The 72,089-nt window shown below is 45.1% G+C and overlaps 2 long non-coding RNA genes across 2 annotated transcripts; both read left to right on the top strand.

Moving 5' to 3' along the window:
- Positions 1–17,993: 17,993 nt before the first annotated feature.
- LOC126989393 (uncharacterized) lies at positions 17,994–22,513 on the top strand. The gene is made up of 3 exons (XR_007743246.1): positions 17,994–18,238; positions 18,603–18,713; positions 21,986–22,513. It is a non-coding gene; the product is annotated as an uncharacterized LOC126989393 (long non-coding RNA).
- Positions 22,514–51,090: 28,577 nt separating this feature from the next.
- On the top strand, positions 51,091–52,722 carry LOC126989395 (uncharacterized). Its single transcript, XR_007743248.1, has 2 exons — positions 51,091–51,566; positions 51,687–52,722. It is a non-coding gene; the product is annotated as an uncharacterized LOC126989395 (long non-coding RNA).
- The last annotated feature ends 19,367 nt before the right edge of the window (positions 52,723–72,089 follow it).

The following is a 72,089-nucleotide window of genomic DNA, read 5'->3' as shown; positions in this document are numbered from 1 at the left end:
CATTCTACGTCCTCCTCCTCCTCCTTATCAGACTCCTCCACATTTTCTTCATTTCCTTCTCTTTCTTCTCCTGCACCTTCTTCTCCTTCTCCCTCTCTTCCTTCTCTCCTGCTTCTCTTCTCCCAAACCTTTTATTTAACCTTCCTTTCTTCTTCCTTCTCTTCTTTTCTTCTTCTGCTTCTTCTTTTTCTTCTTCTTCTTCTTCCTTTTCTTCTTCTTTTTCTTTTTTTAATTCTTCTTCTTTTTTTTTTTCTTCTTCTATATCGTTTTCAGTTCCCGATGCCAGTCCTTTCTCTTCCCTCACTCACTCAACACCCACTAACCCCGCCACCACCCATCTACCACCCTATCTACCACCCACTTACCGACCCAAACTACCCTCCCACTCTCCCTCTCTTCTTCGTGATGCCGTTTCTTCTCCTCCTCCCTTCGCTTGGCTCTTATTCCTCCCTCCCCTTCCTCTCCTTACCTACTCACCAACAACCCCACCCACAACCCCCACTACCTACCCTCGCCCGCCCACTCGTCTCCGTGATGCCATTTCTCCGCCTTCCTTTCTCTTAGCTCTGATTACTCCTTCCCTTTCCTCGCTCCCGCCCACCCACCCACCTCCTCACCCACCCGCCCACCAGACTCCGTGATGCTCTTTCCTCACCTTTTCCCTTCCCTTCTTTTCCCTACTGTAATTCCTCCTTCTCCTCCTCCTCCTTTATCCACTTGTCCTCTTCATCCTATCCCATTTTCTTTTCTTCATTTCCATCAGTTTTATATTTTACTTTCATCACATCTTGTTCTTCCACTTTCCTCTCCTTTTCTTAAACTCACATTCCCCTTTCCCTTTCAGTCATTTTCCTCCTCATTCAATTTCCTTTTCTACATTTTCTACCCGCCTGATAATTCTACTTTTATCATATTTTTTCTCTCATTTGTTATATTCCCTTCCCTTTCCTTCCCTAAGTTCTAATTCCTCCTCCTTCCTTCCTCACCCAACTCTCCTCTTTCCAGCATACCTTCCCTTTCTCAACAATATCCCGTACATTTCCTACCCTCTTTGGCATTCATTCTCCACCCTTCCCTAATCTGTAATTCCTCCTTCCCTTCACCCAAGTCCTCTTCCCTACATGTCCTATCTCTCCCTCATCCATCGCCTTTTCTGCATTTCCTAACCTCTCCGTAATGTCACTCTAAGCCAATTTACTTTAACAGGTCATTCATTCTTAACCTCCGTTCCTTATGTAACCTCTAACTCATTCCTTCCCCTTCCCATCCCCATAATCCTCATCCATTTTCTTTTCTATAATTCCTAATCTCTCCATAATATTACTCTCATCCCATTTTTTTAACAGGTCATTCATCCTTAACCTTCCTTCCTAATGTAAACTCTAACTCATTCTTCCCCTTCCCATCCCCGTCATCCTCATCCATTTCCTTTCTATATTTACTACACTTCTTGATAATTTTACTATCATCACATTTTTTCAACAGGAGGTCATTCATTCTTAACCTCCTTCCCTTACACTGTAAAAAATAATGTTTTTCTTTCAACATGTAAATACTTTTTTGTGTGTTTTTAGGCAAACACAGTTGTTTTTGTAAAAACAAGGAAATATACCAGATGTATTTTATGCAACACTTAATGTTTATTATGAAACGACTATGTTTTATGTAAAACACTTCACACGTTTTACGTAAAACACAATATATGTTTAATGTACAGCACTACATTTTCCCTGCATATTATAATGGAAATGATCAAATAATTCCATATATATATATATATATATATATATATATATATATATATATATATATATATATATATATATATATATATATATATATATATATATATATATATATATATATATATATATGGATATAGAAAGATGTAGATAGATAGATATGTGGATGCAATACAAATGAACGCACGGTTTGAATACGTCATAATGATGAAATAACATATGGTGAACATCAATAAATGTGACAAAGTATACAGATAATGTATTATCATTACGCGATTTAAGGGTGTCTTAAAACACACTTGTTATTATCTGAACATCACAAAAATAAACACGTGTGTTCACTTAACAACGCCTCACAACGTGTGCTAGCAATGAAACTCATTACAGAATGCTAATTCTTTTCTGACAGAAACAAAGGGTTTTAGTCACTGAATGTTTGCACTGAATATCTTTTCCATAGAACTTAGGCTAGATGACTTTCCAGTAGAATTACCAAAAGCTTGAGATTTAGTATCCTAACTCTCACTTATTTCAGCACCAATCGTTCGAACTCCATCCCAACATGAATGTTTTTTGTGAAATACTTATCCACGCTTCTTGTAAAATAATTGTCTAGTTCTTAATATCAAAATGACTTGCTAATTACAAAAGCAGTCACATGGTTACTGAAACGGTGAATGGTTATATATTTAGTTTAATGAAAGCAACTGTCGTTACGCATCGACACGAAAACGAACACGCTCATGAGATACGCGTCGGAGTCTTGTATACGCAGTTCAACGGTGGAGGCCGGAGGGACGCACGCGGTTGTTTCAATTACTTCCACACTTTTTGAAGAACACTGGCCAAGTGTCCCACCAGCGATGGCCTCGAAGAAAAACAACAACAGGTCAAGGTACGTGTGAGTGTTCTTGAGGTTGTGAATATTCCTGCACTGTGACTAGGTAGGGATTGATAGGTTAATATCCCCTTATAATAGCAAACCGCAGGCTCGCATGGGGATGAAACCACCCTGTTAGGTTAGGTTTTAATAGCTTCGATTAGTTATGTTAACTATGGTAAGAGTTTTAGCGGAAAAGAAAGAAAATCTTGATCCAGGAACGGCCATCTTAAAACGCTGAGACTGATGACAGTGGTGGAGTTTAAAATTTACAAAGTTTTCTACCTGGCCATCCCTGCCTGTCAACTGATAATGAATATCGCACTATTACAAGTAAGTTAGTTACATTAATAACAAGAGGTTATGAGAGAGAGAGAGAGAGAGAGAGAGAGAGAGAGAGAGAGAGAGAGAGAGAGAGAGAGAGAGAGAGAGACTTGGTTCGTCAATCCGTTGTTAGTTTTCTGTGTTGGAGTATTTTATCGGCTTATTGTAGCCTTTGCCGCTGAGCATGGTAAGTTTTTACAACTTCACCGGTCTCTGCGTCTCACAATGGCCGTCATGGGTCAGGGACGGGTCGCTTTTTTTTTTTTTTTTTTTTTTTTACATCCTAGCCCTTATGCACCGTAGGCGTGTCTGCCACTTGGATGTTGGTCAGAGGCAGGCCCGTTGGTGTGCGGGCGAGGGTTTATAGTGGCACCTGAAAGGCCCATGCTATACACCCCAAAGCTCATCTTTATTGCATACTAGCTGAGTTACCCGGCGTTGCCCGGGTTGTTTTCTCTCTCTCTCTCTCTCTCTCTCTCTCTCTCTCTCTCTCTCTCTCTCTCTCTCTCTCTCTCTCTGTGTCTGTGCCTCTCTCTCTCTCTCTCTCTCTCTCTCTCTCTCTCTCTCTCTGTGTGTGTGTGTGTGTGTGTGTGTGTGTGTGTGTGTCTTTTTCTGTTGAGGGAGAGAGAGAGCGAGAGAGAGAGAACCGTTACATCACTTTTGTGTTTTTTTTTGGCCGCGTTCATGGTACCATTTAAATACTTTGGATCACAGAGATTTAACAGTTCCCGAGATGCACTTTTTATAATAACCATTCTGTTTCGAGAAAATAGCTCTATAACTTCGCTATCAATAAAAAAAGTAACAAATTGCGTTTTTCCGCTTTTTATAAGTTAACGGTACCCTAAGCGGTAATTTAAAAATACCGAATAGCGCATTTTGTGTCACAGATACAGAATTTTCTATTGAGAGCAAAGTTGTACAGGCATTGTTTATAGAAAGAATGATTATAAGGAAAGGTGCATTAGTGGAACCATTAAGTCGCTATGAGGCAAAGTAATTCAACCGTAACATGAAAGTGCCCAAAAATAACATAAAAGTGCAAAAAAAAAACACCATTTGCGTCACAGATACAGAAATTTTCATAGAGAGCAAAGTTGTAGATCTCTTTCTTCCGCAAAGGAAGTATGCCCTCAAAAATGGGATCAGACCAACCATTAAGTCGCTATGAGGGAAAGTATGTTTTCATTAAAGTTTCTCTTCACATGGCACGTCCTGTAACGTGGTAACCGAAGGGGGTACTCAAATTTAGACCCCCCGAGGACAATCCAGAGGTGCCCAGGTATCTGCATGCCAAGTTTGGTTGAGCTGGCTCTGACGGTGTGTCAGTGATGAAAAAATCAACACACAAACAAACACACACAGACAGACATACAGTGAATTTTATAGATACAGATGCAACTAGAACTTGGGTGTCAGGGTGACATGTAGGTGATTTTAAGCCACTCGGCAAATGACACAAAGTTTTAAGGTAGCACTGGTGGGGATTCGAACCCATGCGTCGACATCAGTCCCACCCCACACTCACCACCCTATCCACTCGGCCACCGCCTCCCTAGATGCTTAAATCAAGCTTTTTTGCTTTCTATTCAGCTGTAACTATTTCGATATTGAACAGAACTGATCAAGCCTATTTTAACCAAGCCTAACAGGGTGGTTTTATCCCCATGTGAGCCCTCGGTTAGCTATTATAAGGGTAAATTAACTTAACCTATCAGTCCTTATATCTCTGTAACCATTAATTTGCAGTGGATATATATGGGGTTTAAATTACTCAGTATGAATACCTTTATCATTTAAAAAAGATAGGAAAGCCATCTAAAGACTGGTGAAGTTGTAAAATATTTACCCTGAGGATTGCTAATAATGATGATTACAAGAATAACAGTAAAAACCTCTAATAGGTAATTATGATATATTATGATAATATTATGATATTGTTATTATTATTATTATTATTATTATTATTATTATTATTATTATTATTATTATTATTATTATTATTATTATTATTATTATTATTATTATTAATTCTGCACCTATCATTACTATTTATTACTAGAACTATTACTATTTCTCCCACTACAACAACCACTATATCTCTGCTATTACTAGCAGTAATAATAATAATAATAATAATAATAATAATAATAATAATAATAATAATAATAATAATAATAACAACAACTTGAGAATAATAGAACTAATAATGTTATCAATAATAATAATAATAATGATACTCATATATTCTTCTTCTTCTTCTTCTTCTTCTTCTTCTTCTTCTTCATCATCATAACTACAACTACTACTACTACTACTACTACTTTTTCTTCTTTTTTGATTACTACTACGTACTACTACTACTACTACTACTACTTTTTCATTATTGTTGTTGTTTTGGCTAAATTTATCCAAAGTGATGTGAAATTAACGGAAATGACAGTCATTGCTCCCAGAAGTGCCTGGAAGGGGTATTTTTAGAACCACAAAATATTCCGCAAATGGTGGAAAAATCAGCAGTTATTCTTTAAAAGGCATAAAAGTCAACTCATATACCTCCACTCCATTATATGTATCTACTTGTTTTTACTAGTTTGATTACAAAATAGCGACATGCATGTCATAATTCTCAATAAACCATATTTCAGAGCCATAACGGCATCTAGTAAATACCAACACAAAAGCACAACAAACTTGATTCGAATTGTCAAAAACATCACTCAGAGACATTTTCTTCATCACATGTACTTGTATTACATACAAGAAAGCAACATGCATGTCACAATTCACATATGATGGTGTTTCACAAGCATTAAACAACATAGCAGAAAAACACTAGAGAGGTAAATATAAATAATGCAAATAGGACAACATCAATGTTAGCACATGCAATGCTTGCAATGTATGAGAACAGTATTTGAACATATTTTGATGGTGCAACTTATCAGGAAAACGGCAGAAGTTTTCTAGTGTACATCATACATCTCTGACGCTTTACGAGTTAATGTCTCCAAATCCTTACTTTGTTTCTTGCTGTTACAGGTGTGTGTATGGGAAAGCACTATTCGAAAGGCCACACCGATACCAGCTGCTGGATACCAGTCCAAGTGTAGCTGTGAGGAGGTGACCCAGGACGATCCAATTCTGTTTCCATGTAATTCAAACACTGGTAGCTGCAAGGTGTGTATAAAGAGTAATAGTATAAAGGTATGTACTGTAAAGCTATTACATTTTGGAGTTGTTGTAACATATATGTTGCACACACACACAAACATGCTTACTGACAGGTGTACTGGTTACCCTAACTTTTGTTGTTGCCCAGTTTCTCTTCCCCCTCTTATCTCCATTGGCTGGGGTAAATGATCAGATGAAGTCATAGTTAACTGGTGCATGAGATTGGCCATAGCCTTCCATACAGAAATTCAGTAACTCAGCCCATAAATGTCATCCGTGCTAAGTTGAAGTAATGAATGACCTCTAATTTTCATTCATGTGGTGTAGCTACTGGTATGGTACATAATTGATGCATACTGCTGAGGAAAAAAAATAACCTTTTAATCATGAGTGCTGTTATGCATAATTGCTCTATGTGCCCTTTCTCTACTTCAAAAGTCAGTAGATATATTCATCATATACTTAGAGTGCACAAAAATAGTCCTAATTTCTTAATATCATGTAACCTTGGCACATGTGCTTACACTACTAAAAGTTGGAAAGCTTTTAAGCAACACAATTGGCGATGCCACAAAGAAGTTGGTAGCATCAGTGATGAACATATGGCAGCTACTGGTGGTGAAGAATCTGTTATTGGAGATGTTCTTGATATACCCAGTGATGAAACAAATACTCTCTTTGAAAATTTTGCATTTTTAAAGAATGCTGAATATGCATTGAAATTAGAAACACAACACAGAATTCCAAAGAGTGCTGTTAATGATATCATTGCACACACATCACTATTAGTGTCTCATTATGTGACCCAAGCAGTTAATAAGGTAGTCACTACTTCTGGAATAAAACTGGGAAGTGAGGTTTTGGAGTCTATTAAACATGTTGATTTCAGCAATATAAGTACAGACCATAATAGACATAAATATTACCAAACTCACTGCAAGTTGATATCACCTGAAGAAGTTTTAGTTGGGAGTGAAAGTAAAACAGTCAATGGAGAAACAAGAGAAATAAAGAAGCTTGGATATTATGTACCATTCAAGGAGAGCATTCAGGCTCTCTTACAATTGCCAGAGGTATTAAGAGCAGTGCAAACATCCCATTACTCACAAAATGATATGATGCATGATATATGTGATGGAACATTTATTAGGGAGCATACAGTATTTCAGCAGAATGTAAATGCATTGCAAATAATATTAAATCATGATGACATGGAGATAGTGAATCCTCTTGGCACTCATGTAAAAAAGCACAAGCTCTCCATGTTTTACTACAGCTTAGCAAATATTCCACCTCAATTTCGATCAAAGCTGTCATCTATTCAGCTCGTAGCTATAGCCAAAAGCAGGGATATTAGAAAATTTGGAGTTAAGACTCTTCTTCAGGATTTTTTAAATACTTTGAATGACATGCAGCAAAAAGGAATAGAAATAGAAATAAATGGTTCTAAGCAAACTGTATATGGGGCTTTGGTAATGGTTCCATGTGATACTCTTGCTGCACAATGGCTGGGAGGTTTCAAAGAAGGAGTTGCTTTTGCTGTCAAGCCTTGCAGAACTTGTGAAGTCACTAAAGTTGACTTGAAGAGAAAATTTAGCCATGTAGAATGTGAGGAACGCCAGTTTGTAGAACATAGTGAGAGAACAGCTGCTTTGAAGACTTTGAGTAAGGCATCCATGGAGTATTGGAGTAAAATGTGGGGAATTAAAGAAGCTAGTGCTCTAAGTAATATAAAAGATTTTCCATTAAGTCAATGCCTTGTCCATGACCCAATGCATGTGTTAACAGAAGGCATTGTCCCTTATGAAATGGCATTAATGCTGTATAGTTTTGTGTATTGCAAGAATTATTTCAGCTTGGCCTATCTGAATGCTCAGATGGAAAACTTTGCATTTTCATACCTAGATTCAAGTCATAAACCTGAGAAAATAGACCAGAAGCAACTAGCTACTGATAAGAAAATAAAGCAAACTTCAGCATCAATCTTGACCCTGTGTTATGCTTTACCATTCTTAATTGGACATAAAGTAAAGAGAGATGATGAGATGTGGAAGAATTTTGTACGGCTTTCACAAATAACAATGCTAGCTACGTCACCACTTGCTGATCTAAACACTGTCGGACAGCTAGACCAGCTGATTAGCAGTCACCATTACAAATTTCAAGAAATTTTTCCATCTGAGACAATTACTCCTAAATTTCATTACTGCCTTCATATACCTGAGCAAATTAAGAGATTTGGCCCAGGTAGGAATCAGTGGTGCCTTCGGTTTGAAGGGAAGCATGGTTTTTTTAAACAAAAGAAGTGGCATTGTTTCAAAAATATATCAAAGTCCATGTCAGAGTACCACCAGAAATATATGTGTTACACAATGCTTTGCTCTAATCCTCTTTTGGAAGTTGGCAATGAGAATTTCCTCTATGCTGGGGATATAGTTAAAGAAGGTACTGAAGTAGACATTGCAGTAAAATTCCCAGATATCAAGGGACAATGTATAAGCTTATTCCTAGAACACAATTTGGATGTAGTTGAGCCTCTTTTGGCTTACATGTCACCAGCAGTGAGTATCAAGGGTCATACATATAAACCTGGAGTAGCATTACTACTGAGTTGGGAAAATCTGGTTCCAGTCTTTGGTCTTTTGTGCCATAACTTAGTGTATGATCAGATGAAATTCTTTGTAGTTGACAAGCTATCAAATTGTGGCTATGATGACCATTACAATTCATATGTAGTGACACCAACTGGAAGGCTAAGAGTTTTGAGCTATTGCAGTATAGTGAATAATTGGCCTCTACCTGTTCATTATGTAAATAATGAAATGTATGTAACAAACAGATACTGTCATTTTGTTGAACATGTATAATTTAAAGCAGTTGTATTGGAGTAGGTGATGGGGCTATTAGTGTTTCAGTATTCAGTGCAAGCTGGCCACTCCTAATATTGATCCCATTATGTATTTATGTTTCCAAGCTGACACAAGTTTAAAAGATAAAAGCTGATTTTGAATGCTGTGCCTTGCTGTGATGTGCATTATATATTCATATATATATATATATATATATATATATATATATATATATATATATATATATATATATACATATATATATATATATATATATATATATATATATATATATATATATATATATATATATATATATATATATATATATATATATATATATATATATATATATATATATATATATATATATATATATATATATATATATATATATATATATATATATATATATATATATATATATATATATATATATATATATATATATATATATATATATATATATATATATATATATATATATATATATATATATATATATATATATATATATATATATATATATATATATATATATATATATATATATATATATATATATATATATTTTTTTTTTTTTACAGCAAAGGAGACAGCTCAAGGGCACAAAAAGTAAACATTAATAAAAAAAGCCCGCTACTCGCTGCTCGTAAAAAGAATCCAAAGAGGTGGCCGAAAGATAAGTCAGTTTCGGGAGGAGAGGTGTCCTGATACCCTCCTCTTGAAAGAGTTCAAGTCTTAGGCAGGAGGAAATACAGATGAAGGAAGATTGTTCCAGAGTTTACCAGCGTGAGGGATGAAAGAGTGAAGATGCTGGTTAACTTGCATAAGGGTTTGGACAGTATAGGGATGAGCATGAGTAGAAAGTCGAGTGCAGCAGGGGCCGGGAGGGGAGGCATGCAGTTAGCAAGTTCAGATGAGCAGTCAGGGTGTAAATATCGAGAGAATATTTAAAGAGTGGCAACATTGCGGCGGAATTTATGAGGTAGAAGACTATCAGTATGAGGAGGAGAGCTGATGAGACGAAGAGCCTTTGCCTCCACTCTGTCCAGAAGAGCTGTGTGAGTGGAGCCCCCCCACACATGAGATGCATACTCCATACGAGGGCGGACAAGGCCCCTGTATATGGACAGCAACTGTGCAGGTGAGAAGAACTGGCGGAGACGGTTCAGAACGCCCAGCCTCGAGGAAGCTGATTTAGTAAGAGATGAGATATGAAGTTTCCAGTTGAGATTTTGAGTTAAGGATAGACCGAGGATGTTTAGTGTTGAGGAAGGTGATAGCTGGGTGTTGTCAAAGAATAGGGATAGTTGTTTGGAAGATTGTGTCGAGTGGATAGGTGGAGAAACTGTGTTTTGAGGCGTTGAAGGACACCAGGTTCTTCTTGCCCCAATCGGAAATAATAGTAAGGTCTGAGGCTAAGCGTTCTGCAGCCTCCAGCCTTGAGTCGTTAAGTTCCTGAAGGGTGGGTCTTCTATTAAAAGAAGTTGAATAATGCAGAGTGGAATCATCGGCGTAGGAATGGATAGGACAGTTCGTTTTGGAAAGAAGATCATCAATGAACAACAGAAAAGAGTGGGAGATAGGACAGAACCTGTGGGACACCACTGTTAATAGATTTAGGGAAGAACAGTGACCGTCTACCACGGCAGAAATAGAACTTTCAGAAAGGAAAATGGACATAAATGTACAGATAGAAGGAGAGAACCTGTATGAGGGTAGTTTGGAAAGCAAAGATTTGTGCCAGACCCTATCAAAAGCTTTTGATATGTCCAGCGCAATAGCAAAAGTTTCACCGAAACGGCTAAGAGAGGATGACCAAGAGTCAGTTAAGAAGGCTAGGAGATCACCAGTAGAACGCCCCTTGCGGAACCCATACTGGCGATCAGATAGAAGGTCAGAAGTGGAAAGGTGCTTTTGAATCTTACGGTTAAGGATTGATTCAAAAGCTTTAGATAGACAAGAAAGTAAAGCAATAGGACGGTAGTTTGAGGGATTGGAGCGGTCACCCTTCTTAGGTACAGGCTGTGTGAAGGCATACTTCCAGCCAGAAGGAAAGGTAGATGTTGACAGGCAGAGGCGAAAGAGTTTGACCAGGCAGGGTGACAGCACGGAGGCACAGTTTTTAAGGACAATAGGAGGCACTCCATCAGGTCCATAAGCCTTCTGAGGATTGAGGCCAGAGAGGGCATAGAAAACATCATTTTGAAGAATCTTTATAACAGGCATAAAGGAGTCAGAGGGGGAATGAGTAGGAGGAATATGCCCAGAATCGTCCAGAGTGGAGTTTTTAAAAAAAGTTTGAGAGAAGAGTTCAGCCTTAGAGATAGATGAGACGGCAGTGTTGCCGTCAGGACTGAGGAGTGGAGGGAAAGATGAAGAAGTGAAGTTGGAGGAGATGTTTTTGGCTAGATGCCAGAAGTCACGGGAAGAGTTAGAGAAAGCAAGGTTTTGACATTTTCTATTAATGAAAGAATTTTTGGTTAGTCGGAGAATAGATTTGGCACGATTTCGGGCAGAAATGTAAAGTTCATAATTAGCATTAGTTTGAAGGCTCTGGTATCTTTTGTGAGCTACCTCTCTATCATTGACAGCACGAGAACAAGCGTGATTAAACCAAGGCTTTTTAGCTTGAGGAGTAGAGAAAGAACGAGGAATGTATGCCTCCATTCCAGAGACAATCACCTCTGTGATGCGCTGAGCACACACAGAGGGGTCTCTATCCTGTAAGCAATAATCATTCCACGGGACCTCGGAAAAGTACATCCTCAGGTCGTCCCACCGAGCTGAAGCACAATGCCAGAAGCATCGCCTCTTCGGTGGGTCCAGAGGATGTACAGGAGCGATAGGACAGGATGCAGAAATAAGATTGTGATCGGAGGAGCCCAACGGAGAGAACAGTTTGACAGAATAAGCAGAAGGGTTTGAGGTAAGGAAGAGGTCTAGAATGTTGGGCCGATCTCCAAGACGGTCAGGAATACGTGTAGGGTGCTGGACCAACTGCTCTAGGTCGTTGAGGATAGCAAAGTTGTAGGCTTGTTCACCAGGATGGTCAGTGAAAGAGGATGAAAGCCAAAGCTGGTGGTGAACATTGAAATCTCCTAGGATGGAGATTTCAGCGAAGGGAGAGTGGGTCAAGATGTGCTCCACTTTAGAATTCAAATAGTCAAAGAATTTTACATAGTTGGTAGAGTTAGGTGAGAGATAAACAGCACAGATGTATTTAGTAATAGAATGACAGTGAAGTCTTAACCAGATGGTGGAAAATTCAGAAGAGTCAAGGTCGTGGGCACGAGAGCAAGTGATGTCGTTGCGCACGTAGGCGCAACATCCAGCTTTGGATTGAAATTTAGGATAGAGATAGTAGGAGGGAACAGAGTAGAGATTGCTGTCAGTAGCCTCAGAAACCTGCGTTTCGGTAAGGAAGAGAAGGTGAGGTTTAGAGGAGGAGAGATGATGTTCCACAGAATGAAAATTAGAGCGAAGACCGCGAATGTTGCAGAAATTGAGAAGAAAGAGGTTCGAGGAGTTATAAAGACACCTCTCGGGTCGGCAGCCAGAAGGGGAGTCCTCCCTGGGGGAATTTGTGGTCCCCCCCCCAGGCGGGGACTCCGAGGCATTGCTTAATTGAGCCATTTTGAATTTTGGAAAAAGGTGTATATGTTATGTGAATGTAGTGTGGTGTGGATAAAGAGAGGATCTGTCTTTAGAGAGCATGCTGAACTACTCTCCGGTGTTGGTGAGACAATAGGGAAACGGTTAGTGAGGACATGGGAAGGGTCTTTGGAGGGCTTCAGCTCCCTTCTCACCTCCCATATATACCTCACCGGGAGTGGCTTGCGCCCGTTCGGTAGGTGTCTTCCTACCTACTCCATATTAACAGTTAAACTGAACCAGAATGCATTTTACACTAAGAATTACAGTAAAACATAACACATTAATAGTTTCTAATAAAAATTAGTTCCATATCAGGTGCATCATAGCTGTATCTGATTAAAGTAAATGAAGTTCTATATCAAGTACATCAAAAGTACATCAAAGTGAATCAGGTTCCATATGTAGTAGGCCTACATACATGTTGCACACTGAAACGAAAATGAAGAAAAATAAATTTTTAAGCACAACTATGTGCAGTTCAGAATGACTTTTTTCTGCTTTTTTCCAAGGCAAATTTGTCAATGATACTGTTTGTGTCAAGGGATTGTAAGAGGTCAGATTCAATGCATAGTAGTGAAAGTGAGTTTAGTCTGGTCTGTCCCATAGTTGATCTTACGTGACTGCGGCAGTTTCAAAAGAGCAACCTGCATTGTGAGTCAGTAAATTTAATTTTTGTGGAATGAATATGACACACAAAAGTTGATGAATGTGGATTTTTGGTCAAGGTGCTGAAGGTTAACGAACATTATTCTCTCTCTCTCTCTCTCTCTCTCTCTCTCTCTCTCTCTCTCTCTCTCTCTCTCTCGACCATTGGGCCACCACAACTTAAGTCCCCAGGACCCCAGTGGGCCCTCAGTTACCAGTGGGCCCTAGGCCAATGGCCTATGTTGCCTATTGGCAAATCCGGCCCTGAATGTGTTGGTTAATCCTACAATATTTTGTCACAAAAAAGATATCTACCTATATGTTAGTAAGCACATTTTTTTAAAGAGTGTGTAGCATTATATGATTGCAGCCCTTCATTTTTGCTTTATATTCAGTACCTGTATTATTATCTCTTTGTTACATTTATAGCATGCCAGTGTTTCGAATATGGAGCAGTAATCGTAAAACAAGGAAGACGGTTGCATGTGAGACAGATATAGACAGTCTTTTGCAAAAAGGTAAGCAGTCAAAATTGCTGTATATGCAGTACGATACTGCACATTTGAGCCCTGTTACTGGTACCTCAGAATTCATGAATTTAGTCTTTTTGTCATGATCCTTTTTTCAGAATTATGAACCGATTCTTTGTACCTCCGTTAATTTAATGATTATGTCGAACAATACTAAGTTTCTATTTTTTTAAAATTTATTTATTCATTTTTTTTTTTTTTTAACCTGAAACATTTGCAGATTTTCTCACAGAATTTATTAGAAGCTGTGGTGTATGAGATTGTACAGTAGCCCTAATATTTATTTTCCAAATGTGAATGAAACATGAACTAATACAAGTAGGTCTAAATTGGAAAAAGCAGGTGCATCTTGTAGAGCATAATTTTTAATGTATAATAACCATGATTACCTCTTTATCAGTATTGTCTACATGTTTATTTTACTACAATTTACCTTTAAAATGACTTTATATCAAGATTCTACTTCTAGTCATAGGTGACCTTCCAAATTATTAGTACTGTAGCTATATGAAGAGTTAAATGAAGTTAATATGTTTCTAACTATTGCAGCAAAGGATAAACTTTGTGTTGTCTCAAGATCGGCCCGCCTTGTGTTGGAGGCTTGTGGAAGCCTCATAGAAGACAATGAAGTGTTAGAAGAAGTGAAAAATGAAGTTTTACTCCTGTTAACTGATGATGAAGAGTATTCACCATCCAGCAGCAAGTTACTCGTACATGGTGGTACTGCACACCAAGAACAATACACATCAACTGCTAGTACCAGTACTTCTGCTCCACAGCAAGGTGAACAGGACACACCAATTGCCACTAGTTCTGCTGCACACCAAGGAGACACACTGGCAGACATAAGCAACAATTCAGCTTCTTCGGTTGAAGCTCCTGCAGGTGACAGTCCAGATGCCACACCTCAACGGCCATCTACTTTAATAGCAGGTACATTTAACTCTTCATTTTCTGATTGTTGCCTGCATGGGCTATATAGGGTTATTTTGATAACCATAGTGTGCTAACTGTAGGCTTAAAGATTTCTTTATGCTCTATACATTATATATATCTGTGTGTGTGTGGGGGGGTTGCGTGCGCGTGCGTGCATGCGTGCGTGCATGCGGGTGAGCGTGCGTGCGTGCGTGCAAGCGTGCGTGCATGCGTGAGCGTGCGTGCGTGCGTGCGTGCGCGGGTGAGCGTGGGTGCGTGCGTGTGTGCGTATGTGTGTGTGTGGTTCCCAAACTGGGGCCATATATATATATATATATATATATATATATATATATATATATATATATATATATATATATATATATATATATATATATATATATATATATATATATATATATATATATATATATATATATATATATATATATATATATATATATATATATATATATATATATATATATATATATATATATATATATATATATATATATATATATATATATATATATATATATATATATATATATATATATATATATGTGTGGGTGTGGGTGTGTGGGGGGTACCAAACTGGGGGCCATGGCTCCCCTGGGGGGGGCATATAAAATAAAGTAGGGGGCCATAATCTGAGGCTATGCAGATAAAGCTACAAGAGTTTATTGGGTGAGCAGCAAGTAGAGAAACTTATAGGTTCATTGCAGGTGTTCAACATAAGTTTCTAGGTATTAGAAAATTGAAAACTGTATAAGAATGCACTTTTACTGGGGTACTGGTGTATCTGCTGCAGGCTCAACCAGTTGCACTTCAACGTCCCATCAGACAAAGAGACACTCGGATTTTTTTATAGCAGTGGACAAGTCTCCTGACTCTCAGCAGCCCAACACCTCACAGCCTTTGTCTCCAGCCTTCAGTCCATATTCGTCTTCCTTAGTCCACTCCCTGCCCTTCACACATTCCCTCCACAGTTCCTACCACTGGCCCATCAAACCCTCCTCACCCTTCATCCCCTACTGCTGGACCCTCACATGCTCCTCATCCTCGTCCCCACGACAGGAACAGCAACTCCTAGATTTCATTGCTTCCTTCCTCCCCACTCACCTGATTCTACTGTCATCTTAGCACCATCCCCTACAGTTCATTCAGTGATCAGACCCTATCCTTCCCCTTCACCTCCAACCTCCCCTACACAAAATTGTGCAGAGGAGTCAGATTGACCATTAAGTGATGGAATACCACAACGTAAGTTGCAGTTTTAGTTTATGACCCTAGTTGTGAATTATAGTAATTAGATTGGTGATGCACTGGTGCCTATAACAAAGGTAACTTTGGACAAACCAATTTTGGAAGGGTGGAAAGTATTTATATATTCTGTTCCTGCCCTCACTTACCATTACAGTTGCCAGATTTGTTTGCATTCATTCTTCACACCTCACCAACTCCCATGTTCCTTCCCATACTCCCTTCAAATCCTTTCAGAACAGCTTCTTATGCTCCATTTCTCACTCAAGTTGCTCCCAAGATCCTCATCCCACTATTCAGTTATCCATTTCCACAAATAATTTTCTTTTCTGCCTTTCCAAGTTCTCATTCCCTCTGCTTCCCAGCTGCTCCCTGTATGCTCTCTTCCTTCAACCACTTTTCTCACCCAGTCCACCCACCATGCTGTCCTCTTCAGACCTCTACCTCACCTCTTTACCCCAAACATATCTACACATGCTGGATTCTTCCTTAAACACCATACTCACCTACTGTATCCATTCATTCCAAATCATACTTGCCTAGTTTCTCTACACCACTCTCCAGAACTTACATCTTTACCTACTCCTGTAACTTCTCCACCTCTTAGTGGTCCAACAGACCACATCCAATACATCTATATACCTTTGCATCTTTCACAGACCTCCTCATTCATTCATCCGCACAGATATAATCTACAGTGCTTTTGCTCTTCCTCCCTCCATTTTCCACCCTACTCACTCCATACTCATATACCAGTACAATATTTCACAGATACACCTCTGCCTGAACTGTCAGGGGCGACGAAAGCGATTCTACTAGAGCCTACCTGTTCCGGAAAAGTGTGGCTACAGCTGATTGAAGAGACAAAAAATTATTATCTAAAGTTTTATCCCTTGATTGAATCAAATCCTATGGGGACATACAAAGCAATTGGAATGAAGATGGTGTCTGCTTATCCATCCATCAAGCGTGAAGGCTTGTTTCCATGGGTAAGCTCTGTTGTGTTTTCAGTCTTGCCTTAATGGTATATGTACATGTAGATATTTACTGGATCTCACCAGTATGCTTATTGAATATCATGGACCTCTTTAGCCAGAATGTGATAGTAGTATGCTACCATTTATTATCAATAGGCATTTGTATGCTTATGTAATGAACAGGGATCTTGCCCAGGTCAAATTTTTCTTAAGCAGAACTTGTCTCTAATACTATAATATAGAAATTGGCTTAAAACATCCCTGATATGCTCTAACTATAGCTGAAGCCTTATGCAAAGATTGTAAGTGGAGAAGTATCTATAGAGAAAGTACAAAAGTTGTATGCTCCTTTTATGGATGTGGAGAAAGCCTATGATAAAACTGACCAGGAAGGCATGAGTTACTTGAGAGGTGCACGTGAAATAACATGGAGGGACAGAAGGATGAATGTGGAAGTACGTAAGGAATATGGTGTGGGATTGAATGTACTGAGAGTGTGAAAACGAACACCTTGAGGTGGTTCGGGCATGTGAAATGTATGTAGAGCAAGAGAGAGTTACTAGGAGGGTATACAATGGTGAGGTGCTGGGGCAGCAAGGAGAGGTATACCGAGAGTGAGATGGAGAGATGTTGAGAGGTATATGAATAAGAGTGGGGTTGAGTGAAAGGAAAGGTGCCTGTTGACAGGGAATAGGAGTGCATGGAGGTGACTCATCTGTGGCCACCTCTACAGATTGAAGCATCTGGTAATCAATAGATAGATAATCTTGTAGGTTTGAGGTGCCAAATAAAGTGCTAAATCCATATTAATAATTTAAATTTTAGACTTAAATGTGAGGTCAATACTGTATAGGCCTATATCTTCTAAACGCAAGACTAGATACTGTATAGGCCTATATCCTTTAAATGTTTTTGTTTCGATTCCAGAGTCAGTTTACTAGGGCCCTCAGTCAGAGCATTCGAACTGAGCGTTATAAACAGAAGAGAAAGAGCATGCCTCATGTACAACATGCTCATCCAGCCCCAAAGATTTGCTTTGGGTAGGAAGCAGTTTACCACTATAGAGAATCAAGAACGTGAGCTGACCGAAGACGAATTCGTGAGGCACACCAAAGAACTTTGCCAGGAAATGAAAAAGAAAAATCTTAACACTGAGCATATAAATATGCTTTTAACTGCTACAATGGTGAACCGACAAAAGTGGATATCAACACTTCCTGGTGGACTCATCTCACCAATATTGATGAAGTTCCCTTGCTTCTGGAAGAGCAGTTTTGTAAGTATTTTTTTCTAATGATGTAGTTTTATGTTGCATATGTATTTGAAACCCACACTGCATTATGTGTCTTTAATGTATACATCACTGTATTTAGCTACATATACCCCGCTTTAGAAGGAGAATGTGCTATCAAAGGATGCAATATACAGTGGGAGGCCTAAAATATTTCAGATTTTTTATGCAGTATTATGTGATTAGATGAAAACTAATAGGATCTGCTTTTAACTGAGGTAGTTTTACTAGGTTCTAGACAAAACAATTTTTGAATTTGGGAACCTTCATGTTATGCATGTGTGAAGGGAGTAATTATACTGTATGCACATTCTGAAGTAGATCTTGACAATTTTATTTTGGCTTACAGATCAAAACTGAGATGGAAAGACTTCTCAAGGATACCACTGAAAGCTGGAAGACTAAATTGAACAAGATATGTGACACACTGATTAAGAAGGTTCCCAAGACTGACCATCATGTAAGTAATTTTACTTGCTTTCTATTTTTCTTCACATACCTATACCAAATGTTTTATCTATTCATTTGCTACATCCATTCCCCATTGATCTATTACTTAATGAAGCATCTTTACACTGAACATTCATATTCATATCTCATAATGAACTTACTTTTCCCTACTGTAATTAGAGCAGACATGGGGCGATTACTTATGTTTTGTAATCAATAATGATTACTTTATATTTTCACAATTACGATTACAATTACAGTATAATTGTTTTAATCGATTACAATTACATGATGTATTAACCATGATTACAATCGCAATTACAGGGGGGATTGGAAGGTAAACATATTTCTGCGAGTCGCGACTCGTCCAGTTTTCATAGAGTAACATTCAAATAATCGTTTGATTGCACCTTGTAGGAATGCATACCTTATATTGTTTGTGTAGCTACTCTTCATTCACTATAATTTATAGTTCATAAGGTGCATATAATAGACTCCTAACCTTTGGCAAGTTGGGAGGTCCACTGTATTACTACCCTGGAAACACAATGACGTCACCCTGGCGTCACGGTGACGTTGCCTTTTGGTCACGTTTTTGTCGTCGGACGACGTCACTTTGACGTCATCTTGTAGACTACCAGCGACATCAATACGACGTCGCACGGCGACGTCGCCAGATGACCTTTGAATGACCAAAAGATGACCTAGGAATGACCTGGATGCAACCCAAATATGACCCATGGGGTGACCTCTGGGTGCCCTAGGGGTGTCTATAGTGCAAGCATCACGCAGTATGGGATAAACTTCACCAAAATACTTTGGAAATACTTCTTCCATCATAAAACAAATCACTTTATTCTGCAGTCAAATGCAAATTATACTTTGAGAAATCTGGCAGCCTGAGTCCATAGACTTTGCAACCAACTGAACACATGACTGTGTTCGGTTAACTGCGAAGTATACAGGCTCAGGCAACCAGGTTCTTCTCAAAGCAAGATTTATTTTTTGCATTCAATCAGAGAATAAAGCAGATTCGTTTTACAATGAATGATATGCCATATTGTATGAAACCAGCAAAATTGGAGGATAAACGTATATCTGAGAGTATTCTTCAAATACTGACTAAGCTCGTCCTCACACTCAAGAACACCAAATATGCCGACCGACTAAAAACCCTGGACATTCCAAGCATGAAATACCACAGACTGGGGTGATATGATATAAGTATAGAAATACGTGAATGATGTGAATGATGTGCCATGTTTACTTGCGGAGGTTGGGACAACGAGATTGCGAGGGCATGATAAGAAGCTTGCATAACTGGGAGCGAACAGACCCATCACTTCCAATGACTGGAATTCACTGCCCCACAAAGTGATGTACTAATACATTAAATAGCTTTAAAGATTATCTTGACAAAATGTGGAAGCACAAAAAATATGACGTGGTCTATAAACTAAATTAGGTTCTAAATAGTTGACTTTTTAAAAATCTTTTTACGTAAGGAGCGGACAAAAAGCCCTTGACTTATTCAAGTCTGCTGCAATTATTATCATTATTATACCAGTCAGAATTCCCTTTTCCAAAACACAGTATCAGCCCCCACACTCAACACCTTCAAGCACAAAGTTCACGCTGTACCAGTCAGTAGCCTTTATGAATACATACAGGGCAACACGCATTGTCACACAAGTGTATTCCCCTGCTCCAAATGCATTAACAGGACAAACTGTTCAAAACACCTTTCATCACAAGCACAGAAATACAACCACCACAGCATCATTACAGCCTGACCAGCTGGTTGTGTGCCTGTATTCATGACTTGGAACCTGAGTGGTGTGGGCCAACCTGCTAAGTTACACACACACACACCCACCCACCCACCCACCCTCCCTCCCTCCCTCCCTCTCTCTCTCTCTCTCTCTCTCTCTCTCTCTCACATATGCTAAACATCCCCAGGGTCACCCACCCCAGTACCACGTCTTCTTCAGGATCAGTCAGCCAAATCACTCATTGCCTACGTAATTAACACAAGCCAGGTTAATACATGCCCAGTAATTCTCCCCAACACCCTCACGCCCCAAGAGTACCCAGGTTCAAGCCATTTCAATGAACTTGAAAAATATAGTTCTTTTGGTTTGCTAGAAAACACGAATCACAAACACTGGAATGTGGCTTTATATCTCCTCTCCCCGCAATGTTTCTGTGGTGCTGTGGGTACTTAAAACTAGTGTGATGGTTCTATGTGCTACTCCTGTGTGGAAGGAGTTAATGGAAGTGGGGTTAAGGCATGAACTTACTTCAATTCGAGGCAGATTGTAAGGGCACTCAGGGATAACACAGCTGTTGGCGGCTTGGCCTGCCACACGGGACAGGGCTCGTCCCGATTGGTCGAGTATAATTGCACTTATCTTCCACATGCTTAAAATTAACAAGGTACCTAAATTAAAGCTTAAAATGACTTTCATAGGTCTACTTTATTTATTTATTTATTTATGGCGTGTACATGTGGAATAATGGTGAGGGTATTTATGTTTTCACAGTATGTTGTGGCTGCCTATATTCTGGGAGGCATTTGTTTGCGTTAACGGAGCTACTCTCTTCCTCTTCCTCTTCCTGTGGGCTAAGCTTCATTTGAAAACAAAATTGGAAAATGTTGATTAAATAGAATTGCAAGAGGTAATGGTAAAGGCGGAAAGGTTTATAATTTCGTCTTTCTCCTCTGGCCTTCTCTTATCCCCTCCCCCTCCCTGGGCTCTTACAGATGAATAACCCGGTAACATGTTGCTTAATAGGCATACATATGTCATCTTGACGTTGGTTCATGGTTGTCATGCAACGTCACTCTGCGCCGTCATCTTGACGTTGGTTCATGGTTAAACCATGACAACATCACTCTGCAACGTCGTCTTGACATTGGTTCATGGTCATTCTTGGAATATGACCAGAAGGTGACCAGGAGGTGACGTCAGTTTAAGGTCATGTGTTTGCTGGGCAATGATGCTAATGTAATTGCAAAAGTAATCATGATTATGATCTTAATAAAATGTAAGAGTAATTAATTATAATTACTTAAGAAGCTGTAATCAGTTTCAATTACCTCATGTTTGAATTTGAGCTCTCCCTTTATCAATGTACTTTAGACTCTGATATTTAACTTTCGCACTTATCCTCTCGTTTGATCTAGAATGGTTTCGTCAGTTTTGTTAAATAGTGACAAATTCTTGCTTTCTTGAACCTCTTCATAGAATGACCTTCAACACATGTGTCTTGCTATTCCAGAGTTCACTGCATGAATATGATGTAATTCACTACATTGAAAATGAAATTTCCTTCAAACGAGGAAGAGGTGTGAAGTCTCAGCCAGTTATCCTGCTAAGAGAATTGTATGGTGATCAAGATAAAGACTTCAGTAGTGCTGAAAAGTCTCCTCCTCACATCATCTTGACTGTTGAAAATAAAAGCCTGAAGGATGTATATATCACTGGGGATGGATGTACAATTCCATGTGAAACAGGTGATGATGTGTGTGATGCAGTAATCTTATTGCTTGGGACATATTACATATTTGACTTAGGGTATCCAAGGATTTATTCACAGATTTTAGGATTCCTGCAACAGTATGTGTTAAATGAACCATACACTTTGGAGAAGTCTTCAGGTTATAATCATTTTGTAGCACAGTATGAAAGGTTGTTGAGAGCATAGGAGGATTCACATAATGTAAGTTGCCTCCATCCTCCTTCCTCCCCCTATCCTTCTAAGATAAGAAAGAGATAAGATAATTTATTGGTCACATTGTTCTACATAAATGCATACAAGTGAAATTCTTTATAGCAAAACAGGCTCCAAAAGTATTCTACATAGATAAGAGTATAGCACATAAAAACATAAAAGCATAATTTTTTTAAAAGGTATTAAAATTATTTTTGTGGATAAAAATGGTTAAAGAGCACTATACTGCTTGGGACAAAAGATTTTCTGTAGCGATCTGTTTTAATCAATGGCAGTGCCAGCCTTCGTCCTGATCTTAAAAAGTTATAACAGTTATTAAGAGGGTGAGTTTGATCCTGCATTATTTTTCCTACTTGTTTTATTGCTGCCTCTTGATATAGAATATCTGTGAATGTTACTGATGCCCCTAACTTTTTAGCTTTTTTAACTATTTTGTTCAGTTTATGTTTGTCTGTTAAAGTTAGCCTTTTGTACCAAGTAGAGATAGAAATTATCAAAATTGACTCAGGGGTATATCTATATAATAAGTTGATTATTTTCTTGTTTACCTGAACGGAACGTTATTTAAAATTCTAATGAAGTAAAGTCTCTCTCTCTCTCTCTCTCTCTCTCTCTCTCTCTCTCTCTCTCTCTCTCTCTCTCTCTCTCTCTCTCTCTCTCTCTTCTTTGCAAATTTCATATAAATGTTTATTTTAGCACTAATGTGAGTGAGTAAATATCCACATTAGGTTATCTTAAAACATATTTTGTATTAACTAAAGCAATTTTTCAGTAAATTATTAATGACTACAATTACATCATTGTCACAATTTTACTTATTAATGAGTAAAATCTTGACAGTGATGTAATTACAATCAAAAATAATTTGTTGAAACAATGCTGTTGTTTAATGCAAAACAAATGTTTTAAGATAAACTACTGTGTGTTTTTACTTAAACACATTAACACTTCTAAAACACCTAAAGGTGTTTTAGAAGTGTAACAAACCCATAAACAGCTTTTTGTGTTTTTGAATAAACGGTATTAAACACCATGTGTTTATAATGGAACACCTATGTTTATGAAACCATCCTGTTTTTAGTAAAACATGGTTGTTTATATAAATACGCGTATTTGTGTTTTAGAAGTGTAACAGCGGAAAACATGTTATCGCGTTTTCCCAAAAACATTTATTTTTACAGTGTTGAAGCTCGCGGGAATGTTTGTTTACATGTTTGAGGGGCTACGTCTTTAATTTTATCATTATTCCATGTGATGTTGGTCTATGCATCGCCAACAATACCCAAAAATATTTTTATTTTATTTTATATATATTTCCAATACGTCAATATGCTTTTAACATCAAAATTATACCAAATTCAAACATTTTATTTTGAGTTGGCATCCCTTTCATATGTGCAACTCAGGGTTTGGCAACGATGTACTAATACTCGCCTATGACGAGCTGGTTATGTTGAGGGGGTGAAACGTAAGGAGGGGGGTTATGTCGCGTCATTGTTAATACTCGGATATGTCTCAGTTTACGTCTCACATAAATTTATTTATATGTACGGGCCCTGGTGAACAAGCCTGCAACTTTGCTATCCTCAACGACCTAGAGCAGTTGGTCCACCACCCTACACATATTCCCGACCGTCTTGGAGACAGGCCCAACATTCTAGACCTCTTCCTTACCTCTAATCCTTCTGCTTACTCTGTCAAACTGTTCTCTCCGTTGGGCTCCTCCGATCATAAACTTATTTCTGTATCCTGTCCAATCGCTCCTGTACATCCTCTGGACCCACCGAAGAGGCGATGCCTCTGGCATTTTGCTCCAGCTCGGTGGGACGACCTGAGGATGTACTTTTCCGATTTTCCGTGGAATGATTACTGCTTCCAGGAGAGAGATCCCTCTGTGTGTGCTCAGCGCATCACAGAGGTGATTGTCTCTGGAATGGAGGCATATATTCAACGTACTTTCTCTACTCCTCATGCTAAAAAGCCTTGGTTTAATCATGCTTGTTCTCGTGCTATTAAAGATAGAGAGGCAGCTCACAAAAGGTTCCAGAGCCTTCGAGCTCCCACTAACTTTGATCTATACATTTCAGCTAAGAATCGTGCCAAATCTATTCTCCGACTTACCAAAACTTCTTTTATAAATACAAAATGTCAACACTTTGCTTCTTCTAATTCTTCCCGTGACTTCTCTCATCCAGCCAAAAATATCTCCCCAAATTTCACTGCTTCCTTTTTCCCTCCTCTCCTTAACCCTGACGGCACCATCGCCGTCTCATCTGTCTCTAAGGCTGAACTCTTCGCTCAAACTTTCTGTAAGAACTCCACCTTGGACGATTCTGGGCATATTCCTCCTACTCATCCCCCCTCTGACTCCTTTATGCCTGTTATTAAGATTCTTCCTAATGATGTTTTCTATGCCCTCTCTGGTCTCAACTCTCAGAAGGCTTATGGACCTGATGGAGTGCCTCCTATTGTCCTTAAAAACTGTGCTTTTGTGCTGACACACTGCCTGGTCAAACTCTTTCGCCTCTGCCTATCAACATCTATCTTTCCTTCCTGCTGGAAGTATGCTTTTGTACAGCCTGTGCCTAAGAGGGGTGACCGTTCCAATCCCTCAGACTACCACCCTATAGCTTTACTTCCATGTCTATCTAAAGCTTTTGAATCAATCCTTAACCGGAAGATTCAAAAGCACCTTTCCACTTCTAACCTTCAATCTGATCGCCAGTATGGATTCCGCAAGGGGCGTTCTACTGGCGATCTGCTTGCTCTCTTAACTGACTCTTGGTCATCCTCTCTTAGCCGTTTTGGTGAAACTTTCTGTGTTGCGCTAGACATATCGAAAGCCTTCGATAGAGTCTGGCATCAGTCTTTGCTTTCTAAACTGCACTCTCTCGGATTCTATCCCTCTCTCTGTTCCTTTATCTCCAGTTTCCTTTCTGACCGTTCTATCTCTGCGGTGGCAGACAGTCACCGCTCTTCCCCTAAACCTATCAACAGTGGCGTTCCACAGGGCTCTGTCCTATCACCCACTCTCTTCCTGTTATTCATCAATGATCTTCTTTCCATAACAAACTGTCCTGTCCACTCGTACGCCGACGACTCCACTCTGCATTATTCAACTTCTTTCAATAGAAGACCATTACAACATTCCAAACAGGAGGCTGCAGAACGCTTAACATCAGACCTTGCTATCATTTCCGATTGGAGCTGAAGGAACCTTGTGTCCTTCAGTGCCTCAAAAACTCAATTTCTCCACCTATCAACTCGACACAATCTTCCAAACACCTATCCCCTAGTCTTCGACAACACTCAGCTGTCACCTTCTTCAACAGTAAACATCCTCGGTCTATCCTTAACTCAAAATCTCAACTGGAAACTTCATATCTCCTCTCGCTTAATCATCTTCCTCGAGGTTGGGCGTTCTGTATCGTCTCCGCCAGTTCTTCTCCCCCGCGTAGTTGCTAACCATATACAGGGGCCTTCTCCGCTCTCGTATGGAGTATGCATCTCACGTGTGGGGGGGCTCCACTCATCAGTTCTCCTCCTCCTACTGATAGTCTTCTACCTCTTAAATTCCGCCGCGATGTTGCCTCCCTTTCTATCTTCTATCGATATTTCCACGCTGACTGCTCTTCTGAATTTGCTAACTGCATGCCTCCCCCCTCCCGCGGCCCCGCGGCACACGACTTTCTACTCATGGTCATCCCTATACTGTCCAAATCCCTTATGCAGGAGTTAACAAGCATCTTCACTCTTGCATCCCTCACGCTTGTAAACTCTGGAACAATCTTCCTTCATCTGTATTTCCTCCTGCCTACGACTTAAACTCTTTCAAGAGGAGGGTATCAGGACACCTCTCCTCCCGAATTTGACCTCTCTTTCGGCCACCTCATTTGATTTTTTTTGGGGGGAGCAGCGAGTAGCGGGCTTTTTTTTATTCTTTTTTTCTTTTTTGTGTGCCCTAGAGCTGCCTCCTTTGTTGTTAAAAAAAAAATATATATATATATATATATATATATATATATATATATATATATATATATATATATATATATATATATATATATATATATATATATATATATATATATATATATATATATATATATATATATATATATATATATATATATATATATATATATGGGGAGGGGTTCAAAATTACGCTCACTTGGGTATCAAATACTTTAAGAACGCCTCTGAGAGAGAGAGAGAGAGAGAGAGAGAGAGAGAGAGAGAGAGAGAGAGAGAGAGAGAGAGAGAGAGAGAGAGAGAGAGAGATTTGTCTACAAGTCATCTTGAGTATAATACAGAACATCTTGAATTGCATATCTTAGAACATGAATGAAGAGAATTGTTTAAATAAGGGATCTCTCATGACGTCAATACACCTATAATAAGTAAAATATTGCCTATATAAGACAAAGTCTTTGATAGAATTATAATATGCACAGAAAAAGATTGTAGAAGATGTCTATAGGGCTAAACTTAGTAAAAGATGCATACCGTTTACCGTTTACCGTTGATGAGGTTTCAGGCCCTGCTGCTCCGCCGCTGATGCAGCGCTCTACGAGGGCCGTCAACAATTTCAACGTTAGCCGCAATAATAGTCTTCGATGCACTTATTCTCAAACATCGTAGTGAGTGAGTGAGTGTCTTAATTTCTTTTACGAATAATATCACATATAGCAATTAGTTCAGTGTTGATGTCTGCTATTTTCCTTATAGTATCACTATTAAATATTCAACAATTATTTCCAGCACACTGAACATTCATCACACACAATTTATCTTTGAGTAGAGACACTATAATTAATTGCCATGATCAGTCATGTTACGAGTTCTCTCAATTTCAGTCTGGAGGACTACACAACACTGGTCATTCGCTGAGTGGTTGATTTCAGGCTTTTTGTATCTCACACAATTTATGCATTTATTCTCAGCCATGGTGCACTCCTTTGATTTATGATTGCCAGCGCATTTGAAACAATTTGGGGCATCTCCATTGGTCTTGGCAGTACAGTTGGCCTCAAGATGGCCGTATCTCTGAGAGTGATAGCATATAATTGCATGGTATCTGTCTCTCACTGTGTATATTCCCCATTCTAATTTTAGCTTGTGGTTCTTGTGAATCAGCTCTCTTACAGTTGGGTCACACCTCAAAATGTAGTGCATCGTGCCGCCAGCCGCAGACTTGCTAAAAACCAGCTCAATCTTATCCTCAACCCCCCCAATGGCGTGTAAGAACTCATTGCGGTCTAAGATGGTCTCCTTTATTTTTTCCTTGGTCTCCTCTCTATGCACACTGCATATCATGATCCTTGGTTTCATCTTTCCAACACTCTTGGTATTGATTTGCTCAACAGACTCCAGTTTTTGAGCAGCCTCATCCCTTGTGTTCTCATTATCAAAGTTCCTGACAATGTTACCTCTATTTGTAAATCTTGAATCAGTTATTTAAATACCATTCAATGCCTTGGAGACTTCATCCTTCATGTCTGTTGCCTTCTTTTCCTGTGTAGAAGCTTTACAACTAAGAGATTTTTCTTGACCTTCTTGCCCCTCTTTGCCACCTCAGCCCAGCTAGATTCAGCATGCTCAGGGCCATATTTTTAAACAATTCTGCGCCCGAGAACACGTAATTTACTAGTCTTTCGTGGGAGTTTAGGGCATTTCCAGGGGTACTTTTATGACCCTGGTGGTAGTCTGAGCCTTCTTCTGTACCGTGAACCTAAAAGAACACTCATTAGAACTCGATTAACCTCCTTTTTGACCTTTGGAAATAGGTGGTGTGAGGGGTGGGAGCATTTGACAATACCAACCTCAGCACGTTTAAGGGTGTCAACAACTGATCCCAGCTCCTCCTGCACCCTCACAGCCCTTGATTCAGCTTCATCCTTAACCACAGATATTTCCTTAGCTAGTTCTTGCTTGAATTCATCCAGTTTTTCTACAATTTTGGTAGCCAGAGACGCTTTATGGAGGCATGAGTTGCACATCCAATTAATTTTAGGTATATTCTCCTGCTTAATTCCAGACAAATGAGCACACTGCACATGACACCATCTAGGGCACAGACAGCATCCAATCCAACGCAAATCCAACGGGTGCTTGGCTTTGCCAGCCATATGTATGTATATGTTATGCTGAAATATGTATGTATATGTAGTAATGATAATTAAATTAGCCTAACATAAATGTAAAACGTATGTATATGTAATAATAAAATATGTATGTATATGTAATAATAAAATATGTATGTATATGTAATAATGATTAGTAATTTAGCCTAACGGAAATGTAAAATGTCCTGTTATTATTGTTATTACTGTTCTGTCCGTTTTGAAGAGTGTGGCGGAGGTGGGGACAGTGTGTGTGTGTGTGTGTGTGTGTGTGTGTGTGTGTGTCGCCTCACGAGGTGTCATTAGAGTTCAAAGGCTGCTGTTGTGTCACGCCATCAACGTGCAGGTTACACAGTCACTGGACGCCCCGGGACACTCCGAGATGCCCGTGTCAGCTGACCAACACCGGAGCGACAACGGGGCGCGGCGAGCACTGCACACCCTGCGGGGCTCCATCGCACTGCCTCGCCTCACACTGTAAAATGGCCGCCCCATAAGTGCCCCGCCATGCCAGGGGCACTCACAAGCTTACCGCTCTTCCGTCATCTTCATGCTAATGTTTTTTTTAAACACAACACCCACTAGGAGGAGTGCCAAAAGCCTGCAGCCACGAGAAAGCCGCCCACGCTAGTGTATACCCGTGAATGAGTCACAGCGTAGCGGCCATCACCGTCACGTCAAGGGCTGCCGCTGTGCAGTCGCCTCGCCCTCTGCCACCGCAGCCACACCGCTGCCCTGCCCGTCCTCTGCTGCTGCTCGGCGGGGTGCCACCATTGGCCTGAAGCTCATATTACCTCGTCTCGGTGTGATAGGCGCCAACGCCGGGGTCGCCCGCGAGCGGACCAATCACATCACAAGAGGTGGTGTTTCCTCAGAGCAGAGAGCGGGGAGGTAGGGGAGGGGAGGAGGGCCGGGCGACGTGGAACATGGCCGCCACGCGCTGGGACCCATATAGCCTAGTACAGCCCCATTATCCTGCCCTAGCGACACCACGCCCCCTTCCTCGTGTCCAAATGAAAGGGTTAACCAGAATCTTCACTCTTTGGTCCCTTCCAATAGTAAACTACATCGCAGCCTCCCTTGAACGGCGTATTCTTAATTAAACTTTTTGCTACAGCTGTCGGCTGCATACTCGCTTAAGAAAATATATTAGAGCATTCTCTCTCTCTCTCTCTCTCTCTCTCTCTCTCTCTCTCTCTCTCATAACTAACCCATGTTGCCAACGAGGGCCGCGCCATTCCCTTCCATCCTTGTATTTCTGTTTCACTGTCAACAATTCCCGGATGACAACACTCGCGAGCGTCAGCAACTTGTCACTATGAGCCACTCAGTGGACAGACGTATTGCCTTACATAATATGTTATACTTATTTAATCCCTAACGACCCGCTGTGTCACACGGGGATTCCAGAAATGGGCTGAACATGTGTTGTTACGCTGCGGCCGTTCCTGCTCGCTGCCGCTTGTACTTTAAATATGTAGTTGTTATGGAGATGAATAGGAGGTGGACACATATATTCCTAACGCTACGGGTGTTCTCGCTGTCACTCAGGGTATTAAATATGTGGTTGTTTATATAAGTATGAATGTTAATATTTTCTATATGTTATAAAAGTTAAAATGTAGGTAAAATGTAATTGTTTGTCTATATAGATATGAATGTTTGTAATCACTCTATGGCTTAAGAGGCAAAATGTAAAATGTATTGTTGTTATTTTATTATTTTTAACATATTTCCGTCTGTCCTCAAACACACACTCGCTCGGTCGCCCCTACACAAAATTTTCGCCGTCCTAGTGGCCACAGATTATTAAAAATGTAATTGTCTATATATGAAATCTATTTTCTTATCTTTTCATTTTTCACAGGGCAGCAATAATATGTTCACATGTCCATATTCTCGCTGGCCTTCAAACACACTCACTCACTCACTCACTCACTCGCTCCCACACATAATATTTTCGACCATCACACACAAAATGTTTAAAGTGCAAAAGTATAGAAAACACTCTTTGGTGCCGCCGTGAGCTTAGTAGAACGCGCGCGCTCCGCTCCTATATTTTAAAGCCAAACCCGCAGTCACAAAGTTGAAAATGCAAATATATAGTCACGCCGGCCTTCAGTGGCGAGAGTCCCCCCCGTTTTGGGAGGATCCACCTGGAGCCTGACAGCCCCGTGCTGTTGATTGGTTTACTGTCAGCATGACAGTTTTGGATGGATGGGTGCGCTTTCATTGATCATGTATTATGTCATCAAGTAGCTACTGTCAGAGTTGTGTTCCGAGACGTTCAGTCCTCATATAGGTTAGGCTTGGTATGTTGTCAGGCGGCACCCTACGTGGTATGTAACGTTGCAATGAAGCGCGACAAAAACTTCAAAGATGTATTTTACATCTGAAATAAAGAAAACGCACTTATTGGAGCAAGTACGAAAGAGTGAACTGAATTTTGTTGCAGGAGATGGAAGGCTTGAAGGAAGGATGGAAAGGATGAAGAGGATTATGATGTGATTGATGTGCGGTGTTCTGGTTTCAATTGCGGTGCGGGATGAAGGTGTGTGCAGTGCGTATCATTGGTGTAAAGCGACATGACTGGTGTTGAGGCCCGCGAAAAGGGTCGAGTTGAAGTGCACGCGAGATACGAAGATAAAGACGAACCACGACATGTCTTGAATAATTGATCTACTCAGTGTTCAAGTCCATGGATCACTGGCGAGGCGGATCCGATTCTACTACATGATATTCAACGAGCGGCTGATTGGTGAAGAGCTACACGGATCCGGGCTCGGCGACTAACCACACCCCGAAGAAAAAAAGTTAATATGTAGCCAAATAAATAAAGTCAGATAGCAGAGGTAGTTTGGAAGTAGCTTTAATTATGACAGTACGGGTAGTGTGCACCAAAAGGGGGAAGGGGAAGGAGGAGGAGGAGGAGGAGGAGGAGGAGGAGGAGGAGGAAGAGAAAATGAGGGAGAAGAAAAAGAAGAAAAGAACAAAAACAAGAAAACGAAGATAAAGAAGAAGAAAAACAAATAGTAGAAAAATGAGAAGAAAAAAAAGACAGAAAAGAGGAAGAAAAGGAAGAAGTAAAAGTAAGGAAGAAAAAGTAGAAGAACAAATAAGGAACAAGAGGAGGAGGAGGAGGAGGAGGAGGAGGAGGTGGAGGGGGAATGAAAGTTAGCAATGATATCGTACCCAGGTGGTGATTGTCATACTTCCCGTGGCTGCAGACTGGACCGTATTGCTTGGTGCCTGATCGCCTCGCCTTGGCCGCTCTTGTTAGCAAAAAAGAGAGTGCGTGGAGGTCCGGAATAATAGGCCAGGCTCGAGACAGCGATAATTGTGGTTGTGTCGCTGCAGAAGTGGCAATCGCGGAGGTTCTTGATTGGTCCTACACACTGGGCTGGAGATCTGTTGACGGTATGGCTGGAGGTGGAAGTAAAGAGAAGAGGAAATGACCTACGAGTCTTGTGATCTAGCTCCTGCTTGCAGTGAAGGAGAGGAAGAAATGAAGTATACGGAGAAGACCTATAATCCCTGTGGTTTTACTCTCGGTGGTAGTGAGCTTGGGGGGAGGAAGGAATGAAGTATAAAGAGAAAATAACCTACGATTCATGTGTTCTTACTCGTCCTTGTAATGAAGTTGAGATGAAGAAATGAAGTTTAGAGGAGAGATAATGGCCTACGATTCCTCAGTTCTAACTCGTCCTCGTAATGAAGTTGAGAAGAAGGAATGAAGTTTAGAGGAGAGAAAATGGCTTACGATTCCTTTGTTCTAACTCGTGCTTGTAATGAAGTTGAGAGGAATGAATGAAATATAGAAGAGAGAAAATGACCTACGACTCCTCTGTTCTAACTCGTGCTTGTAATGAAGTTGAGAGGAAGGAATGAAATATAGAAGAGAGAAAATGACCTACAATTCCTCTGTTCTAACTCGTCCTTGTAATGAAGTTGAGAGGAAGGAATGAAATATAGAAGAGAGAAAATGACCTACGATTCCTCTGTTCTAACTCGTCCTTGTAATGAAGTTGAGAGGAAGGAATGAAGTTTAGAGGAGAGAAAATGGCGAACGATTCCTCTGTTCTAAATCGTGCTTGTAATGAAGTTGAGATGAAGGAATGAAGTTTAGAGGAGAGAAAATGGTCAACGATTCCTGTGCTTTATATTTTGCTTTTATTGAAGTTGAGAAGGAAACGTAGGACAACAAGTATACCACTGCAATTTTTACTGTGATGAATGTGGTTTGAGCGTCAATTAAGAAATTTTTGGGAAGTTGAAGTAATGAACAATTGTTTTTTTTTTATTTACTTCCATATGGAGACATGTTTTTTTCTTTCTTGTCTTGTATAATGAGTGTAATATTGGCGTATCACTGGCAACATTTTCACTAGAAGCTTTATAACAATGATTCAAGTTTTATAACTCTTAATAAAACTTTATTATCCAATTCTTCGTGTGTGTGTGTGTGTGTGTGTGTGTGTGTGTGTGTGTGTGTGTGTGTGTTCCTACTTACTTCTGTTACGTAGAAAGGTCTTTATAATCTTGAGTACATGTGGCCATATAATTGTTGCCTTTAAGGATCATAGTTGTATATTGAACATTTTGAAAGAAAAAAACTCCCCACACACACACACACATGCCCACGCAGGTATAACCAGTTAGCGGAAGTGAGCGGAAAGGTGAGGCGTGTTATTTTGCCCAGTTATTATATTCAACAATGGATGGGCAAACATAAATCTTCTCAAAAGTAGTTTTCTAACGGTATGGGCGGCTGTTTTTATGAAAGGAAGTAGAAGCCAGAGCCTAAGCCTGAACCAGTGCCCGTGCCAGAGCCTAAGCCTGAACCAGTGCCCGTGCCTGAGCCTGAGCCTGAACCAGTTCCCGTGCCTGAGCCTGAGCCTGAACCAGTTCCCGTGCCAGAGCCTGAGCCTGAACCAGTTCCCGTGCCTGAGCCTGAGCCTGAACCAGTGCCCGTGCCTGAGCCTGAGCCTGAACCAGTTCCCGTGCCTGAGCCTGAGCCTGAACCAGTGCCCGTGCCTGAGCCTGAGCCTGAACCAGTTCCCGTGCCAGAGCCTGAGCCTGAACCAGTGCCCGTGCCAGAGCCTGAGCCTGAACCAGTTCCCGTGCCAGAGCCTGTGCCTGAACCAGTGCCCGTGCCAGAGCCTAAACCAGTGCCCGTGCCAGAGTATGAGCCTGAACCAGTCCGTTAAAACACTCTGAGTGGCACACACACACACACACACACACACACACACACACACACACACACACACACACACACACACACACGAAAGACTGAGTCCGCTAAAATACACTGACTGGCACACACACAAACACAGCCTGGCACGGGCACTGGTTCAGGCTCAGGCTCTGGCACGGGCACTGGTTCAGGCTCAGGCTCTGGCACGGGAACTGGTTCAGGTTCAGGGTCTGGCACGGGAACTGGTTCAGGCTCAGGCTCTGGCACGGGCACTGGATCAGGCTCAGGCTCTGGCACGGGCACTGGTTCAGGCTCAGGCTCTGGCACGGGCACTGGTTCAGGCTCAGGCTCTGGCACGGGCACTGGATCAGGCTCAGGCTCTGGCACGGGCACTGGTTCAGGCTCAGGCTCTGGCACGGGCACTGGTTCAGGCTCAGGCTCTAGCACAGGCACTGGTTCAGGCTCAGGCTCTGGCACGGGCACTGGTTCAGGCTCAGGCTCTGGCACGGGCACTGGTTCAGGTTCAGGCTCTGGCACGGGCACTGGTTCAGGTTCAGGCTCTGGCACGGGCACTGGTTCAGGCTCAGGCTCTAGCACAGGCACTGGTTCAGGCTCAGGCTCTGGCACGGGCACTGGTTCAGGCTCAGGCTCTGGCACGGGCACTGGTTCAGGCTCAGGCTCTGGCACGGGCACTGGTTCAGGCTCAGGCTCTGGGACGGGCACTGGTTCAGGCTCAGGCTCTGGCACGGGCACTGGTTCAGGCTCAAGCTCTGGCACGGGCACTGGTTCAACTCAGGCTCTGGCACGGGCACTGGTTCAGGCTCAGGCTCTGGCACGGGAACTGGTTCAGGTTCAGGCTCTGGCACAGGCACTGGTTCAGGCTCAGGCTCTGGCACGGGCACTGGTTCAGGCTCAGGCTCTGGTACGGGCACTGGTTCAGGCTCAGGCTCTGGCACGGGCACTGGTTCAGGCTCAGGCTCTAGCACAGGCACTGGTTCAGGCTCAGGCTCTGGCACGGGCACTGGTTCAGGCTCAGGCTCTAGCACAGGCACTGGTTCAGGCTCAGGCTCAGGCACGGGCACTGGTTCAGGCTCAGGCTCTGGCACGGGCACTGGTTCAGGCTCAGGCTCTAGCAAAGGCACTGGTTCAGGCTCAGGCTCTGGCACAGGCACTGGTTCAGGATCAGGCTCTGGCACGGGCACTGGTTCAGGCTCAGGCTCTGGCACGGGCACTGGTTCAGGCTCAGGCTCTGGCACGGGCACTGGTTCAGGCTCAGGCTCTGGCACGGGCACTGGTTCAGGCTCAGGCTCAGGCACGGGCACTGGTTCAGGCTCAGGCTCTGGCACGGGCACTGGTTCAGGCTCAGGCTCTGGCACGGGCACTGGTTCAGGCTCAGGCTCTAGCACAGGCACTGGTTCAGGCTCAGGCTCTGGCACGGGCACTGGTTCAGGCTCAGGCTCTGGCACGGGCACTGGTTCAGGCTCAGGCTCTGGCACGGGCACTGGCTCAGGCTAAGGCTCTGGCACGGGCGCTGGTTCAGGCTCAGACTCAGACACAGGCACTGGTTAAGGCTCACGCTCTGGCACGGGCACTGGTTCAGGCTCAGGCTCTGGCACGGGCACTGGTTCAGGCTCACGCTCTGGCACGGGCACTGGTTCAGGCTCACGCTCTGGCACGGGCACTGGTTCAGGCTCAGGCTCTGGCACGGGCACTGGTTCAGGCTCAGGCTCTGGCACGGGCACTGGTTCAGGCTCAGGCTCTGGCACGGGCACTGGTTCAGGCTCAGGCTCTGGCACGGGCACTGGTTCAGGCTCAGGCTCTGGCACGGGCACTGGTTCAGGCTCAGGCTCTTGCACGGGCACTGGTTCAGGCTCAGGCTCAGGCACGGGCACTGGTTCAGGCTCAGGCTCTGGCACGGGCACTGGTTCAGGCTCAGGCTCTGGCACGGGCACTGGTTCAGGCTCACGCTCTGGCACGGGCACTGGTTCAGGCTCAGGCTCTGGCACGGGCACTGGTTCAGGCTCAGGCTCTGGCACGGGCACTGGTTCAGGCTCATGCTCTGGCACGGGCACTGGTTCAGGCTCAGGCTCTGGCACGGGCACTGGTTCAGGCTCAGGCTCTGGCACGTGCACTGGTTCAGGCTCAGGCTCTGGCACGTACACTGGTTCAGGCTCAGGCTCTGGCACGGGCACTGGTTCAGGCTCAGGCTCTGGCACGTACACTGGTTCAGGCTCAGGCTCTGGCACGTGCACTGGTTCAGGCTCAGGCTCTGGCACGTACACTGGTTCAGGCTCAGGCTCTGGCACGGGCACTGGTTCAGGCTCAGGCTCTGGCACGTACACTGGTTCAGGCTCAGGCTCTGGCACGGGCACTGGTTCAGGCTCAGGCTCTGGCACGTACACTGGTTCAGGCTCAGGCTCTGGCACGTACACTGGTTCAGGCTCAGGCTCTGGCACGTACACTGGTTCAGGCTCAGGCTCTGGCACGTACACTGGTTCAGGCTCAGGCTCTGGCACGTACACTGGTTCAGGCTCAGGCTCTGGCACGGGCACTGGTTCAGGCTCAGGCTTTGGCACGGGCACTGGTTCAGGCTCAGGCTCTGGCACGGGCACTGGTTCAGGCTCAGGCTCTGGCACGTACACTGGTTCAGGCTCAGGCTCTGGCACGGGCACTGGTTCAGGCTCAGGCTTTGGCACGGGCACTGGTTCAGGCTCAGGCTCTGGCACGGGCACTGGTTCAGGGCGTGTGATTAACAGGCGTGTTGTTTACTGGCGTCTATTTGGCGGGTATTTAATTCAGCATGTCTAGAGGACGATTCCGATGTGAAGGAGGCCTCTTCCGTGAAGGAGTCGCCGGCCAACACCTCTGCTGGGCTAGGGCCGGCAGCCTCCTCCTCTTCGGGCCCCGCGCAAGAGACATCCTCGTCCGCCTCAAGGTTTCGATTGAAAACTCGAGACGCCGCAAACGTTAGCTGGAATATTGGGCCACACAAACACAAGACCGAGTCCGTTAAAACACACTGACACACACACACACACACACACACACACACACACACACACACACACACACACACACACACACACACACACACACACACACAACTTAAATTCATAACAAGAACTGGGCCCAAATCCCACATACAGACATAGGTCAAAGTTATGAATAAACAACAACAACAACAACAACAACAACATTCAGATATAAGATAATAGGCTACACTTTTTTGGGGGAGGGGGAGGGGGGAGAAAAAGGATGGGGGGAGCAGGGTCAATCATACTCACTCTGGCCTACTCTAGAATCTAAAGGCAGATTAGTTTAAACGTCGCATTACTATTTATTTACAGTTATGTGGCTAGTTTGGCTTCGGTAGTTCTTGGGGGATAGAGTTAGAAGTGTTGGAAATCCACAGAGTAAAGTCGACGTATTACAAACTTACTCGTAAAGGAAAGGGATATAAAAAAAATCAATATAACCAGCTGACCACGCCTTCAAAAACGGGTTAAAATAGACAAATCGCCCACACTATTGTTAATGAAGACTATGATAAAACAGTACTTTCCTATGCATACAAACCGAGTCATATCTTTCTTTTATATTTAGATTTTTTCGAGCTACATTCTTTCCCTTCAAGGTAAGTCCATAGTTTTAAACGTCTCAGACTGCCGCCCATTGCGACTATTTCCCAAGGCCAGAGAACAGATTAACCGGGTGTTCATGGCTAGCAGTTTCCCAGTTCAAGGTGCAGAATTCGTGTAAAATAATCGCCAGTATCACAAAACAGTCCGCGAAAACACCAGCAACTTCCACGAGAAGCCACAGAGAAGATTAACCGGCTGTTCATTAATTAAGGGTGGGCGAGAACCGACTCTAGAAACGATTCCTTAGATAATAATGCGCAAGAGACTCGATTTTCAACCCTGGGAAATCGATTCCTCTATTTCACCTTACGCAGTTCCTTTCCCATCCCTCCCCAAGCGCTTGTTCTGTCCTCTTACACCTCACAGTTCGCCCTCATCCTCACTCTATTTGGTTATTCCTCTCCCCCTAACACACCCTCGCGTATGTATATGTTCTTTCCTCCTTCTACTACTATATATTTTATACTACTCTTCCACAGAAGAGAGACATAAGATGGCGGAATTGCTGCGTGGAAATTCACCATTTTAAGGAAACAATGGAAAGAGGGGCGGTGGTGGCGGAGTTCCTTCTCTTCACTCAATCTTTCACGTCCATCTCAAAACTTACAAGCACTGCAACAACCGCTGTCACCACTTAGTTCATCGATTTTAATATTCCAGCTAACGTTTGCGGCGTCTCAAATTTTCAATCGAAACCTTGAGGCGGACGAGGATGTTTCTTGCGCGGGGCCCGAAGAGGAGGAGACTGCCGGCCCTAGCCCAGCAGAGGTGCAGGCCGGCGACACCTTCACGGAAGAGGCCTCCTCCACCTCGGCATCGTCCCCGAGACATTCCGAATTAAATACCCGCCAAATAGACGCCCGTAAACAACACGCCCGTTAATCACACGGCCTGAACCAGTGCCCGTGCCAGAGCCTGAGCCTGAACCACTGCCCGTGCCAGAGCCTGAGCCTGAACCAGTGCCCGTGCCAGAGCCTGGGCCTGAACCAGTGCACGTGCCAGAGCCTGAGCCTGAACCAGTGCCCGTGCCAGAGCCTAAGCCTGAACCAGTGCCCGTGCCCGTGCCAGAGCCTGAGCCTGAACCAGTGCCCGTGCCAGAGCCTGAGCCTGAACCAGTGCCCGTGCCAGAGCCTGAGCCTGAACCAGTGCCCGTGCCAGAGCCTGAGCCTGAACCAGTGCCCGTGCCAGAGCCTGAGCCTGAACCAGTGCCCGTGCCAGAGCCGGAACCTGAACCAGTGCCCATGCCAGAGCCTGAGCCTGAACAAGTGCCCGTGCCAGAGCCTGAGCCTGAACCAGTGCCCGTGCCAGAGCCTGAGCCTGAACCAGTGCCCGTGCCAGAGCCTGAGCCTGAACCAGTGCCCGTGCCAGAGCCTGAGCCTGAACCAGTGCCCGTGCCTGAGCCTGAGCCTGAACCAGTGCCCGTGCCTGAGCCTGAGCCTGTACCAGTGCCCGTGCCAGAGCCTGAGCCTGAGCCAGTGCCCGTGCCTGAGCCTGAACCAGTGCCCGTGCCTGAGCCTGAGCCTGTACCAGTGCCCGTGCCAGAGCCTGAGCCTGAGCCAGTGCCCGTGCCTGAGCCTGAACCAGTGCCCGTGCCAGAGCCTGAGCCTGAACCAGTGCCCGTGCCAGAGCCTGAGCCTGAACCAGTGCCCGTGCCAGAGCCTGAGCCTGAACCAGTGCCCGTGCCAGAGCCTGGGCCTGAACCAGTGCCCGTGCCAGAGCCTGAGCCTGAACCAGTGCCCGTGCCAGAGCCTGGGCCTGAACCAGTGCATGTGCCAGAGCCTGAGCCTGAACCAGTGCCCGTGCCAGAGCCTGAGCCTGAGCCTGAACCAGTGCCCGTGCCAGAGCCTGAGCCTGAACCAGTGCCCGTGCCAGAGCCTGAGCCTGAACCAGTGCCCGTGCCAGAGCCTGAGCCTGAACCAGTGCTCGTGCCTGAGCCTGAGCCTGAACCAGTGCCCGTGCCAGAGCCTGAGCCTGAACCAGTGCCCGTGCCAGAGCCTGAGCCTGAACCAGTGCCTGTGCCAGAGCCTGTGCCTGAGCCTGAACCAGTGCCCGTGCCTGAGCCTGAGCCTGAACCAGTGCCCGTGCCAGAGCCTGAGCCTGAACCAGTGCCTGTGCCAGAGCCTGTGCCTGAGCCTGAGCCTGAACCAGTGCCTGTGCCAGAGCCTGTGCCTGAGCCTGAGCCTGAACCAGTGCCCGTGCCAGAGCCTGAGCCTGAACCAGTGCCCGTGCCTGAGCCTGAGCCTGAACCAGTGCCCGTGCCAGAGCCTGAGCCTGAACCAGTGCACGTGCCAGCCTGAGCCTGAACCAGTGCCCGTGCCTGAGCCTGAGCCTGAACCAGTGCCCGTGCCAGAGTCTGAGCCTGAACCAGTGCCCGTGCCTGAGCCTGAGCCTGAACCAGTGCCCGTGCCAGAGTCTGAGCCTGAACCAGTGCCCGTGCCAGAGTCTGAGCCTGAACCAGTGCCCGTGCCAGAGCCTGAGCCTGAACCAGTGCCCGTGCCAGAGCCTGAGCCTGAACCAGTGCCCGTGCCAGAGTCTGAGCCTGAACCAGTGCCCGTGCCAGAGTCTGAGCCTGAACCAGTGCCCGTGCCTGAGCCTGAGCCTGAACCAGTGCCCGTGCCTGAGCCTGAGCCTGAACCAGTGCCCGTGCCTGAGTCTGAGCCTGAACCAGTGCCCGTGCCAGAGTCTGAGCCTGAACCAGTGCCCGTGCCAGAGCCTGAGCCTGAACCAGTGCCCGTGCATGAGTCTGAGCCTGAACCAGTGACCGTTCCAGATTCTGTGACTGAACCAGTGCTCGTGCCTGAGTCTGAGCCTGAACCAGTGCCCGTTCCAGAGTCTGAGCCTGAACCAGTGCCCGTGCCAGAGCCTGAGCCTGAACCAGTGCCCGTGCTAGAGCTTGAGCCTGAACCGATGCCCGTGCCAGAGCCTGAGCCTGAACCAGTGCCCGTGCCAGAGCCTGAGCCTGAACCAGTGCCCGTGCCAGAGCCTGAGCCTGAACCAGTGCCCGTGCCAGAGCCTGAGCCTGAACCAGTGCCCGTGCCTGAGCCTGAACCAGTGCCCGTGCCAGAGCCTGAGCCTGAACCAGTGCCCGTGCCTGAGCCTGAGCCTGAACCAGTGCCCGTGCCAGAGCCTGAGCCTGAACCAGTGCCCGTGCTAGAGCCTGAGCCTGAACCAGTGCCCGTGCCAGAGCCTGAGCCTGAACCAGTGCCTGTACTAGAGCTTGAGCCTGAACCAGTGCCCGTGCCAGAGCCTGAGCCTGAAACAGTGCCTGTGCTAGAGCTTGAGCCTGAACCGATGCCCTTGCCTGAGCCTGAGCCAGAATAAGTGTCCGTGCCAGAACCTGAGCCTGAACCAGTGCCCGTGCCAGAACCTGAGCCTGAACCAGTGCCCGTGCCAGAACCTGAGCCTGAATCAGTGCCCTTGCCAGAGCCAGAGCCTGAACCAGTGCCCGTGCCAGAGCCTGAGCCTGAACCAGTGCCCGTGCCAATGCCTGAACCATTGCCCGTGCCAGAGCCTGAGCCTGAACCAGTTCCCGTGCCAGAGTCCGTTGAAACACACTGACTGGTACAAACAAACACAAGACTGAGTCCGTAAAAACACACTGACACACAAACACAAACACAAAACTGAGTCTGTTAAAACTCACTGACAGGCACACACACAAACACAAGACTGAGTCTGTTAAAACACACTGACACACACACAAACACAAGACTGAGTCTGTTAAAACACACTGACACACACACAAACACAAGACTGAGTTTGTTAAAATACACTGACAGGCACACACAAACACAAGACTGAGTCTGTTAAAACACACTGACACACAAACACAAACACAAGACTGAGTCTGTTAAAACACACTGACAGGCACACACACAAACACAAGACTGAGTCTGTTAAAACACACTGACACACACACAAACACAAGACTGAGTTTGTTAAAACACACTAACAGGCACACACAAACACAAGAATGAGGCTGTTAAAACACACCGACACACAAACACATATACAAAACTGAGTCTGTTAAAACACACTGACACACACACACAAACACAAGACTGAGTCTGTTAAAACAGACTGATTGGCACACACACACACACACACACACACACACACACACACACACACACACACACACACACACACACACACACGACTGAGTCCGTTAAAACACAATGACTGGCAAACACAAACAAAAGACCGAGTCCCTCAAAACACAGTGACTGACACACACACAAACACAGCCTGAGCCTGAACCAGTGTTCGTGCGAGAGCCTGAGCCTGAACCAGTGTTCGTGCGAGAGCCTGAGCCTGAACCAGTGCCCGTGCCTGAGCCTAAGCCTGAACCAGTGTTCGTGCGAGAGCCTGAGCCTGAACCAGTGCCCGTGCCTGAGCCTAAGCCTGAACCAGTGTTCGTGCGAGAGCCTGAGCCTGAACCAGTGCCCGTGCCTGAGCCTGAACCAGTGTCCGTGCCTGAGCCTGAACCAGTGTCCATGCCCGAGCCTGAGGCTGAACCAGCGCCCGTGCCAGAGTCTGAGCCTGAACCAGTGTCCGTGCCTGAGCCTGAGCCTGAACCAGTGCCCGTGCCAGAGCCTGAGCCTGAACCAGCGCCCGTGTCAAAGCCTGAGCCAGAACCAGTGCTTGTGCCGGTGCCAGAGCCTGAGACTGAACCAATGCCCGTGCCAGAGCTTGAGCCTGAACCAGTGCTCTTACCTGAGCCTGAGCCTGAGCCTGAACCAGTGCCCGTGCCTGAACCTGAGCCTGAACCAGTGCCCGTGCCTGAGCCTGAGCCTGAACCAGTGCCCGTGCCAGAACCTGAGCCTAAATCATTGCCCTTGCCAGAGACTGAGCCTGAACCAGTGCCCGTGCCAATGCCTGAATCAGTTCCCCAGCCAGAGCCAGAGCCTGAACCAGTGCCTATGTCAAAGCCTGAGCTTGAACCAGTGCCTGTGTCAAAGCCTGAGCCTGAACCAGTGCCCGTGCCCGTGCCAGAGCCTGAGCCTGAACCAGTGCCCGTGCCAATGCCTGAATAAGTCAGAGCCTGAGCCTGAACCAGTGCCTATGTCAAAGCCTGAGCCTGAACCAGTGCCTATGTCAAAGCCTGAGCTTGAACCAGTGCCTGTGTCAAAGCCTGAGCCTGAACCAGTGCCCGTGACAGAGTCTGAGCCTGAACCAGAACCCTTGCCAGAGCCTGAGCCTGAACCAGTACCCTTGCCTGAGCCTGCGCCTGTTCCAGTATCAGTGCCAGAGCCTGAGCCTGATCCTGTCCCAGTGCCCGTGCCAGAGCCTGAGCCTGAACCAGTGCCCGTGACAGAGTCTGAGCCTGAACCAGAACCCTTGCCAGAGCCTGAGCCTGAACCAAAACCCTTGCCTGAGCCTGAGCCTGAACCAGTAGCCGTGCCAGAGCATGAGCCTGGACCAGTCCCTGTGCCTGAGCCTGAACCTGAACCATTGCACGTGCCAGAGCCTGAGCCTAAACAAGCGCCCGTGCCAGAGCCTGAACAAGTGCCCGTGCCTGAGCCTGAGCCTGAGCCAGTGCCCGTGCCAGAGCCTGAGCTTGAACCAGTGCCCGTCCCTAGGGCTGAGCCTGAACAAGTGCCCGTGCCAGAGCCTTAGGCTGAAGACTCTGCCCGTACCTGAGTCTGAGCCTGAACCAATGCCCGTGCCAGAGCCTGAGCCTGTACCAGTGCCCATGCCAGAGCCTCAGCCTGAACCAGTGCCCGTGCCTGAGTCTGAGCCTGAACCAGTGCACGTGCCAAAGCCTGAGCCTGAACCAGTGCCCGTGCCAGAACCTGAGCCTGAACCAGTGCCCGTGTCTGAGCCTGAGCCTGAACCAGTGCCCATGCCAGAACCTGAGCCATAACCAGTGCCCGTGTCTGAGCCTGAGCCTGAATCAGTGCCTGTGCCAGAGCCTGAGCCTGAACCAGTGCCCATGCCAGAACCATGACCCTGCACTTGCAACTTTTCCACAACATAAGAAAAAAAACATTTATCAGAAAGTGGAGCAATGCCGCTGTAAAGGGTTATGACCATGGAGGTATTATGGGAGGAGCCGCCATGACGTCACGAACGCGAAGCCAACGCGCTATTGGTCCGCTGTCTCCCACCCCCTTTAGACTCAAAACATATATCAGCTGATCCAGTGGACGCATTGAAAGTGCATACAATCCCTGCCTTTTCTGAGTGTAGGTAGGAACAACCCCTCACGTAACTATTGCTTAATGACACTTTCATAAGCAGGTCTGGGTGCGAGAGAGATTTAGGGTCTTAGTGAGCTCTGATCTCCGTCCAAGAGCACAGTGTAGTCAAGCTAGAAATCGAGCAAATAGGGTACTGGGATTTATTTCTGGGAGCGTAAGCTACAGAAGCCTCGAAGTCTTCTTCAAAGTATATTTAGTATTAGTTAGACCTCATCTTGACTATGCGGTTCAGTTCTGGTCACCTTACTATAGAATGGATATCAAAATGTTAGAATTGGTGCAGAGGAGGATGACTAAGATGATTCAGGGGCTGAGAAACTTGCCATACAAGGAAAGACTCAAACTGTCAAACTTGCATTCTCTAGAAAGGCGAAAGGTGCGTGGAGACATGATCGAGGTTTATAAATGGATGAAGGGCTTTAATAAGGGAGACATTCATAAGGTTTTGTTGGTAAGAGAACCGGGTAGGACACGAAGTAATGGGTTTAAACTGGATACATTCAGATTCAACAGGGACAGAGGCAAAAATTGGTTTACTAACAGAGTGGTGGATGAGTGGAATAGGCTTAGCAGTCATGTGGTGAGTGCCAATACAATTGTCACATTAAAAAATAGATTAGATAAATTCATGGACAGCGATATTAGGTGGGGTTAGATACACAGGAGCTTAGGTTCAAAGGAGCTGCCTTGTACAGGCCTACCGGCCTCTTGTAGACTCCTACGTTCTTATGTTCTTATGTTCATATGGCCGTACGAAAAGGGAGCGTAGTGGTTCTACATCATTTCACAGGTGAGTTGAGAACTTTATAACCAGATAGGGCTATATGATAGAAATCTGCAGTTCTGTTGTACACTGACATTGAGGTTACCAGGCGGTTGCCAGGGTACCTGTCCTCGACCCGGGCTGAGCTGTATGCCATACTTGAGGCTCTCCACACTGTAGCAGCTTTCCGCAAAGATGTATACTTGTTTGTCGATAGCCAGGTTGCATTACATAAACTTGTGTCATCCTCCCCTACAGACTGTGATCTTGTAACTAAGTGCCTGACTGCCCCCCGTGCCCTTGAGGCCGCAGGTGCCACGGTGCCCTCCCATGTGGGCAGCCAGCACAATGAAAAGACAGACTGCCTTGGTCGACGTGCCCTTCAGGATGACACAGTGGACCCTGGCACTGACTATACGCTTAGTTATGTTAAGAATATAATTAGGGATTATTTCCATAATAACATTGCTACCCAACTCAGACACTGCTGTGACAATGGCAGCACCAGCAGCCTCCATTATGCAAGTGTCTCCCACCACTGTGTTTACCCCTATGGGCGACAGTGCACCTCGCGATGTGGTAGGAATGCGCCTTAGGCTAGGCTATAGGTACTACTGGGTGGTTAGTATCTCCCTTGTGCCTTCTGCACTCAGGCCGAGGGGCCACACACTGCAACACTATGTCATGGAATGCCGCCTTTCATTGCTTTTTTTTTGAGCCAAGAGACTGCCTTGACCTTAAGGCTGGGATCACACGAGCCACTTTTAGTGGTCAGTGGCCGCCACAAAAAGTGGCCACCACAAAAAATGGTCACTACGAAAAATGGTGGGTAGGTGCAACATTCACACGAGCCACTCGGTGGCAGCCACTAATGAGGTCAGCACGTGGCGTTATGGATCTCGTAGAGGCAGCAGCTGTCTGTGCTCTCTTGGTAAAAAGCGCTGAAGAAAGTACTGCCATGGGTTCACCCCATATATACTTAGCAACAGACTACTGCGTGTAGTGTTCCACACATCATTTACAGAGCTAAAAGAACACGATATTTTTTTTACGACTTCAGGAGGTCACAGGATAGGTTTAATCATCTTATGACAATAACTGGTCCACGTATAACACGGCAGGACATCAACACGAGGAATTGTGACCCAGTAGAAGAGAGACTTGCGGCAATTTTAATATAAGACTGAACATGAAGAATATTAAGTCACATTAAATGTAGTTTATTGACAATTCAGCAGTCCTTGCGGTTACCTAACTGTGAGGGCAACTACCAACTTAGCGGGCGAACGACCGGGGCACTCCTGCCGCCCGCCCGCATCTTGCCGTTCGAAGCGGTTCAACTACCGAGGCGCAGCGAACCACCTGCTTCACTCCCGCTGCTCGTTCGCCTGACGCCGTTCGACGCCTCGGTCGACTGAATCACCGAGGCTTCTCAACCCGCTATGGGAGGCAACTTGGTGGCCGCCAGCGCCTTCCGCATCAGACAGCGACCGAGCCTCGCCCTGAACACTTGCTTCTACTAAAGCTCCAGCCCTGGTCTCACTCGGGCTAACTCAGATACCGTGGGCTCGTTCTGGGTGCCTTACCTCTCCCTCTCCACGCCCTGGACTCCCGGTACTGCTGGGACCCTGACGCCCAGTGTTTCTCCTGCGCCTCCCTCGTCCACAACGTCTACATCACTTCAAGGACGAAGCTGTGCTGCCTCGTCATTGCCACTCTGGACGAGACGCTCAGAAGAGGAAGAAGCCTAGCAACGGGTCATTGCTGAGTCCGGCGTGCTGAAGCCTTCGTGTTGGAGACTTCAGATTGTAAGGCCTGTTTTGGGGTTTTCTACTGTACTTAAAGTAAACTGGTGTCTAACCATTTATCTTGTTGTTTGTTATCCCTTCCGATTACAGCACCCAACATTGGATCCTTGACATGTGGCGACCTCGCCAGGATTGGGTCAACTGCTAATCAGGAAGGGTTGGCTTGTTTAGTCGCCTTTGCGCGCCACTTGCTGTCTGCGCCCCGGAAGTGAGTGTTTAATCCTTCACCGTTCTTTTGGGCTGTTGTACGCCCACGGTGGGATTTGTTGGTGCTGCCATAGCCCTTTTTCAGCCCTTGTGCTGCCCTTATCACCCAATCACTCGTTTGAGTATTGGGTTGGCTTTACGCCTTTAGTACCCTTTTTGCAGGGCTTTTTCCTACTTTTTCTTGTTTCCTTTTGTGTCTTGACTCTTCACGTTTGTTTTGGTTCTGTGTTACATTTTCTTGGTCTGTTTTTTGTTGTTGGGTCTTATTGGTGTCATTACCTGTTGGGTTTATACTTTTTTGCTTTGTTGTCCATATTAACCATGTCCAGCTTTGAGGTGTTTAAAGCTCAGGCTGTAGCCTTGGGGCTGGAGGGTGAGGATCTCGGTCGGAGAAGAGAAGCGTCTCCTCGCCGAGAGAGAGGAAAAGCGTCTCCTCGCCGAGAGAGGAAAAGCGTCTCCTTGCCGAGAGAGGAAAAGCGTCTCCTCGCCGAGAGAGAGGAGAAGCGTCTCCTCGCCGAGAGAGAGGAGAAGCGTCTCCTCGCCGAGAGAGAGGAGAAGCGTCTCCTCGCCGAGAGAGAGGAGAAGCGTCTCCTCGCCGAGAGAGAGGAAAAGCGTCTCCTCGCCGAGAGAGAGGAAAAGCGTCTCCTCGCCGAGAGAGAGGAAAAGCGTCTCCTCGCCGAGAGAGAGGAAAAGCGTCTCCTGGCCGAGAGAGGAAAAGCGTCTCCTCGCCGAGAGAGAGGAGAAGCGTCTCCTCGCCGAGAGAGGAAAAGCGTCTCCTCGCCGAGTGATCGGACAAGCGTCTCATCGCCGAGAGAGGAAAAGCGTCTCCTCGCCGAGAGAGAGGAAAAGCGTCTCCTCGCCGAGAGAGAGGAAAAGCGTCTCCTCGCCGAGAGAGGAAAAGCGTCTCCTTGCCGAGAGAGGAAAAGCGTCTCCTTGCCGAGAGAGAGGAAAAGCGTCTCCTCGCAGAGAGAGGAAAAGCGTCTCCTGGCCGAGAGAGAAAAGCGTCTCCTCGCCGAGAGAGAGGAAAGCGTCTCCTCGCCGCGAGAGAGGTAAAGCGTCTCCTCGCCGCGAGAGAGGAAAAGCGTCTCCTCGCCGAGATCGGAAGAGCGTCTCCTCGCCGAGAGAGGAAAGCGTCTCCTCGCCGAGAGAGAGGAAAGCGTCTCCTCGCCGAGAGAGGAAAAGCGTGTCCTCGCCGCTAGTGAGGAAAAGCGTCTCCTCGCCGAGAGAGAGGAAAAGCGTCTCCTCGCCGAGAGAGGAAAGCGTCTCCTCGCCGAGAGAGGAAAAGCGTCTCCTCGCCGAGAGAGAGGAAAGCGTCTCCTCGCCGAGAGAGAGGAAAAGCGTCTCCTCGCCGAGAGAGAGGAAAGCGTCTCCTCGCCGAGAGAGGAAAAGCGTCTCCTCGCCGAGAGAGGAAAAGCGTCTCCTCGCCGAGAGAGAGGAAAGCGTCTCGCCGAGAGAGAGGAAAAGCGTCTCCTCGCCGAGAGAGGAAAAGCGTCTCCTCGCCGAGGTAGAGGAAAAGCGTCTCCTCGCCGAGAGAGAGGAAAAGCGTCTCCTCGCCGAGAGAGAGGAAAGCGTCTCCTCGCCGAGAGAGGAACAGCGTCTCCTCGCCGAGAGAGAGGAAAAGCGTCTCCTCGCCGAGAGGAAAAGCGTCTCCTCGCCGAGAGAGGAAAAGCGTCTCCTCGCCGAGAGAGAGGAAAAGCGTCTCCTCGCCGAGAGAGGAAAAGCGTCTCCTCGCCGAGAGAGAGCGTCTCCTCGCCGAGAGAGGAAAAGCGTCTCCTCGCAGAGAGAGAGGAAAAGCGTCTCCTCGCCGAGAGAGGAAAAGCGTCTCCTCGCCGAGAGAGAGGAAAAGCGTCTCCTCGCCGAGAGAGTAAATGGGTCTCGTCGCCTAGAGAGAGGAAAAGCGTCTCCTCGCCGAGAGAGGAAAAGCGTCTCCTCGCCGAGAGAGGAAAAGCGTCTCCTCGCCGAGAGAGGAAAAGCGTCTCCTCGCCGAGAGAGAGGAAAAGCGTCTCCTCGCCGAGAGAGGAAAAGCGTCTCTCGCCGAGAGAGAGGAAAAGCGTCTCCTCGCCGAGAGAGGAAAAGCGTCTCCTCGCCGAGAGAGGAAAAGCGTCTCCTCGCCGAGAGAGGAAAAGCGTCTCCTCGCCGAGAGAGGAAAAGCGTCTCCTCGCCGAGAGAGGAAAAGCGTCTCCTCGCCGAGAGAGGAAAAGCGTCTCCTCGAGAGAGGAAAAGCGTCTCCTCGCCGAGAGAGAGGAAAAGCGTCTCCTCGCCGAGAGAGGAAAAGCGTCTCCTCGCCGAGAGAGGAAAGCGTCTCCTCGCCGAGAGAGAGGAAAAGCGTCTCCTCGCCGAGAGAGAGAAAAGCGTCTCCTCGCCGAGAGAGAGGAAAGCGTCTCCTCGCCGAGAGAGAGGAAAAGCGTCTCCTCGAGAGAGAGGAAAAGCGTCTCCTCGCCGAGAGAGGAAAAGCGTCTCCTCGCCGAGAGAGGAAAAGCGTCTCCTCGCCGAGAGAGGAGGAAAGCGTCTCCTCGCCGAGAGAGGAAAAGCGTCTCCTCGCCGAGAGAGGAAAAGCGTCTCCTCGCCGAGAGAGGAAAAGCGTCTCCTCGCCGAGAGAGGAAAAGCGTCTCCTCGCCGAGAGAGGAAAAGCGTCTCCTCGCCGAGAGAGGAAAAGCGTCTCCTCGCCGAGAGAGAGGAAAAGCGTCTCCTCGCCGAGAGAGAGGAAAAGCGTCTCCTCGCCGAGAGAGATGTAAAGCGAGTCCTCGCCGGGAGAGAGGAAAGCGTCTCCTCGCCGAGAGAGGAAAAGCGTCTCCTGGCCGAGAGAGGAAAAGCGTCTCCTCGCCGAGAGAGAGGAAAAGCGTCTCCTGGCCGAGAGAGGAAAAGCGTCTCCTCGCCGAGAGAGGAAAAGCGTCTCCTCGCCGAGAGAGAGGAAAAGCGTCTCCTCGCCGAGAGAGAGGAAAAGCGTCTCCTCGCCGAGAGGAAAAGCGTCTCCTGGCCGAGAGAGAGGAAAAGAGTCTCCTGGCCGAGAGAGGAAAAGTGTCTCCTGGCCGAGAGAGGAAAAGCGTCTCCTGGCCGAGAGAGGTCAAGCGTATCCTCGCGGTGAGAGAGGAAAAGCGTCTCCTCGCCGAGAGAGAGGAAAAGCGTCTCCTCGCCGAGAGAGGAAAAGAGTCTCCTGGCCGAGAGAGGAAAAGCGTCTCCTGGCCGAGAGAGGAAAAGCGTCTCCTGGCCGAGAGAGGAAAAGCGTCTCCTCGCCGAGAGAGGAAAAGCGTCTCCTTGCCGAGAGAGGAAAGCGTCTCCTGGCCGAGAGAGGAAAAGCGTCTCCTGGCCGAGAGAGAGGAAAAGCGTCTCCTGGCCGAGAGAGGAAAAGCGTCTCCTGGCAGAGAGAGGAAAAGCGTCTCCTCGCCGAGAGAGAGGAAAAGCGTCTCCTCGCCGAGAGAGAGAAAGCGTCTCCTTGCCGAGAGAGGAAAAGCGTCTCCTTGCCGAGAGAGGAAAAGCGTCTCCTTGCCGAGAGAGGAAAAGCGTCTCCTTGCCGAGAGAGAGGAAAAGCGTCTCCTTGCCGAGAGAGAGGAAAAGCGTCTCCTGTCCGAGAGGGAGACAGCGTCTCCTTGCCGAGAGAGGAAAAGCGTCTCCTTGCCGAGAGAGAGGAAAAGCGTCTCCTGGCCGAGAGGAGACAGAAGAGCGGGCTGCTGAGAGAGAGTTTCAACTTGCCAAGATGCAAGTGGAAAAAAAAAATAGAACTCGCCCGTGTCGTCGCCCATGGGAAAACGGCTTCTCCTTCCTGCGAGAACGTGAGAGGACCGAAATTGCCCACCTACCAAGAGGGAGAGGACATCAACAACTACCTCATCCGTTTAGAAAGGGTGGCTGAACTATTCCGGATTGACAAGGATAGCTACGCTGCGAGGTTGGGTTTTCTCCTCACGGGTAAGGCCACTGAACTGTATTCTTCCCTGTCAGCTGATATAATCGAAGATTACGTTCTTTTGAAGAAAGCTCTCCTCACGGGCTTTAGTAAAACGGCGGAAAACTACCGTCAAGACTTCAGTCACGCCAGGATAAGAGTTGGGGAAAACTACCAGCAGTTCTCCATCCATCTGAATCGGTTGTTCCAGGCGTGGTTGGAAGCCTCTGATGTCCCCTGCACTTACGAAGAGCTCCGGGAGTTTATGCTCCTGGATCAGTTTCTAACTAGTCTCACCCCAGATTTGAGGATCTTCATCAAGGAACGCCGGCCGAAACATCTTCCTGACGCAGTGAGACTTGCCGACGACTGGTCGTCTGCCCGCAATGCCTACCCTAAAGCTTCATCTCCTAATTCCCGAGACCCCTCTAAGGCTGCTTCGCCCACGAAATCTTCAGAATCCTCTCCGGAGCCTCCTCCAAGACCTCTGCCCAGCCCAGTACAGTAACCCTGAGGTGTCACCAATGCGGGGAGGAAGGCCATCTACGTCCGCGCTGCCCGAAGAATCCCCGCGCCTTCAAAGATGTCGAACCTGCTAAACCATCATATCAGGTAGGCTTTTGCCTTAGTGACAAAAGTGTCCCGAAGTTTTCTGTTTCGGGCACTATTAACGGGTCTTGGAGCTCCAACATCATCAGGGATACTGGCTGTTCCTGTGTGATCGTCTCTGAAGACTTGCTACCTGATATAGATGTTGACAGTTGTCCAAAGGTCTCCCTTGCTGACTACCTAGGACGAGTGGACAAGTTTTCCCGTGGTGAGGTGCCACTTAAGCTGTCCCTACTTCACCGGTTGGACTGAAGTGGTACGAGCTCCTATTAAGTTTGTTGGGGCCCTCATCGGAAACGTGCCTGGGGTAAGGGATCCCCATGACCCTGACTCTTCTCAATCTCCATCTGATTCTTCCAGAACATCCTCACCTTCAAAGTTGCCGCGAGGGACTTCTACTCCTCGTGTTCCGACATCCCCGGCACCCCCGGACCCCCGGATCCCCGGACGCCATTACCACTCGTGCTGGTAGGTTGAAGAGGCTTCATCCGCTTGTCCTTCCGGAACCTCTACCTCCTTCAGTAACCCCTCAAGACTTCTCCCAGCTTCAAGCCTCCTGTGCCTCCTTAGCAGCGATACGGCAGAAAGCCTCATCAGGACACGTCGACAAAGCAAGGAACGGATCCTCCTTCCAGTACCTGTATCGCAACGGACATCTCTACAGGAAGTGCCTCACCTCCCCGCTTTCCAATAAGGTAGGCCAGGTATAGGAGCAGACATCCGTACTTACTGTCTTTCCTGTGATAAGTGCCAACGGATGTCGGGGAGAGGTCGTGTACGTTCTATCTCCCTCCAACCCTTACCTGTCGTTACAGAACTACTTCCCCAAATTGCCATCGACCTCGTTGGACCCTTGTCTCCACCAGCTACGGAAGAACCTCTTGTCAGCCCCATTCCCGTAGTGGAGGAGCCATCACCTGACGCCAGCTCCACAGAACTTCCCATCGATGAACCACTTATGGACGACCGGGACGTATTCTCCACCCCGCCTGGCTGTACTTCAGCGATTCAGCAGGACATCGTCCGGGTGTTGAGATAGGCCTTGGGTCTACCGGCCTACGGGTACCGTGTCGTCCATATGGCCGGGAAGGATAATGTGGTGGCCGATTTATTGAGTAGACTTCCTGCATAAGTCACTCCTGTTTCCTCGTCAGTCTCCTCCCTGTTTTAGTTTATTGGCTTATGTTCTATTTTCTTTCCACTTGGTAGTTGTTTGTGGAATCTACCTGGACTAGATTCTTGTATGGGGGCCTGTGTGAGGGCAACTACCAACTTAGCGGGCGAACGACCGGGGCACTCCTGCCGCCCGCCCGCATCTTGCCGTTCGAAGCGGTTCAACTACCGAGGCGCAGCGAATCACCTGCTTCACTCCCGCTGCTCGTTCGCCTGACGCCGTTCGACGCCTCGGTCGATTGAACCACCGAGGCTTCTCAATCCGCTATAGGAGGCAACTTGGTGGCCGCCAGCGCCTTCCTCGTCATACAGCGGCCTCGCCTCGCCCTGAACACTTGCTTCTACTAAAGCTCCACCCTGGTGTCACTCGGGCTAACTCAGATACCGTGGGCTCGTTCTGGGTGCCTTACCTCTCCCCTCTCCACGCCCTGGACTCCCGTTACTGCTGTGAACCTGACTCCCCTTTTCCGCCTGCGCCTCCCACGTCTACACCACTTCAAGGACGAAGCTGTGCTGCCTCGTCATTGCCACTGGACGAGACGCTCAGAGGAGGAAGAAGCCGAGCAACGGGTCATTGCTGTGTCCGGCGTGCTGAAGCCTTCTTGTTGGAGACTTCAGATTGTAAGGCCTGTTTTGGGGTTTTCTACTGTACTTGAAGTAAACTGGTGTCTAACCATTTATCTTGTTGTTTGTTATCCCTTCCGATTACAGCACCCAACACTGGATCCTTGACGCTAACCTTTCCCCCTCTCTACTTCCGGGTAAATAAAACTACCATATTCAGTAATTAATCCGTACCACAACCAATTAATTTGCAAAACTGTGTAACGAAATGAAACATTAGTTATGAAAGCATATAAGAGCTTTTTCATTATATCCTGAACACAAGTTATTCGTGGTCATAATGACAGTTAAAATTCAGGTGTTCAAGTGTCTCAAGACAGAGGGAAAGCGGCGGGTGGCAGGGTGGTGGCCACCGATAGTGGCTCGTGTGCACGCTGCCATTTGAAACAACGGTATCTATCGCTGGCCACAGTGGCGTGGTCGGAAAATGGCTCCGCCCGCCACAACTCGCCACTGTTTTGTGGCGACCACAAAAAAGTGTCCCGTGTGCATGCACCCATAGAGATGTGTGTGTTCTATTTTGACCATTATTTTGTGGCGGCCACTGACCACTAAAAAGTGGCTCGTGTGATTCCAGCCTTAATGTCGTTGATAGTAGATCTATATTAAATAAATAGGAAAATATGTACTTTTCATAACTCAAAGCATCAATTCTTTTATTTTATTTTTCGTCTAGTATGCAAAAACAAGTCGTAAATTCCCTTAGTTCAGCCCAGGAGATCGCAATGTCTTGGGTCTATCTGCCGATTGTAAGCTCCGCCCACAGACGCAGTAAGCTCCGCCCACTGGCTTCACTCGCCTGTATGGGGACGGCGCGGGAGGCGCCTCCTGTTATAATACCTCCATGGTTATGACAAACAATGCTGGAAAGCAAGACATGGGTATCATAAGGCAAGTCATATAAATCATTTGCACAGGAATAGGAATAGGAATGACTGAGGAAAGCAGAAAATACAAAACAAATCTTAGAAGAATAAAAAAAAAAACAAGACAAACATAATTAAAGTACTTAGGAAATGCAAAAGTGATGACCCTGAAGAATACTGGAAAATCCTTAATGGTCAGAAAAAGAGCCATCAGATCCCCATTACATTAAATGAATTTCCGAGCATTTCAGACAGTTAGCGAGTGATGACAACATTGATAATAATGAAGTAAATATTCTAAATGATCATGATGATATGGATAATGAACGCTCACCATTACTTAATGACCCTATAACCAACGAAGTGGTTGCTAGAAATATTAAAAAAAAAAAAAAAATCCCCAGCATATGACATGATATTAAATGAATACATTAAAAGTACTCAGCATATTTTGCCCCCCTATATGTTAAGCTGTTTAATAAGATTCTTGATGCTGCCATCTGAGTGGCTGGTTGGGACAATAGTGCCGCTTTATAAGAATAAGGGTGACGCTCAGGATGTTAATAACTACCGGGGATCACTTTGCTTAGTTGTATGGGGAAGCTGCTTACGAGAGACTCAATGAGTACTCAAACACTAAGTTTATTACTAATAAAACACAAGCAGGTTTTAGGCATGAGTACTCTACACTGGATCATATATTTTTGCTTAAATGTATAATTGATTTGTTCAGCTGGAGGTAAAGGAAGCTTTTTTGTCTGTTTGTGGACTACAAGAAAGCTTTTGATATGGTGTGGCGTGAAGGTTTGTGGTACAAGTTGGTGAAGGAAAAGGTGCATGGGAAAATATGTAATGTAATCAGAAACATGTATGACAACATCAGGTCTTGTGTCATGCTGAACCAACAGAGATCAGACACCTTTGTATGTAATGCAGGGTAAGGCAGGGAGAAAATTTGCCATCATTGCTCTTCGCTTTTTATATTAATGATATTGGAAGTAAATTGCTTGAATTTTAATTGTGATTATGTAGATTTTAGTGATGATTTCTTCAATTCATACCTAAAACTCCTGGTATTAATGTATGCAGACGATACAGTTATTTTGTGTGACAGTGAGGAGGGAAGCCTGGACTGCTTTTAAGTTGTACCGTAATCAATGGAAACTACAACTTAACAGCAACAAAACAAAAATAGTCATGTTTAGTAGGGGAAGAGCCAACATTGATAACTACAAATTTGAATTTGGAGGTGAAAACATTGAGGTAGTGGAAGACTATAAGTATCTTGGTGTGTTATTTAATTACAATGGAAGGTTCCGAGTAGCCGAGCTGGAGCTTAAAGAACAGGCAACACGGGCAATATATTCACTGATAGGAAAGTGTAGGAAATTTGACTTGCCAGCCGACATGCAAACTGAACTATTCAATACCATGGTGTTGCCCGTACTGACATATGCCTCAGAGATTTGGGGATTTTACAGAGTTAGAGAGTTAGAGTCTTTGCATATGATTTTTTTTTTAAACAGGCATTGGGAGTTCATAGGATTACTAGCAGTGAAATGGAATATAGTGAACTGGGAGTATTTCCACTTGACTACATGTAAAGAGCAGAATGATTGGACATTGGTCTAAAATTACTTTAGGTAAAGATACAAAATTTTGTTCAGTAATATATCACTGCTTGTTACATTTGGATAGGTTAGGGGTATATACTTCTCCATGGTTGTTATTAAAAACATTTGTGATGAGTGTGGTATGTCATGGTTATGGTTGTCTCAAGATGTTCCCAATACAACATGGGTTAAAAAAGCTGTGGAATTGAGATTGAAAGACCAGTGGATTGCAATTTGGCACAACAACATAGTAACAAAATCTCTGTGCAGCAACTACAAAATGTTTAAGGTGGATTATGGCATGGAGTGTTACATTTCAAGCTTACAGAAGAGCAACCCAATAATGGTGACGAGATTGAGAACTTGTAACAACAGTTAATGCAACTGTTAATGCTGGCAGGCATCAAGGCGTAAATAGAGAAGATCGGCTTTGTAATAGATAAGTGTGATGCTGGTGTTGTGGGAGATGAACTCCATGTTCTTTTTGAGTGCACTGATAGTGAAATTGTAAGGTTGCGTGATATGTACATACCAAGCTATTATACACACAGGCCATCACATTTCAAATATATATCACTGATGCAAACCACCAATGTTACCATCATGAAAAACTTAGCTCTGTTCTTGAGGCCAGTGCTAAGCATGTTCAGATGAGTGTCAGGTGTTGGCACTCATTATTCTCCTTCAATTATTTATATTTCTTAGTACCTCTTTTTTTTTACTTTAGTCAATGTATTGAATTATTGTTGTGTTTGTTTTGGTTAGTTATATAACCAGATATTTACTTGTTGCATGGACATATTGTTATCTATTTTTACTTTTGGAGGAGCTCCATACATTTTTATAAAGTCTGAGCTTAATCAATAAATTCAATTCAATTCAGTACACACAAGACGCTTTGTTTCTTCATTTTTCATGGTTTTAAGGTGTTTTATGCAAAAAAAAACATCGATTTTTCATCCGACGCTGGGATGAGGAGGAAATTACAAACTAACAAAACACTGTACTGGTTAAGTTGTCATGTTGGTTACCCGCTTCCACACGTCACTCCCGTCCTCCCTCCCTCCCCTTCCTGCCTCCCTCCTCTTCCTCCTCACACTTCTCCTCTCGTTCCAATTTTCATTCTCCATTCCTTCCATGTCCTCTGTTACTTTTTGTCACTGTTCCTTTCGCCTTGCAGCTATCCCTTTATTCTTTTCTCCAGATTTTTCCTCCATCCCTCCCTCTCTCCCTTCTTCTGTTAACTCGTTCATTCGTTCATTCATTCCTTTCTTCTTGTGCTCTCATTTATATTTGCCATCTCGCTCCTTTTCCTCTTTCCTCTTTCTTTTTTTCTTTCATCCATGGATTCATCTATTTATTTATCGCTGCCTTTTTCCTTTCTTCTTTCCTTCATTTTTCTTCCTTTTATTATCAGTTTTCTTCTTCTTTTTTCCTTGCTTAATCTTTCGTTACTTTCCTTCTCTATTTTAGCCTCATTTCCTTTCTTCCTATGCAGTTTTATGCTTTTCTCCATCTTTCCTCTTTTTTCTCTCGTTTCCTTACATATTTTCTTCATCCCATTTCATTCCGTTTTTTCCTTCAATCAGTTATGGTCATTCCATCCATCATTCCCTTCCTCAGTCCTCTTTATTCCCTCCTTCCCTTTCCTGGCCACTTCCCTTCCTCTGTATCTGACTTCCTCGTTGTCGTTTCTTCCATTCTTTTTGGTCCTACATGTCTCCTTACCTCCATTACTCCTTTACCGTCAACATACTCATCTTTTACACCTCCTTTCCTTTCCTTGCCTCTTCCTTATTTCTTGCCTCCATTGTTTCATTTGCCGTACCAATTAGCCGTTAATATCACACGCCTCTACTTTTTCTACCTCCTTTCCTTTTCCTCCGTCTTCCTTATTCCTTTCTCTTCATTCATTCATATATTCCTTTTCACATCTTTAGCGCCTTTCCCTTTCCAACAGCCTCGTTTTCAGTATTTAACTTCCTCTCCCTTTTCTCCTTCATTTCCTCGTTTCCTTTCCTCCTTTCTTCAGTCATTCAACTCCTCCCTCACGTTTCTCCGTTAACTCCATCTATACATCGACCAGTCCTTCTTGCATCCCTCCCTTCCTCCTCCTTTCCTTCCCCACCTTCTTTCCCTCCGTTCACCTATATGTGAGGGAAGGAAGGCGTAAAGAACAACGAGTCTTCAGTGTGGTCAGTTACGGCAGAAGCAGTAAAAAAAAACTAAACAACTCTCTCTCTCTCTCTCTCTCTCTCTCTCTCTCTCTCTCTCTCTCTCTCTCTCTCTCTCTCTCTCTCTCTCTCTCTCTCTCTCTCTCTCTCGAGACAAGACTGCAGGAGCAGGAAGAGAAGATGGAAGAAGGCCAGAATAAAATAATAGAGCTTTCTCTCACCAGGCAGCATCTCGAGACAAGACTGCAGGAGCAAGAAGAGAAGATGGAAGCAGGTCAGAATAAAATAATAGAGCTTTCTCGCACTGTTGCCTCCTTGCAGGAATTCATCCAGGCTAACGTTGCTGTGGTGCCAAACCCTTCTCCAACCGCCCCCTTGCCCTCAGCGGTACCGTCGACACCAGCGGACAACACCACGCAACGGGAGGATGCTAGTGGCACCGACCATGATGGCTTCACCGTCGTGAATGGAGGAGCCAAGCCAGCCAGACAAGCGATTTATCCTGTTCATTGCTTCAACAGGTTTGCCATTCTGGAGGAGGAGGACGAGCAGGAGAGCACCTTCCTGGTGGGTGACTCCATGATTCGCCAGCAGGTCGTTGAGTTCTGCGGCAGAGTTCCTCGTCGAAGACGGAACTATTGCTATCCTGGTGCTGGGATCGACGACATAAAGGCTGCTCTTGAGGAGATCTCCCCCCATGCTACTAATGATTCACTGTTTGTTATTCACACAGGTACGAACGACGTCACCACGACCAGGTCTGAGGTACTCCTGGAGAAGTACCGTAGGCTCATCCAGCAGTATAAGACTAAATCCCCTAACATTTTGATTTCAGGTGTTCTACCACGGACTTGGGCGGAGAGCGACTTTTCAGTAAGGCCTTCAGCCTAAACAACCGCTTACAGACTCTTTGTAGGAGCTTGACGTGGAGTTCCTAAACGCATGGGACAATTTCTATGGACAAAATGAACTCTTTCACAGGGACGGATTGCACCTTTCTCCCATCAGGGCAGCCAGACTCGAAGGCTCCTCAACGAAGCAGTGCGTGTCATCCGAACAAAAACGAGTCACGGCCACGTCCTCCACCCCCGTGTAAATAGACGCCGTGCATCACAACAAACCCGTAACCGTGATCCCGCAAGTACCACCACCTCTATTGCCAAGCCTCTAGATAACTTAAAGATCCTTAGTTTCAATGCGCGTAAGAAAAGAAAAAAATTTGATGAACTGAGATGTCTTGCTTTAACAGAAAATTTTGACATAATTGCTATAACCGAAACATTTATCGACACCACAAATATTGATTTAAGTTCCGAATACAACATAGATGGCTACATACTCTTCAACAAAGATCGTGTAAACCGTAGAGGCGGTGGCGTCGCCCTTTATGTCAAAAGCTATTTGCAACCCACTGACAAAACACTGGGAAACAGTAACGTTGAACATTTATGCGTACGTAAACATTGCAAAGTCAACTTAAATATATCTGTCACCTACAGACCTCCCGGGCAATCACTCGATGACGACCTTGAAATGTACAGCGTCTTAAGGCAGTCACTTAATAACAGCGACTCACTGATATTAGGAGACTTTAACCTCCCCCATATCGACTGGGCGACACTGTCAGGTACAGAAGGCGAGTCACATAGAATGATCGAATTTCTAGAAGAAAATTATCTAAGCCAAATGGTTTCTGAGCCAACTCGACAAAATAATATACTCGACCTTGTTATAACAACCCAAGATAACCTAGTCAGTAGTGTCACGGTAGGAGAACACCTCGGTTCTTGCGATCATAAATTAGTGCGCGTCGACATTAAAGCTCAATCATCAGTGACTGAAAATAAAGTAAAGGTGCCCAATTTCAAAAGAGCTAACTTCGTAGAAATCCGACAAAAACTAACAGAAATACAACTATCAGATGACGGCAACGTAGAGGAAGCCTGGCTAAGCCTTAAAAATCACTTACTCACTCAGCAGAACACATTCGTCCCCTTGTGCGAGAAGCGAATTAAGGGGGGGGTAACCAGCTGAGAACGTAAAATATGGTCAAAAATATTTTTTTTTTTTTTTTGCAAATTTAGGCACTATAAATATCTAAGAAAGAAAATGAATAGTGAGGAAGCGTCAAAAAATGTTATTCGATGGTTTAAATGGCCGCAGGGCGTGTCTATGTAAAGGGCGCCGAGGGACTTTAAACCCTAGTGTATGCAGAGTTTGGTTCATTTTCGCTTGTTTTATTCGTGTTGTATAAGCCTTTCTGCTAGCTACATATCATCGAGAGAGAGTACAAAGCTGCCAGACGTATGTTTATATGCTACTTGGCAACAATGGGTGTTTATAGGGGAGAGACTGAGAGGGAGCCAGCCACCTACGGTGCAGGTATAGCACCTGTTTAGTCAGGTGTGGCACCTGTTTGGTGAGCAGTGTGCTCATTGCTCATTTCTGTCTAAGCAAAACCCCTCTGCTATGATATGGCACAGTTATGACACCCCAGCAGTGAGGGAAAAGCACAAGAAGAAAACAACAAAACAGGATACAAAGTAAGTTATGGAAGAATTTTGTTATTGTATAAGCTGTATATAAGGTCGATTCTAGTTTTTTCGTTGTAGTTTTATTCAGTACAGTTGAGGCATGTATGTGTGTGAAAATAATTAAAATCGTCCAGCAATTATCAGAGATATGGGATAAAGATGACTTTAAACGCAATTATCTCGAAAAGTTAAATTTACGACATAAAAAATTAATAACAATTAGAAAAACAATTGCAGCTATTTCAAAATTCTCATGGATAATCATTTAGTGAGTGTCTACATCTGCACAGTTTGTTTTTTTAGAAACAATGGAAATTATAGCCACGGGAGAATTTAATTAATGTAAATATGATGAAAAATTGTGGTCAAAATTTGTACCAAATTACGACGGCAATTTCTTAACATGTGTGGATAATATTAATAAAAACGAAATGTGGGTGTGTTTATATGGTATCTAAGTAATACCAGGTACAGTCTGAGATCGATCAGAGAATTATTAAAATTTCCATTAATTTATGATGTCATTTATGACGTCATATTCGGTATGACGTCATAAATAATAACTAGCGCGTTCTAACTTTAACATAATATCTGTACCTATATTCTATACAAAACATAAAAATTTCAAGGAAAAATATTAAAAACTTTTTTTTTTATGAATATTTTTTACGTAGCCGGTTACCCCCCCCTTAACACTAATAAAAGCCCACCGTGGTTTAATAGCGAAATTAAACAATCAGTCAATGAGAGAAAATTGTTTTACAGGTTAAAGAAAGAACAAAGCACGCCCGAAAACATTAGACTTTATAATGATGCCAGGCGACGAGTAAAAAGACTAGTAGGTCAGGCAAAGCGTAGATACGAAGAAAATATTGCAGCCAACTGTAAAAATAATCCGAAATCTTTCTTCAGTTACATAAACAACAGAAAGGCGATCAAAAGTGGTATTGGACCTTTAACAAACAGCGACGGTGCACTAGTGACTAACAGCCAACACATTGCAAACCTCTTAAACAATTACTTTTCCTCGGTGTTTAATACTAACAGTCTTCCTCTCGCTACCACCAACACCAGTACTATTGTAAATCTCGAGCATGCATTGCCTAATTTTGAAATAACAACCGATGAAGTCCTTAAAGCTCTCCATTCACTTAAAACAAATAAAAGTCCTGGACCTGACAAAGTATATCCAACTCTGCTGAAAGAAACAAAGAGCGAAATACTCTCCTCCTCACAACCGTATTCAATATGTCCTTGCGACAAGGCATCGTCCCTTCAGATTGGAAAAGGCTAACGTGACACCGATTTTCAAGAAAGGAGACAAAAAGTACCAGGTAATTACAGGCCCATTAGTCTAACTTCGGTTGTAGGTAAGCTACTTGAGGGCATAATTAGAGACAAAATTGTGAATTACCTTGAAAGCCACTCATTGATTGGGGACTCACAACATGGCTTCCGAAACAAAAGATCCTGCCTATCGAACCTATTAACCTTTTATAACGACCTCTTCACTGTTTATGACGTAACCAAATCACTGGACGTAGTCTATCTTGATTTCCAGAAAGCGTTTGATAAAGTCCCGCATCATAAATTACTTTACAAATTAAAGCAAATAGGTATTGACGGTCAAGTAAACCAATGGATCGCGAATTGGTTGAGCAACAGACAACAAAGAGTAGTGATCGACGGATTTAACTCAGAGTGGGCGCCGGTCACTAGTGGCGTCCTCAGGGCTCGGTCCTTGGCCCAGTGCTCTTCATTATTTACATCAACGACGTGGATGTTGGACTCAATAACCGCATTAGTAAATTTGCAGACGACACAAAGATTGGCAACTCGGTTCTCACTGACGAAGACAGGCAAAGCCTCCAAGAGGATTTGCACAAAATTTCAGCTTGGTCGGATAGATGGGAGATGCCCTTTAACGTAGACAAGTGCCAGGTCCTTCAAGTTGGAACGAGGAATAAAAAGTTCGAATACGAAATGCGCGGCGTTAAACTCAAAAGCGTTCAATGCGTCAAAGACTTGGGGGTCAAAATCGCGTCAAACCTCAAATTCTCACAGCAATGCATCGATGCAGCAAATAAAGCGAACAGAATGTTGGGCTTCATTAAAAGAAACTTTGTATTCAAGAATAAAGATGTAATACTCCCGCTCTACAACAGTTTAGTCAGACCCCACTTGGAATATGCGGTACAGTTTTGGTCTCCCCACCATGCAAAGGATATTGCTAAATTAGAAGGTGTTCAGCGTCGGGCAACGAAAATTATCCCTTCCTTGCGCAACAAATCCTACGAAGAAAGGCTTTCTACCCTTAACATGTTCTCTCTTGAGAAACGTCGCCTCCGAGGAAAACTGATCGAATGTTTTAAAATACTTAATGGTTTCACGAATGTAGACAGATCAACATTGTTTATGATAGATGACACTTTGCGCACGAGGAACAATGGCGTAAAACTCAGATGTAGACAAGTAAATTCAGACTGCACCAAATTTTTCTTCACCAACGTTGTAGTGCGAGAATGGAATAAGCTTCCACCGTCAGTGGTCCAGTGTAACACGATTGACTCCTTCAAAAATAAGCTCGACCGTCACTTCCTTCAACTTAATATCAACTAGAGTAGAAATGCAACGTTTTGGAGTCTTCTGATTAATGTAAAATCACTTAGGTTTAAGGACAGACCACCAAGTCTGGACCATGGGGTCTGTGTGGTCTGATTTTCTATGTAAATCTATGTAAATCTCTTGTGTGTGTGTGTGTGTGTGTGTGTGTGTGTGTGTGTGTGTGTGTGTGTGTGTGTGTGTGTGTGTGTGTGTGTGTGTGTGTGTGTGTGTGTGTGTGTGTGTGTGTGTGTGTGTGTGTGTGTGTGTGTGTGTGTGTGTGTGTGTGTGTGTGTGTGTGTGTGTGTGTGTGTGTGTGTGTGTGTGTGTGTGTGTGTGTGTGTGTGTGTGTGTGTGTGTGTGTGTGTGTGTGTGTGTGTGTGTGTGTGTGTGTGTGTGTGTGTGAGGATGTTTGTCTTGATCGTGATGTATTTCTAATCGTTCTTTTCTGTTTGTGTTGGTGCATGTCGTTTAGATTTGCCTGTTTTTGATTTTGTTGTCACTGTAGTGGACTGTTCTTGTTCTTGTTGTGATCAAACCATGCTGTTGACGTTGTTGTTGTTGTTGTTGTTGAGGTGGTGGTTGTGGTGGTGGTCAGTGCCGGTTCTAGCTTCTGATTCCCTAAGCTGGATCTATTTTCGCCCCCCCACCACCCCCGCCTCTTTGTTCACATTTTCTTCTATGTATTCACCCCACGAGTTATAGCAATATAAAGTAAATAACCTGCACTGTATAATCCCTTAATCTCCTTATGAATTTGTTTGATATCATTACTTGTAGAGCTCTTTTCTGGGGATGATAATAACAGCAGCATCTCCACATGCCCGATTTTATCTTTTACACATCTTGAGGCCCCAATTGGTCAGAGGCTCCAGGCACTGAGCGTGGTGAGCCCACAGGGAGCGCCGGCACTGGTGGTGGTGGTGGTGTGTGTGTGTGTGTGTGTGTGTCTAGACAAGAGGTGGATGCGTGTTATAATCACTTTTATATATATATATATATATATATATATATATATATATATATATATATATATATATATATATATATATATATATATATATATATATATATATATATATATATATATATATATATATATATATATATATATATATATATATATATATATATATATATATATATATATATATATATATATATATATATATATATATATATATATATATATATATATATATATATATATATATATATATATATATATATATATATATATATATATATATATATATATATATATATATATATATATATATATATATATATATATATATATATATATATATATATATATATATATATGTATATATATATATATATATATATATAAACAGGGCGAGTGGTGGTGGTGTCAGTGAGCGGGGTAGTTTCAACTGTCGAGCCGGTAAATAGTTCTCAAATACACACACACACACACACACACACACACACACACACACACACACACGCGCGCGCGCGCAGGTGACTGAAATGCGTACTGAGTAATTAAATTCTACTTCCCTTCTCTTCCTTAAAGAGAACATGACATCGATTCCAGCCCCGAAGAAAATTTTTCAAGGCCCTGAAGAACATAAGCTTGCATTGACCGACATTGATATCAGCGAAGTGCGTGCGAACCGGCAGAAAATAGATCCAAATCAATCTTCGGGCCCCGACAATTTATCTCCTCGCGTGTTGAGAGAATGTAGTCAACAGCTACAATTACCAATAACATTAATATTCAACAAGTCATTAGCACAGGCCAGTGTGCCTCTCGAGTGGAAAAAGGCCAATATTACCCCGATCTTTAAAAAAGGAGATAAAAAACAAGCCAGTAAGTATCGTCCTATCAGCCTTACGTCTGTCCTAATTCGAAAAAATGATCAGGGATAAAATGATCACTTTCCTTGAAACAAATGATTTGATAACTGATAGTCAGCATGGATTTCGTAGTAATCGGTCTTGCCTAACCAACCTATAACTTTTTTCAACGATGTTTATACATGTTGGGACGCCCGAAGCCCATATGACGTAATTTACCTAGATTTTCAGAAAGCGTTTGATAAAGTTCCTCACGTTAGACTTATTTCTAAACTGCGTTCCCACGGTATTAACGACCATCTATGTGCGTGGATTCATGACTGGCTCACCAACAGAGAACAGCGTGTAGTTCTTAATGGTGAAGCATCGGATTGGCAGCCCGTCACCAGTGGCGTGCCCCAAGGTTCGGTCCTGGGGCCAACACTCTTCATTATTTACGTGAACGACTTAGAAACTGATATTCTATCAAAAGTAGCCAAATTCGCCGACGACACCAAATTAGAAATTACGGTAATGAACAGTGAAAGTTGCGAAAAGATTCAATCAGACTTAATAAGACTTGCCGACTGGAGCGAAAAATGGCAACTGAGTTTTAACGTAGATAAATGTAAAGTAATGCACATAGGTGAAAAAAATCCTAACTTTAAATATCAGATTCAAGGACATGAGCTCAGCGAAGTAAAACAAGAAAAGGATCTTGGTGTCATTATCAGTAACACTCTTAAAATGAGTGATCAATGTTCTGCAGCGAGTAAAAAAGCCAATATGATGTTAGGACTAATCTCAAGAAACTTTGATTATGAATCACCCGAACTTATGAAGAGCTTATATCTAGCATTTGTAAGACCACACCTAGAATACACCGTTTAGTTCTGGTCACCGAACTATATCAAAGATCAAGTTTTGCTAGAAAGGATACAGCGACGAGCAACCAAACAAATTCCAGCGCTCCGAAACTTGCCATATGACGAGCGTTTAAAGCGTTTAGATATGTTTTCCCTAAAAAAGCGAAGGATAAGAGGGGACTTAATTGAAGTGTTCAAAATCCTTAATGGATTCGACAATATTAACCCAGATTGTCTATTTCAGAGAGACGCCAACACAATAACACGCAGCAACGGTATGAAGTTAAACGGAAACCGATGTAACACATTGGTGCGCAAAAGTTTTTTTCAATAATAGAGTCGTCGATCACTGGAATAGACTCCCACCGTCAGTTGTTAGCGCACAGAGTATCAATAGCTTCAAGTCTTCATTGGATAAGTACTTCAGGGATATAAGATTATACTGACCCTTCTTCGTATGTTTTCAGACAGATTGCAGCAAGACGTCAACCTAAATTTATATTATTCTCGCCCGCAACCTAGATTGCAAGTAGCGTAAGTTAACAATAGAGTAAAGCAACAGTTAATGTCCGCATGACAGGTGGAGTGAGGTGTGGGTGCAGTAAGGTGACAGGTTACTGATGCTGTGCCTAGTACCGCCGGTAAAACGAGGATCAAGCCTCCACCTGTGCCCTTGAAACTACACCTCACCCATCGTGAGTATTAGGGGGGATCCTGAGGCTGCCCTGTGTAGGCCACACGTCCTCTTCCATTCTCCTTGTGTTTCTATGTTCTTATGTTCTTATGTAATTAAGTCATTTTCCCCAACAGCTTAGGTTACAAGTAGTGTAAGTTAAGGTAGTAATTTCCTCTTATTTCTCTTTTTAAAATTTCCATGTCCCTTTCTTCCTTAAAGGTACATGGTGTTCTCTTTAACATTTCCTGCCGGCACGGTGCCGGGGGGAGAGGTGGGTTGGGAGGAGCCTTCATCTATTCTGTCCTGTCCTACCACACGTAGATTACTAGTAGTAGCGGTAGTAAATAGACACCCTCACCATAGACCTAGAGGTCTTCTGGTGTTTGTTCTTCCTATATATTCCTATGTATCCCTCCTCCTCCTCCTCCTCCTCCACCTCTTCCTCTTCCTCGTAGACCTCCAGAGACCGATAGGTCTTCTGGTGTCTGTTCTTCCTATGTATTCCTAGAGAGAGAGAGAGAGAGAGAGAGAGAGAGAGAGAGAGAGAGAGAGAGAGAGAGAGAGAGAGAGAGAGAGAGAGAGAGAGAGAGAGAGAGAGAGAGAGAGAGAGAGAGAGAGAGAGAGAGAGAGAGAGAGAGAGAGAGAGAGAGAGAGAGAGAGAGAGAGAGAGAGATTTTGTTTTGATTAATTTATTACACGCAAGGGTGTCAAGCCTAGTACATGTTCAAGATGCTAACTTGGATACAGGCGACTCGTGCCTCACAGGGCACGCTGTGATACTGAGTCAACAGTAGGGAAAAAAAAATATTTAGCATCCCCCAAAATGTGAATGTCGAGTGAAGATAACATCTAGATTGTTTCCAGACAATAAATATTTACATGTCTCCACAAGTGAGAGTCCTTGCGGTATTAAGTCAGCAACACGTGGACACTCCAAGCAATAGTGTTCAAGGGTGTTAGCATTGGGCGCGTCACACAGCTTGCAGGAGGAGAAGTGAGGCGCGTCCCCCGCCTCGGCCATCTGCCACACTCGTCGGTACCCAAGCCGGAGACGAGCACACACTACATTATGGCGGCGAACCATGAGACCGGAGCGACGGTACATGTATGGACGAGGCAGGAAGTGTTCGTAGTGCTGGATGGACGCACTGGCGGCCCTCTCAGCATCGCTACGGTGACGGGTGGAGGACCAGGCAGCTTGGCGTACCATTTTCTTGCAGCACGGCAAGGAGGTAGCAGCGTCACCAGCAGCTGGCGGGTCCAGGTCACAGGCAGCCCTTGCAAGACGGTCCGCAACGTCGTTGGCCAAGAGACCGATGTGTGACGGAATCCATAAAAAGTGCACCGACAGTGAACTCTCGAGGGCTGTGGCAAGGCGGCGGAGAATTTGTGTGACCAGTTGCTGGTATGTAGGCCTGGGGGAGGAGAGGGCACGGAGAGCAGATTTTGAGTCTCAGATGATGAGGCCGTTGAGTCTGCTCCGCGATAACAAAGTGACAGCATCCAAGAGTCCATGGAGCTCACAGTACGTAGAACTAGACGAATTCGGGAGACGACGCCCTGCCCAACCCCCGAACGGAGGCTCCAGATTGGGGGAGAACACAGCACAGCCAGCACTGCCGTCCCCTTGAAGGGAACCGTCGGTGTAGAGGTGGTGGGCCACGCGAAGAGACGAGGACAATCTGGCGATGGTTTCCAGGGCTCGTTGTCGCTGGAGCTGAGGTAGGTCAGACGTGGAAGTCAGAGTGTAGCTGACTGCTGGCACTGGAGTCTGCCAGGGAGGGGGGCCGCGATCCACGTCCTCCGCCACGATGTTGATGTTGAGCCTCTGAATGTTTGAGCTGACAGTGTTGACCAGTGTGCGACCACCACTACGAAGCAGAGGACGAGGTGCAGCTGGATCTAGTGAGGTCTCGATGACGTGAGAGAAGTGGGGAGAGAGGTGAGGGCGATGCAGACATTTGATGCTGAAATAGGTAACGTTGGTGCATATTCTGTCCACAAGTGGCGAAAGCTGTAGTTCACGTTGCATGTTGACAATTCTGGTGGAGACGGGGCAACCAAGAATGAGCCTCATTGCCTTATTCTGGAACTTTTCAAGAGGCTGTAAAGTTGCTCTGGAGAGTTGACAAAGTACAGGAGAGAGATAGTCAACTACAGATCGGATAAACGTTATGTATATGGTTCTGGCCACAGGGATGGACACACCGGCAGCGTAGCTGGTCAGCCAACGGAGCGGAGCGAGACGACGCTGCAGTCGGGCTAGCAAGTCCTGGACAAGGGGATGCACGCGCTGTCTCGCTGGGATGGAAGGGGTGATCCGGACTGGGGCGCCCAGGTAGAGATATTACGTGCACAAAGGTATGATGGTGCTACCCACAGTGAAGTCTGGCATTGTTCTTGCAGGACGGGGTGAGAAGATTCTGCTCTTGTCTGGGGAGATAATGAGGCCACACGAAGAGGCAGACACGTAGAAAGAATGGAGGTAGCGTTGCAGATCTTCTGGAGAACTTGAATGAATGCAAATGTCGTCTGCATAGCATGTGATGGTCGTTCCGTCGACGTCAGGAAGTAGAGAAAGAAGGCGATGGACGAGGATGTTGAACAAAAAGGGACTAAGAAGACCACCTTGTGGGGCACCGAGCTCAAAGCGTTTTTTGGTATTGCACGCCCCCTTGAATAGAACACGAGACGTTCTATTACGCAGGTAACCCCTGATCCACCTCAGTAGGTTCCCTTTGACACCAAAATCGACTAATTGATCCAAAATGATATCTCCGTTGGCGACGTCAAAGGCACTTTTGAGGTTTATGAAGGCCACACCACTGGCGGGAGAGAGACGAGTGTAGAGCTCCATTAGGCAGTGGTGCGTTCCTCGCTGTGGCAAAAAGCCATACAGTCTGGGCGACAGCTTGTCCTGCAGCCGGAACATAAGACGGGAGAGGAGAATACGTTCAAAAACCTTTGAGAAATAGGAGGTGAGGGAGATAGGTCGGAACTTATCGGTGCTCGGTTTAGGGATGGGCACAATCGTGCTGCAGGTCCAAGCTCGCGGCACGTAACCGAGGCGGAGACAGAGAGTGTACAGCTGGAGGAGAGGGTTGCTAGGGACGTCCAGGAGAGCCCGCAGAACTGCATAGGTAATGCCATCATCCCCTGGAGATGTTGCCTTACCCCTGGCGAGGGCACGTCGCAGCTCGTTGTCCGTTATGGCTACATCATCCTCTTCATCCCTGTTCAGCAAGGCAGCGGTGAGACGGAGTGCACGGTAATTATCCTGGGCGGAGAGAGCGGCTTGCACGTGCGCTGGAAGGTTGGTGACGCGAGACTGTGCTGACCATTCATCGATAAGATCTTGTGCGTAGTGAGCAGGGCTGTGGCGGAGGGCACTAGGGGTTTTCTTTTTCACAACCTTGTTGATAAGTTGCCACATGGAGGCAACACTCGTTTGATGGTTGATGCTGTCAGTGAGTTTGTGCCACGAGTCTGTCTGCACACAACGCTGCAGGGCAACCAAGTCATCCCTTGACAGCTGATACTGGTGTAGAGTATCGGGACATGAGAGAGAGAGAGAGAGAGAGAGAGAGAGAGAGAGAGAGAGAGAGAGAGAGAGAGAGAGAGAGAGAGAGAGAGAGAGAGAGAGAGAGAGAGAGAGAGAGAGAGAGAGAGAGAGAGAGAGAGAGAGAGAGAGAGAGAGAGAGAGAGAGAGAGAGAGAGAGAGAGAGAGAGAGAGAGAGAGAGAGAGAGAGAGAGAGAGAGAGAGAGAGAGAGAGAGAGAGAGAGAGAGAGAGAGAGAGAGAGAGAGAGAGAGAGAGAGAGAGAGAGAGAGAGAGAGAGAGAGAGAGAGAGAGAGAGAGAGAGAGAGAGAGAGAATAGTGGTGGAGGTCATCATCCGCCACCTCGAGAACAATGCCCTCATCACTGACCAGCAGTTTGGGTTCAGATCTGGCCGCTCCACTTCAGGCCTCCTGCTGCTCGTCTCCAGAGATTGACAGGACTCACGAGACACCGGCCTGGATACCATTGTCGTCGTTCTCGACAACGCGGGTGCGTTTGACCGGGATTGGTGATTCTGAAAATTCTTCTGCCATGGCCTTCATTGAGATGATGGACAGTTTCAACCTGATTAATAAAGAGAACGAGATGACTTCTTTAGGGGTCATGTGCTAGACTTGGTTTTCAGCGATATAGACAGTGATCTAGTGCGCCTAAAACCTGTTAGCCCTCTTCCTCGCACTAATACATTGCTTCCTTAGTTTTAGGTTAGAGTTCACTAACACTCCCAAATCCCTTTCACACTCAGCTGTGGTGTCTAAACTATACCCGTGTAATGTGTTGCGTGTTCCTACACTAAGTACGCTACACTTGGTGATGTTACAATTCATCTGCCATTTCTCTGACCAAGCTGACAGTTTGTTGAGATCCTCCTGCAGTGCTCTAGCATCCTCCCCTGTCCTAATAGCGCGTCCTATTTTGGTGTCAGCTGCAAATTTACCTATATCACTAGTTATCCCATTATCTATATCATTGATGTAGATAATGAATAGAAGCGGGCCTAAAACTGAACCTTGAGGAACCCCACTGGTAACATTACCCCATTCGGATTTTTTACCGTTAATGGTAACCCTCTGTTTCCTGTCGCTAATCGACGCCTTAATCCAATCAAATACCTTCCTTCTTATTCCATGAGCCCTGACTTTATTTAACAATCTCTGGTGAGGTACCTTATCGAAGGCCTTACTAAAATCAAGATAAACTACATCATTGCTCTCATCATTGCCAGCTGCATCGTATACTCTATTATAAATGGAAAAAAGATTAGTAAGGCACAACTTTCCTTTAATAAACCAATGCTGTGAGTCGTGAATTAAATCATGTCTGACACTATGGTCCTTCCAAACTTCCAAAGCGTGACATGGTACTGCTTAGACAGCGCCGCCGCCCTTCTCCACCCAGCGGTTTTGCCGCACGGCGAAATCGCCCAGTGTGACACCAGCCTAACGGTCAGCCAAGGCAGGTGCGTGTGGATGGTACTTGGGCACGCTTTGAAATGGTAGCCACGAAGAAAGTTGTTAGTCTTCACTTTGCCGTGTTGGTTATTAGATAAGATTGTTACGTGGTTGTCGCTGTAATGTTTTGTCTGTCGCGTGGTCTCAGTTAACATATATTGCAATCTCCCGACATTTCCTTCATCATCATCATCATCATCATCATCATCATCATCATCATCATCATCATCATCATCATAATCATCTCATTTCTTAGGCGACACAACCTTGCCGAGTCCGAGTTTTGAAGGAGCTTGCTTTATGTGATGCTTGGACTTATTTATATTTATGTTCAGTTAATCATTTATTTATTCGTGTTTATTTATTTGTTTATTTGAAACTTAAAGCACAAAACTCTTCCTATTTACTTACCTGTTTATCACACACACACACACACACACACAAACATACACACACACACACACACACACACACATACACACACACACACACACTCCGGTGGCTCAGTCGGTAGAGCGCTGTGCTGCAATGCTTCACGGCTAGACAGGTGGCGGTTTGAGCCCCGCTCAGGCCGGATTCTCTCGGTTGACTAGGAGTGGTTACTGCTACCCTTTAATCAAGGGGGATGGGGTGTGTGGTGTGCGAGGTCCTGGCAGTACCCGGAGATCGACTATAATGAGCACTTGCTCACGTCGGGAGGGTACCTGCTGGCGAAAGCAAGTCCAACCCGTGATCAGGCCGTGGTGAATTACACACACACACACACACACACACACACACACACACACATACAAAAACACACAGACAGGTGTATGTAGTAGGAGAGAGAGAGAGAGAGAGAGAGAGAGAGAGAGAGAGAGAGAGAGAGAGAGAGAGAGAGAGAGAGAGAGAGAGAGAGAGAGAGAGAGAGAGAGAGAGAGAGAGAGAGAGAGAGAGAGAGAGAGAGAGAGAGAGAGAGAGAGAGAGAGAGAGAGAGAGAGAGAGAGAGAGAGAGAGAGAGAGAGAGAGAGAGAGAGAGAGAGTATTTGCTCTGTCTAATCTTTACTTTAGTTTTTTAGTCTTTTTCTAAACACATGTTTGGTATAAGATTGTGCTACATGGTGTGGGAGAGCGTTCCATAGCCTGGGGCCTTGGACTGGGAGCGAACGTGTCCCGCAGTGTGTGTTGGTGTGGGTAACATGTAGGTTGTCCTGCTGTCTTGTTGTGTAGCTATTTTGTGTCGCCCCAGCCGTGGAGGGCAGCTGCAGGATCCACTCTGGATATATCGCACATTTTGTTT

Source organism: Eriocheir sinensis, unplaced genomic scaffold (assembly GCF_024679095.1).
Source record: "Eriocheir sinensis breed Jianghai 21 unplaced genomic scaffold, ASM2467909v1 Scaffold115, whole genome shotgun sequence".
Lineage (NCBI taxonomy): Eukaryota > Metazoa > Arthropoda > Malacostraca > Decapoda > Varunidae > Eriocheir > Eriocheir sinensis.
Note: the sequence above shows the minus strand (reverse complement) of the source record. Positions and strands in the feature narration are given on the sequence as shown.